Genomic DNA, 72089 nt, shown 5'->3' with positions numbered 1-72089 from the left:
TACTCTCCACCTAAGATTGTAAGCTCTCTGAGATCAGGGACCGTGTTTACTAACTCCACTGTATTTTGCAGAAATATAAATTTTAGTATTTGTTAAGCAGTTAACATAGTACAGAGCACTGGACTAGCTACAAAATAATCCTTTAAAATAATCCCTTTAAGCACTTGATAGTCACCCCACCCTCAGTCCCACAATACTTATATACAGATTTGTAATTTATTTTAATATCTGCCTCCCCCTCTAGATTGTAAACTCCTTGTGGGCAGGAGACAGCATTCTGCAGCCCGGATCATTTTTCTGCAAAACTGTACAGTGGTGGCTTCCCCGCTCCTCAAGAACCTCCAGAGGTTGCCAATCCACCTCTGCATCAAACGGAAACTCCTTACCATCAACTTTAAAGCAGTCAATCACCTTGCCACCTCCTACCTCACCTCGCTACTCTCCTACTCCAACCCAGCCCGCACACTTTGCTCCTCTGATACCAACCTTCTCACTCTACCTCTATCTCGTCTATCTCACCGCCGAGCCCTCGCCCACATCCTGCCTCTGGCCTGGAACGCCTTCCCCTTTTATATCAGACAGACGATCACGCTCTCCTTCTTCAAAGCCTTATCAAAATCATATCTCTTCCAAGAGGCCTTCCCCATCTAAGCCCTCATTTCCTCTTCTCCCACTCACTTCTGCATCACCCTTAAATTGGGATTTGTAACCTTTATTCACCTCATCCCCACAGCTCTTATGTCCATAATTTATTCATTTATATTTCTGTCTGCCTCCCTCTCTAGGCTATGGGTTTGTAATAATGTTGGTATTTGTTAAGCGCTTACTATGTGCAGAGCACTGTTCTGAGCGCTGGGGGAGATACAGAGTAATCAGGTTGTCCCACGTGAGGCTCACAGTCTTCATCCCCATTTTACAGATGAGGTCACTGAGGCACAGAGAGGTTAAGTGACTTGCCCACAGTCACACAGCTGACAAGCGGCGGAGCCGGGATTCAAACCCATGACCTCTGACTTCCAAGCCCGGGCTCGTTCCACTGAGCCACGCTGCCTCTCTAGTTTGTAGTGGCCGGGGAACGTGTGTACCAACCTTGTTATGTTGTATTCTCCCAAGTGCTTAGAACAGTGCTCTGCACACAATAAGTCCTTGACAAATTTATTCATTCAGTCATATATATTGAGCGCTTACTGTGTGCAGAGCACTGTACTAAATGCTCAGGTGAATATAATGCAACAATCAACAGTCACATTCCCTGCCCACATTGACTGAAAGTTGATTGAAAAGTCTCTTCCAACTCTGTTATATTGTATTTCCCCAAGTACTTGGCACAATGCTCTGATACAGTAAAGTGCTCAGAAAATACCACTGAGTGATTGAAAATCAGATCAGTTGCAGTCCTTGTCCCACACGGGGCTCACAGACCAGCAGAGAGGGAGAAGAGCTATTCAATCTCCATTTCACAGAGGAAGAAACTGAAGCATAGAGAAGTGAAGGTCACAGCAGTCTAGAGGCAGTGCCAAAATTAAAACCCAGGTCCTCTGACTCCCAGGCCCATGGTCTCTCCATTAGGTCACGCTGCTTCCTTCAAATCTTAGTATAGTGCTCGGCACAGAATCGTCTTGTCTTACGCGGTCGAGTCGTCTCCGACCCATAGCGACTCCAAGGACGCATCTCTCCCAGAACGCCCCCACCTCTATCTGCAATCGTTCCGGTAGTGGATCCAGAGAGTTTTCTTGGTAAAAATCCAGAAGTGGTTTACCATTGCCTTCTTCCATGCAGGAAACTCGAGTCTCTGCCTTCAATTCTCTCATGTGGGAGAGATGGCCTGCCGCTCGCTAGCCATTGCCCAAGCTAGGAATGGAATGGACGGGCCTCTGCTTGACTCTCCCTCCCAAAGCTGAGACTGGTAGAGGACTGGAAACTCTCCTGGTGCCAACCTGGGAAGCAGCGTGGCTCAGTGGAAAGAGCACGGGCTTTGGAGTCAGGGCTCATGAGTTCGAATCGCAGCTCTGCCACTTGTCAGCTGTGTGACTGTGGGCAAGTCACTTCACTTCTCTGTGCCTCAGTTCCCTCATCTGTAAAATGGGGATTAAGACTGTGAGCCCCACGTGGGACGACCTGATTCCCCTGTGTCTACCCCAGCGCTTAGAACAGTGCTCTGCACATAGTAAGCGCTTAACAAATACCAACATTATTATTATTATTATTATTAACCTGCGAGGGGCCGCACAGAATGAGTGCTCAATAAGTATCACTGATTGATTGATTGCTTGGTCTGGCAGTTCCCTTGATCAGTTATTAAGACGTAGGAGATTCTTTTGGACGTTCCTCCCTTCACCCTTCTGCCCACGGGCTCTCTGGGTCTTAGGGTCTGCCAGAAAGATCCTCGTGGCAGCAGCCAAAAGGAAAAATGGGATGGAGACAGGAAAAACCTGAAAAGGCAGCAGTTTAGCCTGAGAGCAACAAGGTTCCCAGGTGAGAAGAGGTCTGCAGAACAGTGTACCTAAGGCTCAGGGGAGTACAATACAACAATAAACAGTCACACTCCCTGCCCACATTGACTGATGGTTGATTGAAAAGTGTCTTCACTGCCTGCATCAGGAAACACTTCCTCTGCTTGCTCCACGCTCTCCAAAAGTGGCATTTTCTTCCCCTCACCTGAAAAACCATTTTAAATATACTCTTGTCTCAGGCAAACTTTATTGGTCTTTCAGTGGCCTCAGAGAGTCAGCAGAAGCGGGCCAACATTCATCAAGCATTTAGCACAGTGCTCTGTACACAGTAAGTGCTCGATAAATCAGAAGCAGCATGACGTAGTGAGTTCTAATCCCAGCTCTGCCACTTGTCCGCTGTGTGACCTTGGGCAAGTTACTTCTCTTCTCTGGGTCTCAGTTGCCTCATCTGAGGGAAGCATCTCAGAGAAGGAGCGTGGCTCAGTGGAAAGAGCACGGGCTTTGGAGTCAGGGCTCATGAGTTCGAATCCCAGCTCTGCCACTTGTCGGCTGTGTGACTGTGGGCGAGTCACTTCACTTCTCTGTGCCTCAGTTCCCTCATCTGTAAAATGGGGATTAAGACTGTGAGCCCCACGTGGGACAACCTGATTCCCCTATGTCTACCCCAGCGCTTAGAACAGTGCTCGGCACATAGTAAGCGCTTAACAAATACCAACATTATTATTATTATTATTCATCTGTAAAATGGGGATTAAGACTGTGAGCCTCACGTGGGAGAGGGGACTGTCCAACCCGATTTGCTTGTATCCATCCCAGCTCTTAGTACAGCTCTTAGTACAGTACTTGGCATATAATAAGCACTTAAGAAATACCATAATTATTATTATTAATAAATATGATTGAGCGTAGAAACTAGAGCAATGGTGAAAAATCCGATTTCCAGACGAAGAAGAAAAATCATTTTTAAAATACTCTTACCTCACACAGACTTTATTGGTCTTCCAGTGGACTCAGAGACAGCAGTAGGGGGTCAACATTCATTTAGAAACTAGAGCAATGGTGAAAAATCCGCTTTCCAGAGGAAGAGGAAGAGTGGCTTGATCATTCAGTTTTGAGAAAGAAGGTGAAGGAGAAGACGTGAAGTCAACATTAGAAATTAATCATTTATTGAGTGCTTACTATGTGCAAAACATTTAGCACTTGGGAAAGCATAATAGAATAGAATTGGTAGACACAGTCTCTGCTGACAAAGAACTTACAGTCTAGAAGGGAACCCATCCGACCATCCGGAAAATCAGCAGGTTCAATCCATCAGTCGATCGGTGGCATTTGCTGACTGCTCCCTGTGTGCAGAGCACTGTACAAAGTGTTGGGAGAGTACAGTAGAGTAAGAAACTATAGACTGTAACCTCTATTCATTAATTTATTATTAATCATATTTATTGAGCGCTTACCGTGTGCAAAGCCGTAAGACTGTACGGTAGACTGTCAGCTCGTTGTGGGCAGGGAATGCGCCTGTTGTATTGCCACGATGTACTCTCCCAAAAGCTTAGTACGGTGCTCTGCACAGAGTAAGTGCTTAATAAATTCGATTGATTGGTTGATTGTAAAGCAGAGATGATTCCAGTCCTCAAGGAATTTGAAATCTTAACTGAGGTAATAAACATTGAAGTAAATTATAGATATGGGGAAAGCCACTGGGGGTAAGTGTTTGGGCCGGGGACAGGGGGCAGAGGAAAGTGGGTACCTAAGTGCTTGGTACCTGAAATTTCAGATGCATAAGTGGTACTGGAAGAGGAGGAGGGATTCTAAAGCTGGAGATAAAATAATGATGATAACTGTGGCATTTAAGCACTTACTATGTTCCAAGCACTGTACTAAGTGCTGGGGTAGATTCCAGATAATTTGGTTGTTCACAGTCCCCATCCCACTTAGGGCTCACGGTCTACGAGTGAGCAAGTACAGAGAAACATCATTGCCTTGTGGATAGAGAACGGGCCTGGAAGTCAGAAGACCCTGGGTTCTAATCCTGACTCTGCCACTTGTCTGCTGTCATGAGTATGTCACTTCACTTTTCTGTGCCTCAATTACCTCATCTGTAAAACGGAGGTTAAGGCAGTGAGCCCAATGGGTCGCATGGGCTTGTGTCCAAACTGATTAGCTTGTATCTGCCCCAGCACTTAAGACAATGCATTGTACATAATGAGTTCTGAAAAAAATCCCATAAAAACAAAACAAAATAGCTATTGAATCCCCAGTTACAGATGAGGGAATTGAGGCACAGAGGAGTTAAGTGATTTACTCAAGGTCACACAGCAGGTAAGTGGCAGAACCGGATTAGAACCCAGGTCCTCTGACTCCAATCAGTCAGGTTCTAATAATACAGTCTCTCTATGCCAAGTGACCAAGGTGAATAGCAGAAAGAAATAAGCCAGAAGTCCCCCTCATCTGTCATCTAACCCATATGTAAAAGAGAACACATGGAAAAGCATATGTAAATATCTTATATAACTGTAATTTATTAATTTATTCATATTAATGTCTATCTACCCCTCGACTGTGAGCTCATCGTGGGCAGGGAATGTGTCCGCTTATTGTTATATTGTACTCTTCCACCGGCTTAGCACAGTGCTTTGCACGCAGTAATAGCTCAGTTAATATGGCTACTAATAGCATAGTAAGAATAGTAAATAGTATCTACAAATCTTATTCTTCTCTCCCACGTGCTTAATAATAATAATAACTATGATATTTATTAAGCACTTATTATGGGCCAGACCCTTGTACTAAGCACTGGGGTGGATTCAAGCAAATTGAGTTGGACACAGACCCTGTGTCACGAGGGTTTCACATTCTCAATCCCCATTCTACAGATGAGGTAACTGAGGCCCAGAGCAGTGAAGTGACTTGCCCAAGATCACACAGCAGACAAGCAGCAGAGCTAGGACTAGAACCCGTGATCTTCTGACCCTCAGGCCCGTGCTCTATCCACTACTCGATGCTACTCCTTAGATTGGTGCTCAAAAAATACTACTGAGTAAAGTAGAAAGAAGTTAATCCAATCCCACAAAGTCCTGAAGGGCTTACAGAAACTCTCAAGGATTTTGATTAGAGGTGAGGAAGTGAATGTCAGGACTGAACTAGATTGTAAATCCTCACTAGATTGTAAACTCCCTGAGGACAGGGATCGTGTCCACCAACTGCATTGTACCGAGCTTTACCGTACAGTAAGAGCCAATAAATACTGCTCATTGACTGAGTGATTGAACGGCAGTGAAATCCCACCCTCCGACTAAGGCATTCTTTATGTCTCTGCTCCAGATCACATCCTCTTTATTATTCAGGACTTTTCCCCCTCCTCAGCACTTTTGCTCTCAGTGCTCCCTGTTGCACTTCTGCCCGCACTGTTTTACACCCTCTAAGACTTGAGCTCTTCTTTCTCCTCTCTGTAAATTATTTTACGTCTGCCTTCAGTTCGATCGTCGGTTCCTTGTCAGCAGAGATTGAGTCTGGCAATTCTTGTATTGTACTCTCCCAAGCATTTGGTATGGTGGTTGGCGTACAGTCGGAGCTCAATAAATACAGGTGGATTGATTGATTATTTGGGCTTTCTCTGCCTCAAACCAATCGGGGTAGGGGACCTCTAAACTCAGAGGTATTTGAATGTCTTAAAGATACTTGCCTCTATTTTCCAATTATCTTCCCAAATTTGATCTAGACTTAATTTACTGGCTTTCCAGTCATGAAAAAGGAGCAAGACACACTTCTTTAGCATGTTTGTCTGATTGAGTCTTTCCTTTTCTAAGCGAATATGTGTAAAACGGTTTGAAGCTGGGCATTTTCAAATACACGTAGATGGTTTTAAAACACGGAAAAGACAAATTTTATTTCAGCGTCTGTTTTCCCTTAGCAGTTTTTTTGTTTTGCTTTGTTTTAAATGGTATTTATTAAATATTTACTGTTCTAAGTGCCGGGGTAGTACAAGTGAATTAGACTCCTCATTCGATCGTAGTTATTGAGCGATTACAGTGCGCAGAGCACTGTACTAAGCACTTGGAAAGTACAATTCAGCAACAAAGAGAGACAATCCCTGCCCACAGTGGGTTCACAGTCTAGAAGGGGGGAAACAGACATCAAAACAAGTAAACGGGCATCAGTGACATCATTATAACTAAATAAAATTATAGCTATATGCACATCAAAACAAGTAAACGGACACTACTGTCTGGGCTTACAGTCTAGAAGGGGGGAGACAGGCATCAAAACAAGCAAACGGGCATCAATAGCATCATTAGGCCAGACACAGTTCCTGTCACACATGGGGCTCACAGTTTAAGTAGGAGGGAGAACAAGCATTTTACATTATAGGAAACTGAGGCACAGAAAAGTGAAGCGACTTGCCCGAGGTCACACAGCAGACAAGTGGTGAAGGCAGGATTAGAACCCAGGTCCTTCTGACTCCCAGGGCTATACTATATTCACAAGGCTATGCTGCTTCTCATCCCATCTGATACCCAGATACAGAGAACTGTATGAAGGGGATGGGGTGTATAATAAAGTTAGAAGACATGATTCTATCCCTCTAGGAACTTATAATCTAACAAGTAAGATGGAACCAAAAAAATTCACAGATAAGAGGAGGCAAGGAAGCAGGGCTATATTGAGGTCACTTTCGTCTTTCGACACTACAGAGTGTGGGGATTTGCATTCTTTACCATGCAACTTCCTTGAGTCAATTCGATCAATCAGAAAAGTAAAAAAAAAAAATCTTCACCAGCAAGGTGTAATCATCTTCAAGACTGCCTCTAATCAACAGTAGCCAAAAGCTTCATAAAAATTGTGGTATTTGTTAAGGGCTTTTATGAGTTCAGCACTGTGTTAATTCACGGTGCTAATTCAATATGCTAATTGATACATTTAATCTTTCCCCAAATCCCATGGGTTAAGCCCCTCACAACATCACAAAAATCCACCCTTTCCTCTCCATCCAATCTGTTGCCATTTGAATCCAAGCATTTATACTATCCTGCCTTGATTGTTACATGGGCCTCCTCGATGACCTCCCAGCCTCTTGCCTCTCCCCCCCTCCAGTCCATACTTCACTCTGCTGCCCGCATCATCTTTCTACAAAACTGTTCCGTCCATGTCTCCCCACTCCTGAAGAACCTCCAGTGGTGGCCCATCCAAACAGAAGTTCCTCACCATTGACTTTAAAATACTGGATCAGCTTGTCCCCTCCTGCCTTATCTCTCTACTCTCCTACTATAAAACCCAACGGGCAGGCTTCACTCCTCCAGAGCCTGTACCCCGATTTTGTCCATCTCGGCGCGGACCTCTAGCCCAAATACTGCCCTTGCCCTGGAAGGCCCAACCTCTTCATATCCCACAGACAATCACTCTCCCCACTTTCAAAACATTATTAAAAGCACATCTCCTCCAAGAGGCCATTCCCAACAAAGCTCACATTTCCTCTTCTCCCACTCCCTTCTGTATTGCCCTGGCACTTGGATTTGCACTCTTTATTCACCCCTCCCTCAGCCCTACTGTACTTATGTACATATTCGTCATTTATTTCATTATATTAATGGTTGTCTCCCCGTCTAGAGTGTAAGCTCACTGTGGGGAGGAAATGTGTCTACCAACTTTGTTATACTGTACTTTCTGAAGTGCTTAGTACAGTGCTCTTATGACTGTACTTATGACTGTACTATATGATGTATTGATTGATTTGTAAGCGCTAGGATAGAGAACAGAATGAAGAGCGCCGTGGTTAGTGGAAAGAGCACTGACTTGGGAGTCAGAAGCCCTGGGTTCTCTTCCCAGCTCCTCCACTTGTCTGCTGGGTGACTTCATCCAAATCACTTCCTTCTCTGTGCCTCATTTTCTCGATCTGTAAAATGGGAATTCAATACCTCTTCTCCCTCCTACTTAGGCTGTGAGCCCCCCGTGGGATCTGATTATCTTGGCTCTACCTCAGTGTTTATTGCAGTGTTTGGCACAGAGTAGGTGTTTAACAAATACCCCAATAGTAAGGACTGTTATTATAATAATATATTATATTATTATATTATAATAATAATAGAAACGGTTATCATTATTACCCCTGTGGGCAAGAAACACGTCTACCAACTCTGTCGTATTGTACTCTCCCCAGGGCTCTGCCCAGTGCTCAACACAATGTATGAATTCAATGAATACGATTATCTGAATGATTATTAATGCCTACCCCACCCAGGGCTCACAGCCTAAGGGAGAGGGAGAATATCAAGCAATCGATCAATCGATCGATCAGCGGTATCGACTGTGTTTAGAACACCACCCTGTGCCCTCTGGAGAGAAAATGCAATGGAACTGGTAAACTAAATCTCTACCCTCAAGGAGTTTACAGTCCAGGCTAGGACAGAAGTTTTGAAATCAATTAGAGAGAGAGGGAAAACAGCAGAGAACAAACCATATGCACATAAATGCTGTGGGGCTGGCGGTGAATATTTAATCCCCAAGAAGTCAACCCCCGAATACTAGTTTTAATTGTGGAAATTGATACATTCCTAGGGGGTGATCAATTTATTCCCGAGGGATGAAGAATGATAGCTCTGTTTATCCCAGTGAGTTGAGCTTTGATTGTAGGGTGGTTAAGTAGAAACCCGGTAAATGACTTTGGGTTGCAAAAGAACTTCTAGGGCTGGCAAACAATCAGGGAGCTGATGCCGATACCATATTTTATTCTCCCTAATCACGAAGCGAATTAAAATGTGAGGAATGTAACCAAGCTCCAAACGTGGAATATTTTTCCTGAAAGGTTAACCAACAGAGGTGCCTTCAGTGAGGAGAATGGAATCCAAACGCTCCCTCTTGTGTTTTCCTTGAGAAACTCAGGCCGGCGGGGCTCAGGAAATCTACTCATATTGGGTGTATTTTGTCTCTTCTCGCATGCAACCAGGACCCCGAACTCGAGATGACACGACAGAAATGTGTGTCCCTTTTAAAAGGGTTTCAAGAATGCAAAAAACTAATCCCTGGGCAGTAGTGGGTTGACATCACAGTGCCCATCGTGTGTTAACAGTTAAGAGCCTTTCTCTGGCTGCAAGATTTTAAATTGTCCAGTGGAGGAGATGAAAGGAATCCTCCTGTTTAAGAAAAAAGCAGCACCTTCAGCCTGGGAGCTGGAGAAAACCAAAGCCGCATACTCTAGACAGACATTTTCAGTTCCGTCGTCTCAAGGGTGACGGCACGAAGAGACTATGGGAGAGCAAAAAAATCTGTTTTAAAGTCATCTGTAGAGAATTTTCACATTCTGTTTTTTTGAAAGAGAATCCGAGGAAGCCCAAATGGTCCTGGAGATTCCCCAAGTCGGAAAATACATTTTCCCAGAGTTTACTACTTGTGGCTCGAAAGCCGTAATATCAAACCCAAGACATTCTATCTCCAGGAAAAAAAAACAAAACACTCCTTTGGCCTTGGGAAGCACTTTACCGTCTGTATGCTTGAGGTTGATTTAAATGGAGATCCACAAGGAAAACTCAAATGCAGACTAGCACACTTGCACACTGGAAGGTCTTTAGACAGTGCAGTTTTCCATTTTGGGTTTTGTCCTTTGTTGTTTTTGTTTTTCCACCGGAGTGAATGACAGGGCTTTTTTGGCTAGAAAATCCCGAATCCAAAAGGAATTTCCAAGGAACAAGATTTGCAGACACAATGTCCGATAGATAGTCCTTCCATATTTAGGCTGACCAGGAGAGCCGACCCTGTAGATGAATTCACTGGGACAGGGAGCAATTCCCTGAACAAACTTCAAACACCGGCACATACACCGCAAGAGAGACAACATGAGGGTCCGCAACTGGGAAAGTTTCTTCTAGATTTGTCATTGATTAGAGGGGTGACTGACGCCTGTCAAAACTGGCTATACATGAGCAGAAACAGCAACAACTTTCACCCTGCCACAAATGGACAGGGAACACATGGCCCGCGATTTCAGAAACCGAGGGGCCGATATATTTTCCCCCTGAAAGGACTAGCTGTGAAAGTGCTCTAAATAGCCAGCCAAACGCCTTCGAAATCTGTGGAAATACTATTGTGACGCAAAGCCTTCTCCTCATTCATCACTTTCCTATGAAGACCAAAGAGAAGAATTAGGGCTCTGGTAAGGCCAATGCGATTTACTTTTAGTGGTATTTGCTAAGTGCTTACTAGGTGTCAGGCACTGTACTACTCTGTGCCTCAGTTCCCTCATCTGTAAAATGGGGATTAACTGTGAACCTCACGTGGGACAACCTGATGACCCTGTATCTACCCCAGCGCTTAGAGCAGTGCTCTGCACATAGTAAGCGCTTGACAAATACCAACATTATCATTATTATTATTATTATTACTAAGCATTGGGGTAGGTACAAGCTCATCAAGTTGGACAGGTGGGACTCACAGGATTCATCTCCATTTTACAGATAAGGTAACTGAGATTCAGAGAAGTTTAAGTGACTTGCTCGAGGTCACACGGCAGAGAAGTGGCTACTGAACCACAGTCCATTTCCTTTTTTAAAAATTTACCGTGAAAAGAATTAATGAAGGCCATAGAAGTTCATTTTTACAACTACAAGAAAGTTTGAGGACAGTGTTACTAAATGTTGAGAGTTTTCATTTCTGTCCCGAATTCTCAACATGCTTTATGAAAGTTACCCATGGGGCCAAAATCCCGGTGAATTTGGTTTTACCTCGGAACACATTCAGAATATTCCTAACGTTTTCCAGTGGACGTCATGGAGTTGAAAAGCCAGGCTTAATGCACATACATGCATCGTTCTCTAGTTTTACCATTTGCCTACTCACAGAATTTTTGGCTTGGCTTTTTGGAAAATGTAATGAAAGGGTTTCACTCTAGTCTGCTCATTTGACCAATACAGAAACTGTCCCCCAAGTCGCATGGAAAAACCGGAGCCCGAACTCTATCTGAAGAACTCGACGACTGATTCGGCTCTCCCTGGAGCGTATGAAAATTCAATCACCTGTTCTAGAACTAATTCCACTGAAACATTTAAATTATGGTTTATTAAGGTCAGGATAATCCAGGAGCTCTTTTTTAAGCATCTGGTTTTTACCTCGTACATCAAGTCCAGAACATTAAACCCTTGCCTTATATTTTCCAGCTTAAGGAACTAGGTATCTGAGCCAAAATGTCATCTCAAACTTTATTTTGGATTTCTAATACGCACTGCTAAAATGCTTGTTGCAGTCTCCGCTGCATCGGGACTCTTCTGTGCCTTTCAGTCTTTTCGGCTTCTTTGCCTTTATTTATTGAAGAAAAGCGAGTATGAAAGGGGGAATAAACGATCCTGTTCCTATTCAAAAGATAGATTTAATTACCTTCTATCACTATTTACATTTAAAACCCCCAAATCCTCCTGTATTGATTCCATGACTTGAGTAGAAACATAACATGCTATAAAATTAGCTTTAAATCATGTAAATATCCCCTAATTCCCTTAGCCCCAGGCAAAAGATGTTATCTCTCTCTGAGACAGGAGATTGTTAAAGCTTAGACACCCTATTTTGGAACCAACCATGAAAAGCTAGGCATGTATTTCTTTTACCTTTGTGTTCCTCTTTGGGGAGAACAAAGACCTTCCTAAGTGCTGAAGAGCATATTGGTATCATTAAGGGACCAAAATAACAATTGCAAGTATTTTCATAAGTCAGTGCCAATTGAGGGTTTGATCCCCGAGGAAAAGATTTCATCAAGGGTTTCAAAAGGCACTCTAATAGGGGAAAAATTGCTAGCTTCAGAAAGGGTTCGAGGCAAACCCTGCATCCCGTTCGACAATTCTAACGGTGTGATCAAATTTTAGCTCTGGAACTCCCGACTGGGTGAGCCTTAGATATCGTTTCTAACCTATCTTTAAGGATAGTCCCCCCAAATCACTCCTTCCCTGCCTCTTTCATTTCAGTTCCAGTCCCGCACACGGCAGACAGCTTTCGGGTAGCATCTGTCAAAGTGGAGTTACTATTTTCCAAAGAGTGTCGCTAAGAAGGAACCCCGGAAAACTCCTCTTTCGACCCAGAGCCCGCCTCTGCCGATCGCTGGGGCCGTTCTCTGAAAAAGCGAAAACGTGATCCTCATATTTTACCTCGAGAGGAAGACAGCAGGCTGGGGGAGACCTGGAGAGGGAAAGTGGAATTGACAGCCGATGGTTTTCGGGAATACCAAAAAACATTCCCCCTTCTGGGACAGAAGAGGTTCGGGCTCAACTTGACGTGAGGGCAAGAGCGAAGCCGAGAATTAAATTTAGGGATCAAGACAAAGCAGCTTTTTATGAGCCCTATTTATCCAGTCTCCTAACAGGGGATTTGACAGAAAGCGTTCGCTTGTCCTGAGAGGCGAAAGTGAATGAAAGGCCCAGTTTTAGACCCCAAACTTTGGGGAGACCCCAAGCAGCGGGATATATTTAAAAAGACGGGAGAGCAAGTACATCGAGGGGCCTGTCGGCTAAAGTCATCTGGAAATTAAATATATTATTAAAATAAACAACCTGGTTTTTCTTTTACATCAAGCCCCTCTTTGAAGGGTGGTGTAACACAAACGTTCTAATTTCCCACAAAAGGTTATACTTATTTACGTGCCTTATCGCCTGCGAAGACAGACTTTCAACAAATCATAATATCCAAAAAAGGAAATACCATACTGCGGTGGGTAGTAGAGAAAAGCACATCGAGTGGCCCCATGGAGGGAGACTGGATCCTATCAAGACCATTCTGCAGTGAGGGAAAAGGAAAAAAAAAAGATTCCTCAAAACAAAATTGCCCCCTATGTAAAGCATCATTTCACCGATGTAATTACCGTGTGAGTTCCTTAAATAATGTTACATTGTACTCTTAGTACAGTAAGCGAGTTGCAATGCAAACAAGGGTTCTGCGTGTGCAGTTTGGCAGTTTGTATATTTTTATCTTAGAAGTACATGACCTACCCTCTAAATAGGTTTGTTTATGAGTGTTCCATCCAAGACTACAAATTGCTCTGTCAATAAACGTCCCCTGATTGAAATCTAGGGAGGAGCACCATTCTTAGATTACCGAAGCTGGGTCTTAAAACCAGGTCAGGAATGGGAGTTGGGAGTTGATAAGAACAGAGATTAAAGGTTTCTGCTCTGAGATCTGGAATGTAATTGAAAGCTGAGACCTCCCCACCCCCAAGTATTTTGGGTGTCTCTGTTCAAATAATGAGTTCGCAAAGTTACAGGCCTTAAAATGACAGTGACTATTTGACGCATTTGAGCTCTATCTTACTTATTATGGCCTTTAATGAGTAAAGACTCAAAATGCTGTTTTGAGAAGATCGTAAATTAGAACTGGAATTTTTAGGTTAAACATCTTTAAGATTTATGACTTCAACCTCTGTAATTACAATTCTGTTTCAGAGCCATCAAGGGATCCTTACCTGACAGATCGGGATGATACCTATACTTTCTTTTTGAGGATAAGGCTGGAAGAAGCAGAAACCTCAGCAGAACATAGCTAGATCATTGATGAAAAGTAGCTTCTGGTGTGACATATTAAGAAAGAGAAGACCTCAAAAATTTTGCAGAGAATAAAAAATGATGGGAAATAGGAGTTTCTGGAAAACCCTAGTGAACTTGGGCAGTATTTTGTATTTTAGTACAACTTTAATTTTATTAATTGGTTCCGGTAATTATGCCATTATCCTATCTCCGTTGCATTTGTGCCAGTCTGCTAGAGGGATGTTCCTTGCTTCCACTTTTCATTCTGATCCAGATTTTCCTCACTTCCTCAATTGGTAATTAGAAGTTCTGCACTTTTATTACCGTGATGGCTTGACATAAAACTTCAGACTTTCAAGCCATTGAGATCCACTATCCTGGATCACTTAATTTGGCTCCTTTTCCCATTGAGGGTTATAACTAAGCCACCAGAAAGAGATGCTCCATCAGCCGAACCATCAATCAGCGGTAGTTATTCGGTATTTACTGTGGGCAGGGCACTGTATTAAGCACCCGGCTGCTGTGTTTTCATTTTCCACCTTTCGAGAAACCCAATTATAGAATGTGGCTTTATTTTAAATGAGCTTAATCTTCCCTACACTGAAAAGCAACAATTTACTGTGTTCCTTTTTAAAGCGAGCCCTGGTTGATAACATTTCTTAAAGTGACAACAGATTTCACTAACTGCCAGTGACAGTGAAAAAAAGCCCTCCACAGTTTTTCTCCCACCAGAAAATTCAAGAAATCACGTATTTCCCAAGCTCAGACTTAACAGTGCTGCGTCTACATAAATGTATTTAAGCCCAACCTTCCTCCCGGTTTGGGCTGTGATATTTGTTGGATTCCGGAAAAGCTTTATGGGATACTGATTTCCGAATCAGTTCAGTAATTTTTCCTGCTCGGGTCCTTAAATTCCCATGGCTAAAACCGTCTCATCTAGTCAGTGATCATTTCTATATTGAGCGTTTACGTCATGCCAACTTCCCCACTACGAACAGTGATGAACTCTAAAAGCAATAGGAGATGTGATATCTAGCGAAGTGGGAGGTGGGTAAGGAGAAGCAATGTGGCTTAATAGATGGAGCATAAGCCTGAGAGTCAGAGGACCTGGGTTCTAATCCAGGCTCCACCACTTGTCTGCTGTGCAATGTTGGGCAAGTCACTTTGCTTCTCTATGCCTCAGTTCCCTCGTCTGTAAAAAGAGGCTTAACACTGTGAGCTCTATGTGGGACAGGGACTTTGCCCAACCTGATTTGCGTGTATCCACAACAGCACTTAGAACAGTGCCTGGCACATAATCAGCATTTAATAAATACTACCTGTAAGCTTCTTGTGAGCAGGAATCGGGTCTTTCTGACTCTACTCTCCCAAGTGCTCAGTACAGTGCTCTAAATACAGTAGGATAAAGACTGAAGTCTTTTAACAGTCATCTCATCATGGAAGGCTCTACTGGAGAAGGTCCTGGGGAAAAGTGGAGATGGAAAAATCACCCGCCAGAGATTACTCTATTTCCTTCTTCATAATATTAAGTGCTTACTCTGTGCCCAGCACTGTGCTAAATCTGGGGGTAGGTACAAGGTTTTCAGATTCGACACCATCCCTGTTTTATATGGGGTACACAGTCCGAGAGATAGGGAGAGCAGATATTTCAGCCCCATGTTATGGATGAGGAAACTGAGGCCCAGAGTGACTTGTCCAAGATCACGCAACAGGCCAGTGGTCCAGCTGGGACCCAATCCCAGGACTTCTGAATCCTAGACTCATCCTTTTTCCACTAGGCCACACTGTCCCTCATTTCACTTCCATTAATGAGACAACGACTATGCCCCACTTAATTATCTTGTAATAATAATAATAATAGCTGTGGTATTTGTTAAGGGCCTACTATTCATTCATTCAATCGTATTTATTGAGCGCTGGGTGCAGAGCACTGTACTAAGTGCTTGGAAAGTATAATTCATCAACAAAGAGAGACAATCCCTGTCCACAACGGGCTATGTGCCAGACACAGTACTAAGCGCTGGGGTGGATACAAGCAAATCAGGTTGGACAAAGACCCTGTCCCACAGAGAGCTCACGGTCTTAATCCTCATTTTACAGATGAGGTAACTGAGCCACAGAGAAGTGAAGTGACTTGGCCAAGGTCACACAGCAGATCAGTGGCAAAGCCATGATAAGAACCCAGGTCTTCCTGACTCTGAGGCCCGAGCTCTAGCCACTAGGCCATGCTATATCTCTCCTGGTCCTTCATGCATTTCTTGGCATATGGTATGCGCTTAACAAATACCACAGTTAATTTTTACTATTATCCCATTTTCTGTCTCTCAAAATATCAGGATTCATTCTCCTTTACATCACCTCAAGCGCCTTTTCTGTGGTTATTATAAAGAAGTAATGTGTGTTTTTAATGACTTCTTAGCTGGTTAAGCACCACAAGTCACCTCCTCCCCCCCTTGAAGTGCTGGACAAATCTCTCAGGATCCTGGCTCAGGTCCATTCTGGGCAAGGGGCAGGGAGAAAAGGTCCTTGTGGACAGGGAACGTATCTCATAATAATGATAATAATAGTGGTTTTTGTAAGTGCTTATTAGGTGCCAGGCACCGTACTAAATGCTGGGGTGGATACAAACAAATCAGTGTACACTCAATCCCTGACCCATTTGGGGCTCACATCTCACTCCCCATTTTACAGGTGAGGTCACTGAGGCCCAGAGAAGTGAAGTGATTTGCCTAACGTCACACATCAGACAAGTGGCCGAGCGGGGATTAGAACCCATGACCTTCCGACTCCCAGGTCTACCAGCTCTACTCTATCATACCCTCCCGAGTGTTTCGTACAGTCTTCTACACACAATAAGCGCTCAATAGAGACCGAGGAGAGCACGGTTCTACTCTTGGTTCTGCCTGCTGGTGCTAGACCATCAGCGGTGAGTTTCTGACCTAAGAATCACCTCTGGAATTCCACCAGGTAGAAAGATAATAATTAATAATGATTGTGGTATTTGTTAAGCGCTTACTATGTGCCAGACACCACACTAGGCTCTGGGATGGATATAAGCTAATCAGGTTAGACACAGTCCATGTCCTACATGGGGCTCACAGTCTTACTTCTCATTTTACGGATGAGGTAACTGAGGTGCAGAGAAGTCAAGTGACTTGCCCGAGGTCACACAGCGGACAAGTGGCAGAGCCGGGATTAGATTGATTGATTTGGGAATGCACACAGAGTTAGCCAGTTGGAAGGGATTCTGAGCCCTCAGTTTATCGTTTTAGATGCCATGGCATGTCACTAAGAGGTTGACAAGCTTGCAGTGGTAATTTTCTCTGCTGCGTTGGAAGGCACAGTAAGGGAATGGGGAGGTGGGCTTCATTCTCCGGGATCTCATCCATGATGCTTGCTCTGCCTTGGGAGCCCTGCCTTGGGAGTGCAGCTCCAGGACCCAGGAGAACACGGTTCTAGACTTTGTTCTGCTTGCTGGTGCTCAACCATCAGCGGTGAGTTTCTGACCCAAGAACCACCTCCGCTGTACCACCAGGCGTAAAGATAATAATAATGATAACTGTGGCGTTTGTTAAGCGCTTAATCTGTGCCAGGAACTGTCCTAAGCACTGGGGTGGATACAAGGTTGGACACAGTCCCTGTTCCACATGGGGCTCACAGTCTCACTCCCCGATTTACAAATTCATTCAATCGTATTTATTGAGCACTTCTGTGTGCAGAGCACTGTACTAAGCGCTTGGAAGGTACCATTCAGCAACAGATAGAGACAATCCCTACCCAACAGTGGGCTCACAGTCTAGAAAGGGGAGACAGACAACAAGACAAGTAGACGGGCATCAATAGCAATACAATAATTATAATAATGATGTTGGTATTTGTTAAGCGCTTACCATGTGCCGAACACTGTTCCAAGCGCTGGGGTAGATACAGGGTCATCAGGTTGTCCCACGTGAGGCTCACAGTTAATCCCCATTTTACAGACGAGGTCACTGAGGCACAGAGAAGTGAAGCCACTTGCCCAAGGTCACACAGCAGATAAGTGGCAGAGCCCATGACCTTCTGACTCCCAGACCCCTGCTCTATCCACTAGATCATGCAGTGAGGCTTTCGAAGTACTCACACATAAATAATTGTAATCAATCAATGGCAACGTGCGCAGAACACTGTTCTAATTGCTTAGCATTTTTTAAGTGCCTTCTATGGGCCAAGCATCGAACAAAGCACTGGGGTAGAGTCCAGATCATCAGATCAGACACAGATCCTGTCCCGCAGAGAGTTCACAGCCTAAGGAGAAAAGGAAATGATAAGGAATCAATCAATTAATGGCATTTACTGAGCAATGACTCTGTGCAGAGCACTGTACTAAGCAGCTGATTGAGAAACTGCATGGCCTAGTGGAAAGAACATGGGGCAGGGAGTCAGAAGACTGGAATTCTAAAGCCAGCTCCACTATTTGCCTAATGTGTGACCTTGGGAAAGTCACTTAACTTCTCTAGGCCTCAGTTTCCTCATCTGTAAAATAGAGATTCAATGCCTGTTCTCCCTCCTACTTAGACTGTGAGCCCTATGTGGTACAGGGACTGTGTCCGATCCAATAAACTTGCATTTACCCCAGAGATTGGAAGAGTGCTGGATACATGGCAAGCACTTAAATATACTACTACTATCACCACTCCTGATATTACTAATCATAATATTAATAATAAAGTAGAAAACTAAATCTGAAAGCCAGTGTGTCACTGGAGACAGAAAGTAGACTGAAGTGTCATCAAGCTGCTGATCAAACAATGTCTCCCAGCGGGCAATCAATTCTCGCCTGTCCAGCCAACAACCCCTGACTCCTCCCTCTGGCCTGGAACGCCCTCCCTCCTCAAATCCGCCAAACAATCACACTTCCCCCCTTCAAAGCCCTACTGAGAGTTCACCTCCTCCACGAAGCCTTCCCAGACTGAGCCTCCCTCTTCCTCAGCTCTTTCTCCCCTCCCCATCGCCCCGACTCGCTCCCTTGGCGCTGTGCCCCCTCCCCGCCCCACAGCACTTGTGTATATGTACATATCTATAATTTTATTTATTTACATTAAGCCCTGTTTTCTTGTTTTGATGTGGCTAGATCTACAATTCTATTTATTGATATTGATGCTTTTGATGCCTGTTTACTTGTTTTGATGCCTCTCTCCCTCCTTCTCCACTGTGAGCCCATTGTGCGCAGGGATTGTTTCTATTTGTTGCTGAATTGTACTTTCCAAGCACTTCGTACAGTACTCTGCACACACTAAGCGCTCAATCAATACAACTGAATGAATGAATCAATCAATCAATCGTACTTATTGAGCACTTACTATGTGCAGAGCACTGTTTTAAGCACTTTGGAGAGTATAACAGAACAGAAATAGACACTTTTCCTGTCCACAAGGAGCTTACAGTACAGAGTGGGAGACACACAGTAACACGGTGCCCCTATATTGGTGATTCATTCATTCATTCAATAGTATTTATTGAGCGCTTACTATGTGCGGAGCACTGTACTAAGCGCTTGACACTGTACTAAGTGCTTAGATCATGGTGATGAGGAGTGGACAAATAAATACAGTCAATAAATGCGACCGACTGACTATGATTGACAACGGATGTCTCAGCAAGATACCAGATCAGTTTTTAGCATCATCTAGATGCCATATTTAGCAACAAATTCATAAGGAGGCCTCAGAACACAATCAACAGCTCTGAAACAATATGATTGAATGAATGAATGTTTGTATAAATCACCATATGTCTGCCTCCTCCTCTAGACTGTAAACTCATATTGGCAGGGAACGTGTCTGCTAATTTTTCTTGTACTGAACTCTCCTAAGCACTTAGAACAGTGCTCTGCACATATTAAGTGCTCAATAAATACCACCGATTGAGTGACTGACTGATTGCTTTGCTCACAATAGGCAGTTAATACATGCCATTATTATTAACTACTACTTACTGTGAGGAATATTCTTTTTTTAGCCTCTTGGGTCCAGGTTTCATTCCAGCTTCACTGGCCCCCTTCCAGATTATTCTGGGCGCAGGGTCGTGTCCTATCCGTCTCTCCAGGGAAAGTACAATAGAAGCATGACGCATATTAGAAGCAGCATGGCCTAATGGCAAAAGTGTTGGCTTAGGGGTCAGAGGACGTGAGTTCTGATCCTGACTCCGCCACATGTCCGCTCTGTGACTTCGGGCAAATCACTTTACTTCTCTGTGCCTCAGTTACCTCAACTGCAAAATTGGACATTAAGACCGTGAGCCCCATGTCCAATCTGATTACCTTGTATCTACCCCAGTGCTTGGCACATATGAAGTGCTTAACAGATTCCATAATTATTTTTTACTATCATTATATTATTTGCCTACTAATGGCTCGGTAAATATCACTGATTGATTAACTGATGGAGGGATAAAAAGCTTACATTCCTGGTAGCTTTGTAAGATCCTTGAATCCTGGGATCATTTCTCCTTACTTCACTGTATTATAGCACTTATGTACCTATCCATAATTCATTTTATTGTCTGCCTCCCCCTCTAGGCCATTAGGCTCCTCGTGGGCAGGGAACATGTCTACAAATTCTGTTATCATACTTTGCCAAGTGCTCTGCACAGCGTTGTGCAGACAATAAGCTCTCGACAAATACCACTGACTGACTGATTAGTTACAGTGTTCTGCACTCGATCAATACCATAGATTGATGAGACTCGCATTTGGTGTTCACAGGCTATGGATTCCGAGTGTTTCTATATCGACTGTAATAATAATAATAATAATGACGGTATTTGTTAAGCACTTATTATGCGTCGAGGACTGTTCTAAGCCCTGGGGTAGATACAAGGCCTTGGGAGCCAGAGGTCATGGGTTCGAATCCCAGCTCTGCCACTTGTCAGCTGTGTGACTGTGGGCAAGTCACTTAACTTCTCTATGCCTCAGTTACCTCATCTGTAAAATGGGGATTAACTGTGAGCCTCCCGTGGGTCAACCTGATGACCCTGTATTTACCCCAGCGCTTAGAACAGTGCTCTGCACACAGTAAGCGCTTAACAAATGTCAACATTATTATTAGATTGTCCCAAGTGGGGGTCACAGTCTTAATCCCCATTTTACAGACAAGGTAACTGAGGCACAGAGAAGTTAAGTGACTTGTCCAAAGTCACACAGGTGACAAGAGGCGGAGCCAGGATTAGAACCCATGACCTCTGACTCCCGAGCCTGTAATCTTTCCAGTAAGCCATGCTGAGAACACTCTTCTCAGAGGTACTTTGGTACGTCCACTGGTTTTCTGCCTCTTCCCTGACCCTGAGGCATAGTGCAATAATAATAATAATAACAATTATGGTATTGGTTAAGTGTTTACTGTGTGCCAGGCACTGTACTAAGCGCTGGACCAACGATGACAACCATAATTGTGATATTTTTTAAGTGCTTGCTATGTGTCAAGCAGCTTACTGAGAGTGAGCTAGAGACAAGATAATCGGTCTTGATGAGAAGCAGCATGATAGAGTGGATGGACCACGGGCTGTGAATCGGAAGGCTATGGGCTCTAATCCCGGCTCAGCCACTTGTCTGCTGTGTGAACTTGGGCAAGTCATTTCTCTGTTCCTCAGTTACCTCATCTGGAAATGGGGGATTGAGTCTGTGAGCCTCACGTGGGACAGGGACTGCGTCCAACCCGATTGCTCCTCTGCTGCTAACCTTCTCACTGGGCCTCGTTCTTGGCTGTCCCACCGTCGACCCCTGGCCCGCGTTTTACCTCTGGCCTGGAACGCCCTCCCTCCTCACATCTGCCAAACTAGCACACTTCCCCCCTTCAAAGTCCTACTGAAGGCTCACCTCCTCCAGGAGGCCTTCCCAGTCTAAGCCTCCCTTTTCCTCAGCTCCCCCTCCCCTCCCCATCACCCCGACTCGCTCCCTTGGCTCCACCTCCCCTCCCAGCCCCGTAGACCTTGTGTATATATGTATGTATCTCTAGTTCTATTTATTTACATTGATGCCTGTTTACTTGTTTTGATGTGGAGAGATCTATAATTCTATTTATTTATATTGATGCTATTTGCTGGTTTTGATGTCTGTCTCCCTGCTTCTAGACAGTGAGCCTGTTATGGGCAGGAATTGTCTCTGTTGCTGAATTGTACTTCCCAAGCGCTCAGTACAGTGTTCTGCCCACAGTAAGCGCTCAATAATTACGATTGAATGAATGAATACTTGTATCCACCCCAGCACTTGGTACAGTGACTGGCACATAGTAAGCGCTCAACAAATACCATAATTATCATTATTATTTTTATCATCATCAGGTCGAACACAGTCCCTATCCCACATGAGACACACAGTCAGTCGTTATGTGTGTTTTCACTCTGCCTTATGCATAGGACACCGTTAGAGAAGTAGGGAATAATCCTCCATTAGTGAGAGTCGATTTGAAGACAGAATGCTGTGGTTTGGGGAAAAAACAACGGTTGCCCATATGTGAGGCTAAAAACAAGGTGAATCAATCAATCAGTGTCCAATGTCCAATATGATTACTTTGCATCTACCCCAGTGTTTAGAACAGTGCTTGGCACATAGTAAGCGCTTAACAAACGCAATAAATAATAATTACTATTATTACCATAATCATTACCAACCATGTCCATCAAGTACACTTGGAGAAAATCCCAAACTATGGCTTCCTCTTCAGTTACACAACATATTGATTGGTTCCACTTATTGTTGCAGTTCTTTCTTTTCCCTATACTTTGTATTTTCGGTATATTCTGGCACAAGTGAGACCACTCCACTCAAGGAGAAATTCCCCCTCACTTCCACCAGATAAGCAGCTAGTTCCCTAGAATCTTCTTTAGCATAAGAGCCCAAACCTGATTTTTCAGCTGACTGGAATGGCTGTAGATTAGCCTGGAAGTCTATACTGTAGTTAAGATTTCCCAACTCATCAGATAAGAAATAGGGAAATAGGCCTCTACTCTGAAAGAGCTGGAAAACTGCAGATCAGAGGCAGGAATGCGTATTTGACTCACTTGTTTTCTCAGACATGCCCTGGCTCTCCGGCCCAGCAAATCTAGAAGGGAAATGGAGCGAAGGACAGACCCGTTGACTTCAGAAAAGGAGGGCAAAAAGAACGCGTGATTAGTTTCGGCCATGGCGAGGAGAGATTTGCTGTCTGCCCCTCATTCGGTAAATCTCTTCATTCATTTATTCATTCAGCCACATTTATCAAACGCTTACTGTGAGCAGAGGACCGTACTAAGCATTTGGAAAAGTACCGTACAACAATAAACAGTGACGATCCCTACCGACAACAAGCTCACCGGCCTAAAGACTGTGAGGCCGTCGTTGGGCAGGGATTGTCTCTATCTGTGGCCGAATTATACATTCCAAGCGCTTGGTACAGTGCTCTGCACACGGTAAGTGCTCAATAAATGTGATTGAATGAATGAAGATGATGGAGTTTGTGGTTCTTCTTTGTGCACTGTCATTGGAATTATTTATTCATTCATTCAATAGTATTTATTGAGCGCTTACTATGTGCAGAGCACTGTGCTAAGCGCTTGAAATGTACAAATTGGTAACAGATAGAGACAGTCCCTGCCCTTTAGAGATGATACACTTTGTTAAGATAATTACTGCTAATTATGGTACTTGTTAAGTGCTTCCTATGTGCCAAGCACTGTTCTAAGCACCGGAGTAGACACCAGTTAATCAGATTGTACCTGGTCCCTGTCCCACAAGGGACTCCCAGTCTTAATTCCCATTTTACCAATGAGGTCACTGAGGCCCAGAGAAGTGAATTGACTTGCCTAAGGTCACACAGCAGACATGTGGCGGAGCTGGGATTAGAACCCAGGTCCTCCTGACGCCCAGGCCCGTGGTCTATCCACTAAGCCAAGCTGCTTCTCTACTACTAATAATTACTGTTGTAATTATTCAAATAGTCATTATGGAAAAGTATTGTCCCTGGCCCTAATCCCCTTCTGAAAGGAGTGGCAGGGTGTGTGAGTATGTGTCTGTGGATGTTGAGCCCCATTTAGCCTCCAATTCCAACACTGGGCCCTCACCCCTCCCTTTTTGCCCAAACTGACCTGGACTGATCCCACAGATCACTCTGCCTTGCATCTAACTGGGCCCAAAATTAAACTGGGAAGAGTCTCAGGGTTGGAGAATACTTTTTTCCCATTTGAATTCACTCATTCATTCATTCATTCATATTTACTGAGTCCTTACTGTGTGCCGAACACGCTATTAAGTCTTTGGGAAAGTACAATACAGTAATAAAGAGAGACAATCCCTGCTCACAGAGCTCACAGTCTAGAGGGGGGAGACAGATCTAAAGGGGGGGGGAGACAGACATCAATATAAAATGAACAGATCAATATAAATGAATAGGATTACATATATATACATAAGTGCTGGGTGGGGGGAGAGCAAAGGGAGTGAATCAGGGTGACATGAAAGGGAGTGGAAGATGAGGAAAAGTGGGGCTAATTACAACAATAATTATTAGTAATAGCAAAAAAGCACGGTTTAGTGGATAAAGCAGAAGCCTGGGAGTCAGAAGGACCTGGGTTCTAATCCCAGCTCCGCCACATGTCTGCTGAATGACCTTGGGAAAGTCACTTAACTTCTTTGGCCCTCAGCGACTTCAGAAGGAAGAGGAGGAAAACTAGGAGGAGAAAAAAGGGAAGGAGGAAGAAGAGGAGCAGGATGGACAGGAGAAAGAGCAAGAGTAGGATAATAATAATAACTAAAATAATGGTGTTTATTAAGGTGTTACTATGCTCCAAATGCTGTACTTAGTGCTTGGGTAGATAAAACATAATCAGGTCCCTCAATGGGTTCACAGTCTAAGTAACAGGGAGAATGGATACAAGTAGGAGGAAGAGGAAAATGGGGAAAAGGAGGAGGCAGGGAGAAAGGTGAAGAAAAAGAGGAGGAAACAGAGGAGATAGAGGAGAGACAGAGGAGGAATCAATAAATCAGTCAATGCTATTTATTGAATGCTTGCTGAGTCAGAGGTTGTGGGTTCTAATCCAACCCCATCTCTTGTTAGATGTGTGATTTTGGGCAAGTCACTTAACATATCTGTGTCTCAGTTACCTCCTCTGCAAAATGGGGACTGTGAGACTGAGACTGTGAGACTGTGAGCGTGGGACAAGCTGATTACCTTGTACCTACCCCAGCACTTGGCACATAGTAAGTGATTAACAAATACCATTATTATTATTATTATTATTATTATTACAATGAAACAGAGTTGGTAAACATGTTCCCTCCCTACAAGGATCTTTTTAATAATAACATCATTGATTGTGGTATTTCATTTGTTCAATCATATTTACTGAGCACTTACTGTGTGCAGAGCACTGAACGAAGTGCTTGGAAAGTACAATTCAGCAATAAAGAGTGACAATCCCTGCCCACCATGAGTTTACAGTCTAGAAAGGGGGAGAAAGACATCAAAACAAGTAAACAGGCATCAATAGCATCAATATAAATAAATAGAATTATAGATATATACACATCTAAACAAGTAAACAGACATTATTGTTAAGCACTTACTATGTGCCAAGCTCTGTTCTTAGCGTTGGGATAGATATGAAATAATAATAAGAAGAAGAATGTTGGTATTTGTTAAGCGCTTACTATGTGCCGAGCACTGTTCTAAGTGCTGGGGGAGACACAGGGGAATCAGGTTGTCCCACGTGGGGCTCACAATCTTAATCCCCATTTTACAGATGAGGGAACTGAGGCCCAGAGAAGTTAAGTGACTTGCCCACAGTCACACAGCAGGTCAGTGGCAGAGTCGGGATTAGAATCCAGGTCCTCTGACTCCCCAGGCCATGCTCTTTCCACCAGGCCATGCTTCTTGTCTAGACAGGGGGACAGACCTTAAAATAAAGAAAGAAGGAGGAATAGGAGGATGAGGAGGACAAGAAAGAGGAAATTAAAGGAGGAAGAAGAAGAGAAGGAGGAGGACGAGAAAGAGGAAATCAAGGAATCAATCAATCAATGGAATTTTTTCCTTGCCTTCTGCGCTGCCTCCTTCCTGAGTCAGAGAAACCAGGCTGAAAATGGCACAGAATGGGGCAGGGCCAGGGGAAAAATCTGGCATTGATTGGAAGTAACATTGGGTATGGTTTAAAATAAGGATAAGGAGGAGGAGGAGGAGGAAGAGGAGGAGAAGGATGAGGAGGAGGAGGAAAAAGGGAAGGGGCTGTGTTGCTGGGGTGACTATCAAAGTGCTAAAGGGGTACACAGGAAATGCATATGAAACACAGAGTCAAGGTCAAAATAAAGGAAATGAGGGTTTATTGAGAAAGGCCTCTTGGAGGAGATGCAGTTTTAGGAAGGTTTTAGAAATGGGGGGAGTGGTGGCCTGGACATGTTAGCTGTCATGGAGCGTTGCTACCATTACCTCAGACTTAACATGACCAAAAAAGAATTCCTTTTCTTCCGGCCCAAAGCCACCCTTCCCCGGACTTTCACATCACTGTAGACGGCCCGGCCATCTTTCCTAACTCACACACCGGTAACCTTGGTGTAATCCTTGACTCCTCTCTCATTTGATCCACATATTTAATCTATTACTAAATCCCGTCGGTTCAACTTTCACGACATTGCTAAAATCCACTCTCTCCTCTTTCCAAACTATGTAAGCCCATCAAAGGGCAGGGACTGTCTCTATCTGTTACCGATTTGTACATTCCAAGCGCTTAGTACAGTGCTCTGCACATAGTAAATGCTCAGTAAATACTATTGAATGAATGAATGATTATGTTAATCCATCAATTATCCTACTCTATCTTGATTACTATATCAGCCTCCTTGCTGACTTCCCAGCCTCCCGCCCCTCCACGCTCCAGTCCATACTTCACTCTGCTGACCGGATCATTTTTCTACAAAAAGGTTCAGTCGATATTTCCCCACTCCTCAGCCATCTCCCCTGGCTGCCCACCCACCCACCTCCACATCAAACAGAGACTCCTCACCAATGGCTTTAAACAACTCAGTCACCTTGCCCCCTCCTACCTCACCTCACTGCTCTCCTACTTTGCTCCTCTAATACCAACCTTCTCACGGTACCTCGATCTCATCTATCTCGCCACTGACCGCTCATCCACATTCTGCCCTCCCTCCTCAAATCTAATAATGACTCTCCCCACCTTCAAAACCTTAATGAAGGCACATCTCCTTCAAGAGGCCTTCCCTAAATTAATTCCTCCTTTCTTCTTTCCCCACTCCCTTCTGCATCACCCTCACTCGCTCCCTTTACTCACTACCCTTTCCACAAGCCCCACATCACTTGTGTATATATCCATAATTTATTTATTTATATTAACTTCCGTCTCCCCCTCTAGACTATAAGCTCATTGTGGCCTGGAATATGTCGCTTATATTATTGTGTTGTACTACCCCAAGTGCTTAGTACAGTGCTCTGCACACAGTAAGTGCTCAATAAATACAACTGATTTACAACAAATACAACAATACAACAAATACAACTGGAGAAGCAGCGTGGCTCAGTGGAAAGAGCACGGACTTTGGAGTCAGGGCTCATGAGTTCGAATCCCAGCTCTGCCACTTGTCGGCTGTGTGACTGTGGGCAAGTCACTTAACTTCTCTGTGCCTCAGTTACCTCATCTGTAAAATGGGGATTAAGACTGTGAGCCCCACGTGGGACAACCTGATTCCCCTATGTCTACCCCAGCGCTTAGAACAGTGCTCGGCACATAGTAAGCGCTTAACAAATACCAACATTATTATTATTATTAACTGATTGAGTGAATTCCAGAGGCTACGGAATGGCCCACACTGTCTTACAGCCAGTTAAGATACAGTATGGGATCGTCGTACGCTTAGATGATTTAATTTCCCAATGTCTAATTGGGTTCAAAAAAAGTTTGAAGACTTCAGGACCTTAAACCCAATTGTTTTTGCCACTGGCAGCGACTCTTAAAATAAATCTTTTAATTTCTCAACCTCAATTTTTCCAAGTTGGAGAATGGAATAAAGAGAACCTTCATTTCAGGTCTACTTCATTTCCAAGGACAACAGCAATTAGCACTCTGAAAATAATGAATGGAACAGAACTCTGAATTGAGGCTGGCTTGAAAGCCAAGTTGAGTTGCTTGTTTCATAGTTTATCAGTTTTAATTTTACTGTCATTCTCAGCACAAACCAAGTTGTCTTTTTTTTTTTGAGTGTTTCATTCATTCAATTGTATTTATTGAGCACTTATTGTGTCAACCTTCAATCAGTGATATGTATCGAGTACCCACTATGTACAGAGCACTGTACTAAGCACTTTCATTCATTCAATCATATTGAGTGCTTACTGTGTGCAGAGCACTTGGGACAGTACAATTTGACTGTGTTGGTAGACAGGTCCCCTCTCCACCACGACTTTGCATCTCGCAATTATTTTAATTCTCCAAGAAAATCCTTCTGCACATGTATTTTGATTCTATTTTGGCAATTACTCATCTGTCCTCAGGAATGTGATGCTAATCTATAAATACGTGAAGCAGAAATAGTTTCTGTCTGAGTCACCATCTCCAAAGGCCACGGATGGCTTGGCAAAACTTTCACTCGTAATTAGAAGAATTGGATTGTGGAAGAGCAGGAGAAAAAAATCATTCAGTTAATGGCATTTACGGAGCTCTTTCTTGTGTGTGCAGAGCACTGTACTAACCGCATGGGAGAGTACAATACAAAAAAATTGGTAGACATATTTCCTGCCTACAGCTAGCTTACAATCTAGATGGGGAGTCGGACATTAATATAAATAAATAAAATAGCAACAAGCTCTAGAGGAGGGGAAAGGAGAAAACTTCTATAGATAGTAAGCTCTATGTAGGCAGGGATCACATCTATCAACTCTGTTATATTGTACACTCCCAAGCCCTTTTTTCTTTTTTTTAATTGGTATTTGTTAAGCATTTACTGTGTGTCAAGCACTGTTAATAATGTTGGTATTTGTTAAGCACTTACTATGTGCAGAGCACTGTTGTAAGCGCTGGGGTAGATACAGAATAATCAGGTTGTCCCACGTGAGGCTCACAGTCTTCATCTCCATTTTACAGATGAGGTAACTGAGGCACAGAGAAGTTAAGAGACTTGCCCATAGTCACACAGCTGACAAGTGGCAGAGCTGGGATTCGAACCCATGACCTCTGACTCCCAAGCCGTGCTTTTTCCACTGAGCCACGCTGCTCCACTGTTCTAAGCGCTGGGGTTGAAACAAGCTAATTAGGCTGTATACAGTCCCTGTCCTTCCTGGGGTTCAATAACTACAATTCAAAATAATAATAATTGAATGCAGAACAAGGACAGTGTTCTACCTGGTTACCTTATATCTACCCCTGTGCTTAGTACAATGACTGGCACATAGTAAGCGCTTAACAAATACCACAATTATTTTTATTATAAAGATATGCTGGAGGGATGAAGGGGTGAAGGTTTGGGGGGAGGGGGGAGTGCCTGACTGCTTAATGCGTCTGGGGTCTGGAGTCAGGGGATGCAGAGAAGGGAGAGAAATTAGGACAGGAAGATCTTTGGGCTTTATCCCGGGACAACTGGAAAACACTGGGTTGAGTTGGTACAAACAGACACTTTTTACAGGAAGTTTCATTCTTGTGCATGTCTCCTGATTGGCCAGGGCTGTGTCAGATCTAATAATAATAACAGTCATGGGACCTACTAAGTGCTTACAATGTGCCAAACGCTTTTTTAAGCTCTCGTGTCGATATGAGTTAATCAGGTTGGACACAGGCCCCCGCCTTGATTGCTGTAGCAGCCTCCTTGCTGACCTCCCAGCCTCCTGTCTCTCCCCACTCCAGTCCATTCTTCACTCTGCTGCCCGGATCTTCTTTCTATAAAAAGGTTCAGTCCATATTTCCCCACTCCTCGACAACCTCCAGTGGTTGCCCATCCACCTCTGCATCAAACAGAAACTTTAAAGAACCAAATCACATCACTTATGTATATAGCCATAATTTATTGATTTATATTAGTGTCTGTCTCCCGCTCTAGACCTATAAGCTCATTATGGGCACAGAATATGTCTGTTATATTATTGCTTAGTACAGTGTTTTGCATAGGGGAAGTGGTCAATAAATGCAACTGATTGATTGATTGATTGTCAGAGTCTACAGACCTGCTTATCTAGTATCTACCCCAGTGCTTAGCACAGTGCTCGACACATAGTAAGGGCTTAGCAAGTAACATTATTGTTATATCTGTTGTTAACCTCTCTGGGTCTCAGTTCCCTCACCTGTACAAAGGGGTTAAGATCCATGCTCTCCCTCTCATTTCGATTGTGATTCCTTACACGGGATGAGAATTCTGTCTGATTTAATTACCTCATATCCACCTTAGCTCATAATAATAATAATAATGATGATAGTTGTTTGGCCAAACAGTCAGTCGTATTTATCGAGCACTTACTAACTGCTTGGAAGAGTACTCCCCCTCTCTAGACTATAAGCCTGTTGTGGGCAGGGATAGTCTCTCTGTGTTGTACTTTCCAATCGCTTAGTACAGTGCTCTGCAACACAGTAAGCGCTCAATGAATACAATTGAATAAATGAGTGAATGAATGATTGGATGAATGAATGAGAGTCCAACCTAGCAGATATGGTAGACAGGTTTCCTGCCCACAAGGAGCTCATAGTCTAGAGGGGGAGACTGGCATTAATATGGAGAAATTAATTATGGATATATATAAACAAAAGGCTGTGGAGACGGAGCATGGGTTGAATGGAGGGTACAAATCCAAGTGTAAGGGTGACGGAGAAGAGAGATGGAGTAGGAAAAAGGATGCTTTAGTCAGGGAAGGCCTCTAGAAATCATTACTATTTGTCAAGCACTCTGCTAAGCACTGAGGTGGGTCCTGAATGATCAGATCGGACAAAATCCCTGTCCCATATGGGGCTCACAGTTGAACATCTAATAATAAGAATAGTAATAATGGTCTTTGTTAGGCACTAAACTATGTGCTAGGCAATGTTCTAGATAAAAGATAATCAGTTTGGACATGGGGCTCACAGTCTTCGTCCCCATTTCACACATGAGGGAATTGAGGCCCAGAGAAGTGAAGTGATTTGTCCAAATAATAACAACAATGCTGGTATTTTTTAAGTGCTTACTATGTGAAAAGCACTGTTCTAAGCGCTGGGGGGGGGGGGATACAAGGTGATCAGGTTGTCCCACATGGAGCTTACAGTCAATCCCCATTTTACAGATGAGGTAACTGAGGCACAGAGAAGTGAAGTGACTTGCCCAAAGTCATACAGCAGTCACACACAGAGCCAGGATGAGAACCCAGGACCTTCTGACGCCCAGACCCGTGCTCTATCTACTAGGCCATGATCTTAGACTACCTAGTAGGTTCTTGCTAAATGCCAAGATTTATTAAATTTGGACTGGATGGGACTGTGACAGCAGAGTTCAGGTTCCAATCTCTGCTCATAATTTCTTCCTACCCTTTTGGGAAACCCTATATAAAGTGCTCAATTAATCCCATAGAATGATTAATTGATTGATCTGACAAAGAACTAAGAGTTACTAGATTGAGGCTGAGAAGCAAATGGATTGTTTATACTAGTGCCCGCGAGTACTTTTAAAATGGAGAAAATGCAAGTGAAATCCAGAGAAGCAGCCTGGCATAGTGGATGGAGCAGGGGGCCGGAAGTTCAAGTGATTCCAATTTCTACTTCTCCTTTATAATACTCATTCAGTAGTATTTATTGAGCGCTTACTATGTGCAGAGCACTGTACTAAGCGCTTGGAATGAACAAGCTTTCTTGGGTAGATCCAGCCTGCTTCTCTAATAATGATGATGATGATATTTGTTAAGCACTTACTATAATAATAATTATTATTATTATGGTATTCACTTAGTGCTTCTTATGTGCCAAGCACAGTTCGAAGCACTGGGGTAGATACAAAGTAATCAGGTTGTCCCACATGGGGCTCACAGTCTTAATCCCCATTTTACAGATGAGGTAACTGAGGCACAGAGAAGCTAAGCGACTTGCCCAAAGTCACAGTTGACAAGAGGTGAAGTCTTGATTAGAACCCATGACCTTTGACTCCTAAGCCCGTGCTCTTTCCACTGAGCAACGCTGCTTCTCTTAATGATAATCGTGTTATGTGTTAAGCGCTTACTATGTGCCAACCTCTGTACTAAGCGCTGGGGTGGATACAAGCAAATCAGGTTGGACACAGTCCCTGTCTCCATATTGTCAATGAGAGAACTGAGGCTCAGAGAAGTGAAGTGACTTGCCCGGCTCACACAGCAGACAAGTGGTAGAGCCGGGTTTAGAACCCATGATCTTCTGACTCCCGGGCCCCTGCTCCATCCACTAGGTCAGGCTGTTTCTCTGGTTTTCACTTGCATTTTCTCTATTTAAAAACTACTCGCGGGCACTAGTATAAACAATCCATTTACTTCTCAGCCTCAATCAAATCAATCAATCATTCTATGGGATTGAGCACTTTTCTTATTGAAAATAATAATAATATGTGGTATTTGTTAAGCACTTACTATGTGCGAGGCACTGTACTAAAAGCTGGGGTGAACACAAGCAAATCGGGTTGAACTCAGTCCACGTCCCATGTGGGGCTCAAGTCTTAATCCCCATTTTACAGATGAGATAACTGAAGCACAGAGAAGTGAAGTGACTTGGCCAAGATCACACAGCAGATAGACAAGCAGCAGATCTCTAGCTGCACTGACTAGCCCCATTTTACCACTGGCTGAGTCTATGCTGGAAACCTTTTGCTTCAGTTTTAACAAGTTGCAGAATCTCTTTTTCTCTACAGATAAAACAAAATCTGCCTCCTTAGGCCGCTCACAATTGAAGGATTCAGGTTGTGGCTTTTCTGTTTTTTCATTTCAGCCAATCAATCAATTTATAGAGTGCTTACTATGTGCTGAGCAATCTGCGCTGTGTACAGCACAGCACAGTGGAGTTTAAGTATACATGATCCCTGCCCCCAGGGGCTTACAATCTAACCAGGAAGACAGATATTCAAATAGTCAATCAATTGGTGGTATTTATTGATCATTTTGTGCAAAGCCCTTGGGTATGATTACTATAGCAGAGCCAGCAAACATGTCCCCTGCTCAGTGGAAAGAGCACGGGCTTTGGAGTCAGAGGTCATGGGTTCGGATCCCGACTCGGCCACTGGTCAGCTGTGTGACTTTGGGCAAGTCACATAACTTCTCTGGGCCTCAGTTACCTCATCTGTAAAATGGGGATTAAGACTGTGAGCCCCACGTGGGATAACCTGATTCCCTTGTGTCTACGCCAGCGCTTAGAACAGTGCTTGGCACAGAGTAAGTGCTTAACAAATACCAACATTGTTATTATTATTATTTAATCTAATTGCAAGTGGTGGAAGCAACCTAGTATAAAGATAATTTTATATATATATATATATATATATGTATATGTGTGTGTGTTATATTTGTATATATATCGTATGTCTATTTATAATCTATTTATAGTTGTACAGAAGGAGCATGGCCTAATGGATAGAACACGGGCCTGGGAGTCTGAAGGGCCTGGGTTCTAATTCTGATTCTACCACTTGTCTGCTGCATGACCTTAGGCAAGTCACTTAGAGAAGCAGCGTGGCTCAGTGGAAAGAGCACGGGCTTTGGAGTCAGAGGTCAGGGGTTCGAATCCCAGCTCAGCCACTTGTCAGCTGTGTGACTGTGGGCAAGTCACTTAACTTCTCTGTGCCTCAGTTACCTCATCTGTAAAATGGGGATTAAGACTGTGAGCCCCACGTGGGACAACCTGATTCCCCTGTGTCTACTCCAGCGCTTAGAACAGTGCTCGGCACATAGTAAGCGCTTAACAAATACCAACTTCCTTTCTCTGTACCTCAGTTCCCTCACCTGTAAAATGGGATAAGACTGTGAGCTTTATTGAATGTGGGACAGGGAATGTATTCTACCTTATTAGTTTGTATCTACTCCAGCGCTAGTACAGTGCCTGGCACATAGTGAGTGTTAAACAAATACCAGAATTATTTGTATCATAAAGATATCTACATAAATGCTGGAGGAGTGCTTAATGGGTCTGGGGTCTGGAGTCAGGGGATGCAGAGAAGAGAGGGAAATTGGGACAGGAAGATGTTTAGGCTTTATCCTGGAAGAATTGGAAAACACTGGGTTGTGCTGGTGCAAACCGCTGTTTTTTACAGAAAGTTTCATTCTCACGCATGCCTACCGCTTGGCCAGGGTTGTGTCAGACCTAATAATAATAATAATGGTACTTATTAAGCACTTACTATGTGTCAAGCACTGTTCTAAGTGCTAGCGAAAATATGAGTTAATTCGGTTCAACTCAGTCTCTGTTGCACTTGCCCAGGGTCATGTAGCAGACATGTGGCAGAGCCGGGAGTAGGTGAGCTTGTGTCTTCTCCAGTGTTTAGTTCAGTGTTTGGCACAGAGTGAGCACTTAGCAAATACCACGATTACTGTTATCAAATGTTCCCGATTGACAGTTGTGGCCCTGTGGACCCCACCATTCAGTGCCTCTCTGACTGGGGCGGGCTGGGTTGTGCGTGGCCCCGTGCAGCTAATAATAATAATAATAACAATGTGTGGTATTTGTAAGCACTTTCCGTGTTTCAGGCACTGTACTAAGCACTAGGGAGGATACAAACAAATCAGATTGGCCAAGGTCCCTGTCCCACGTGGAGCTCTGGGGAAGCAGTATGGCTTAGTGGAAAGAGCCTGGACTTGGGAGTGAGAGGTCGTAGATTCTAATCCTGCTCCACCTCTTATCAGCTGGGTGATTTTGAGCAAGTCACTTCACTTCTCGGTGCCTCTGTTACCTCATCTGTAAAATGGGGGTGAAGACTGTGAGCCCCACGTGGGACAACCTGATTACCTTGTTTCTACCCCAGAGTTTAGAACAGTGCTTGGCACATGGTGAACGCTTAACAAATACCATCGTCATCATCATCAGATGAGGAAACTGAGGCCCAGAGAAGTGAGGTGACGGTCTACTCGCTGACCAGACCTGTACTCACACCAACCTTGCCCATCTACCCACTGACCGCACCCATCCACACACTGGGCACACCGTCTGTACAGCGCCCATCCCTGTCCACACACTGACCAGGCCCTTCCACGCACTGACTGTGCCCATCCACACGCTGGCGGCCAACCAGGCCTGGACCCCCACTCGCTGGAGCCACTGCTTTCGGGGAGGGGGTGAGCAGCCCCCCGTGGGGAACACCTCGAGACCCCCATGCTCCCAGCCTCAAATGCCGGACACATGGGTTGGGAGACTCAAGGGGGGAAGCTCCCCCATATCTCCCTCTAGACTGGAAGCTTGTCGTGGCCAGGGAGCACGTCGGCTAATCTCCTCTGTCCCACACTCTGCCCACTCCAGGGCTTGACCCTCCCAGCCCCATGATGCTTAGATCTGTGGCTGTCATTTATTTATTTCTATTCATGTCGGTCTCCCCGCTAGACTCTAAGCTCCTTGAGGACAGGGAACGCATCTGCTTATTGTTCTATTGAACTCTCCCAAGCGCTTAGTACAGTGCTCTGCACACAGTAAGGGCTCAATAAATATGAATGAATGAATGAATGAATGAGTGACTCCAAAGCCTGGTGGCTGAAAGTAGGATCAATCATTCCATGTTATTTTGGGGGGCTTACTAAGTGCTGAGCACTGTACTAAGCTCTTGGGAGAATACAGTGGTCATGGGTTCTAATCCCAGCTCCACCACATGCTGGGTGACCTTGGGCAAGTCACTTCACTTCTCTGGGCCTCAGCGCATCTGTAAAATGGGGATTGAGACTGTGAGTTCCAAGTGGGACAGGGACTGTGTCCAGCCCTATTTGCTTGTATCCACCCCAGCATTTAATACGGTGTATGGAATGTAGTAAGGGCTTAACTAATACCAGAATTATTACAATATAATAGAGTTGGTAGACATGTTTCCCTTGCCTTCAAGAAGCTGAGAGTCTAGACTGGGAGAGGGACAAATAAATGAAAGTTAGGTGGAAGCAATAGGATCGAAATATATAGACATACATGCTAGGGGAGGGTGGAGGGAATGAGTCCCCAGATATTCTAGGTAGCAGGAAATTGTTGAAGCGACCACTGAGAAACAGCGAGGCTAAGTGGAGAAGAGCACAGGCTTGGGAGTCAGAAGGACCTGAGTTCTAAACCTAGCTCTGCCATGGGTCTGCTGTGTGAACTTGGGCAAGTTACTTACTTCACTTCTCTGGGCCTCAGTTACCTCACCCGTAAAATGGGGATTAAGATTTTGAATGAAGGCCCAAAGGGCGTAAGATTCCTTATGCTCAGTACAGTGCTCTGCACATAATAAGCAGTTAATAAATACCAATGATTAATTGAATGATTGATTGATTCAGTACACAATCTCTCAGTGACCAAAGAGGAGAACGAGAGGAGGTCATCGATAGGCTCACTAACAATCCGGCAAGGCTCCCTCCCCTTCCCTCCTGGAGGGCCCACCCAGATAATTTATTATATAGACTGTGAGCCCGTTGTTGGGCAGGGATTGTCTCCATCTGTTGCCGAATTGTTCATTCTAAGCGGTTAGTACCGTACTCTGCACATAGTAAGCACTCAATAAATACGACTGAATGAATGAATGAATTTATTTTATTTTAGGGTATTCGTTAAGCTATGTGCCAGACACTGTACTGTGTGCTGGAATTGCTAATCAGGTTGGGGCACGGTCTCTGTTCCACATAGGGCTCACCCCACTTCACAGATGAGGGAATTGAGGCCCACAGAAGTGAAGAGACTTGCCCAAAGTCACACAGCAGATGAGCGGTGAAGGCGGGATTAGAACCCAGGTCCTTCCGACCTCCAGGCCCAGGCTCTAGCCTGGCAGCTTCTTAGTCCCAGAGTCATCTGGGTGACTGTCTTCAGGGTGCCATTCTTGCTCAATTCTCGATCTGGACGGTTTCTCTGGGGGCTCATGTCACCGGGGAAGCTCCTCAGGGTCTGGTGGTGACCAATTCGTAGCCCAGGGAGGATGGAGTGGGCTCCGGGGAAGTAGAGGAGAGTCTGGGTTCTATTTCGAGACCTATCATTGACTGGGGCATGTCATCTGGGCTAAGTCACTCCAGCTTTTGTCGTTCTATCTGTAAAATGTGAATGAGACAACTTTCCTACCTTTCAGCCTTGGACCCCGGTAGTAAGACTTAATTAATGCCTGTGAATCACTTTGATCCTCTAAGCCTGCAGATAAGAGCTCCTTCTAAGTGCAAAAGCATCCTCGGCCTCCCGTATCTTGATAAGGGAGAAAGTGGTTTCCTTCTGGAGCTTGAAAACAAATGCCTAGTCAAGCTCTTTTGCAAGAATGTCCCATAATGTAGCCTTTGGAATTGGGAAGAAATTCCACGGAAATTCCAGGGTAATTCTATGTGAAGCAAAGGAAATGCAAAAAACAACTGGGAAGGCAAGCTTTACTAGCGCTGGGGTTCAAAACAATTACCCGTCGACACGTGTTTTCCATGAACATGTAAGTGTTAAAACTGATTTAATTTTCTTTTGTAAATCAGGAAGACCACTGGAGCGTGCGTGTTTATCTCCCCGAAAAGATAAAAGTGTTCCATCTGCCAGTAGCCTCTCTGCCTCCAAGATTGGGTCGGATGGGCATTATACACATATTCCCTATCTCGCAATCAGCAGTGATCTGTGGCAGGCTTTGGCCCTCCAAGCGGGCTGTTCTCCGAGCCTTCTTCTGAGTTATCTAAAATGGTCCTTTTTGAACATATTACTGATTCATAAACAGGAAAATTAGTCTGCCAGAGGCTGGTGGAGGTAATCAGCACCGTGGCGCCTGCTGTCCCGGGTTAGCGGTTGAAATAAATCATTGCTGCCACAGTGGAATTTACTGCTAATAATCACCTGTCCGACCACCCCCTCCCCTTCTCTACCCTGGGTTTCAAACCCACCGCGTCCAGGATCAAAGCTATCTTCTTCGCCCCAAACTGGGGAGAGGAGTGCTGGGTTTGGGGGCCGGCGGTCGGGGGTGGGGGAGACAACCCTGGAAGTTATAACAGACCAGGAAATTAATGTCTCTGCTATATTGTTTAAGCTGGAAGCACTGAAGTATGAGAGCAATTTATGATATTAGTATTTCTGAAGAGAAATATGATTAACCACTTCATTATGCAAGTTGTGTTTTCACTTAACCTCTTTATCCTGTTGTACGTATTGGGTATTTTTTTTTTTTTGAACTGCAAATTTAATAAATTCAAACATCCCAGGACTTCCTGACCACCACTGTCTTCCCTTGGTATGCAGATCTTTGGGAACTTCAATAGTCAGAGATAACTCACACAGTCTGTTCTTACTACCTTTGCTACTTAAGCTTTAATCCGGTATAAAGCAAATAAGCTTTCATCTTCCAGGCACTTAAGTTAATTACATTTAGTCCGAATTTAAAGCACTGGAATCAGTTCTATATACAGGCATCATAGAATCCAGATGAAAATCCATGGCAACTTAAACCCAACAAATTTTCTTTGTCATGAAGTACACACAACAAAACATATTGAACATTACGCTACTTCAGTCGTACCTCCTCATTTTGTCTATCGAACTTTCGATCAGCCTCTTTCAGGCCCAAACAAATCAACTGAAAGGTCCCTTCGGTGGAAGCCTATCTGCTTCCCAAATCATCTAAACTGCTTTTAAATTTTTTTGTTGTTGTTGCATTAACTGCGTTGCCAGCAAGAAAGTAGACTATTGTATCACTTTATCTGATCAAAAACATTTTAGATGCAAAAAAAAAAAAAAGCCCTACTAGAAGGCAAACAGTTTAGTCATCGAAAACCGTGAGGTCTAAGGAAAGTCAGCCCTCTCCATGATCCAAGACAACCCAGACTAAAATCGTGGCCCACCATTGGAGCGGGACAGGAGAACTGACCAAGAAAATCTTGTTTCCCTTTAGCATTTAAATGGGCTTAACTTTTCCAGAGTGAACAAGGGCAGATGAAGAAAATGGAACCTTAATTATGAATTTCCTTAGCTTTTGTTGGTATAAGCCAGAACCTTAGCATGTGAAATGACCGTTTTTTGTATATCATAAACTTATATTTTCTCTAGCTTAGTGCATTTCCTCCCTTATAGATTTTTAAATCCAGTTTATCGGCATGAATATTAGACTGTTTGTTTTCAGGGGAGCGAATATTATTGCTGGCAGGAACTGAGATACAATTAATATTCCCTCAAGGCAATTAGCTTACAGGGGCAAAAAAGGGAAATCAGAAAGTAATAAGATCGGTCACTGTAGATCCGGCCTCAGTGGGTTAGAATTAAGTGGTTTCCAAGACCCGGTTCCGTAGGAAGAATCACTGCTGAATTTACAAAATCGATAACCAAATGGTGCCGTTCTCCTCTTCCAATCCCCGACTGTGGGTGGCAAAAGAAGGTATTTCCTTTCTTAACGGAACACTGGTTTTTTAACGGCATTTTTTAAGCGCTTCACTGTGCTTGCCAGGCTCTAAGCACTGGGGTGGATACAAGCAAATCAGGTTAGACTCAATCCTTGACCCACATGGGCCTCCAGTCTTAATCCCCATATTACAGATGAGGGAACTGAGGCACAGAGAGGTGAAGTGATTTGCTCAAGGTCACACAGCAGAGCAGAGGCTGAGCTGGAATTAGAACCCAAGTCCTTCTGGCTCCCAGGCCCATGCTCTATCCATGAGGCCACGCTGCTTCTCTAAAAGCACGTAAACAGCAGGTCTTACTCCTTTCCCCTAGGGTGGACAAGAAAGTACCCACCCCTAGATGTAAATATCTGTCATTTATTTATTTATGTTAGTGTCTGTCTCTCCCCCTTGACTGTAAGCTCATGGTGGGCAGGGAATATATCTGTTATATTGTTGTTCTTACTCTCCCAAGAGCTTAGTAGAGTGATCTGCCCACAGTAATAAATATGATTGACTGGCTGATTAGGCGTCTGCCCTGTGGGGGTTGGGGGGCTATTGAACCCCCACAGCTGTCTGAACTAGACTCCCGCCTCGCTCACCGCTGATCTCTGACAAGACCGAGACTTTCCATTCAGGGCTGAGAAGACAAAAAAATGTGAGACCAAAGGTTTGTTGTGGGCAGGGAATGTGTCTACTAACTCTGGGTTGGGAATGTGTCTGTTATATTGTTCTATTGTACTCTCCCAAGTGCTCAGCACCAGTAAGTGCTCAATAAATACCACTGATTGATTGAGTCAATCAGGCTGAAAAGATAAAAAAAGGGAGACTAAGTTCACTGGGGGCTGGGAATGTGTCTGCCAACTCTGGACCGGGAATGTATCTGTTATATTGTTCTATTGTACTCTCCCAAGTGCTTAGTACAGTGCTCTGCACCCAGTAAGTGCTCAATAAATATCATTGATTGACTGATGGAGTAAGGTTGGGAAGACAAAAAAATGTGAGACTGTAAATTCATTGCGGGCAGAGAACGTGTCTACCAACTCTGGGCTGGGAATGATCTTGGTAGATTGTTCAACTGTACTCTACAAAGCACTCAGTACAGCGCTCTGCACAATAAGCACTCAATAAATACCATTGATTGATTGATTAATTTTCTGGCCTATTAGCTCTTCAAAGCCTGTCGGCCCCTCCCCTCAACCTCCTATCCCAGTCTTCATCTCCCCTAAATCTCTATTCCCTTTTCACTCCCATGTCCATGAGTCTACCTGTGAGAATCTCTAGACTGGAAGCTCATTGTGGGCAGGGAACGTATCTGTTATTTTATTGTACTCGCCCAAGTGTTTAGTACAGTGGTCTGCACACCACAAGTTGAATATGATTGACTTCAATTCTCAGGCATCAACTACTTCATCCGTCACATGGGGATTGAAACTGTAGTCCCACGTGGGACAGGGACTGTGTTCTATCCAGTTGGCTTGTACCTGCCACAGAACTTAAACAGTGCCTAGCACATAGTAAGCGCTCAACAAGTAGCACAATTATTATTGTTGTTATTATTATTATTATTATCATTAAATGGGGATTAAGACTGTGAGTTCCTGTATGACAGGGACAGCGTCCAACCCGATTTGCTTCTAAGGATCTCATCGCTTAGTACATTGCCTGGCACAAAGTAAAGGCTTAACAAATGCCACAGTTATTATTATTAAAGTCACTCACCCAAGGTCCCACAGCAGGGAAGTGGCAGAGCCAGGATTAGAATCCCGGTCCTTCTGACTCCCAGACCTATTCTCTCTCCATTAGGCGACGTTGCTTTTCTAAGCGCTTTGCATACCGTAGGAGTTCAGTAAATACCATTATTGATTAACATCCCAAAATACGGATCAACCCACATAGACCATGTTAGAATCCCAAAAGGGAGTTCTGCAGTCCTCACCTAATAATAGCGTGGCTCAGTGGAAAGAGCACGGGCTTGGGAGTCAGAGGTCATGAGTTCGAATGTCGGCTCTGCCACTTGTCAGCTGTGTGACCGTAGGCAAGTCACTTCACTTCTCTGGGCCTCAGTTACCTCATCTGTAAAATGGGGATTAAGACTGTGAGCCCCACGTGGGACAACCCGATTCCCTTGTGTCTACTCCAGCGCTTAGAACAGTGCTCTGCAAATAGTAAGCGCTTAACAAATACCAACATTCTTATTAATAAAAATGGTGATATCTGTTAAGCGCTTACTATGTGTCAAGCACTGTACTAAAGGCCGGGGTAGATACAAGCAAATTGAGTAGCCGGGCCGTAACAGGACTGGGATTGAATAATCCCGATTTCTGGGTATATTTTACGTATCCTAGTCTACCGAGAAGAATTGGCCTTGAAGATCCGTCCCCGGATCAGGTGACGGTCAAATATCTGGATGTGATTGGTGTGGTGAGCCTACAGAAAGCTGTCTTATTTAGTGACTGTTTGTGATCCCTCGAACAACAACAAAGAAGAGACTGGCGAAGGTACAGATGGGCTCTACCTGAGACAGGTGACTACGGGTCTGTGGGGGCGGAGCACGGAGGGAAGCCTGGCTTCCTCTCCCTGCTCTACCCGGGAACGGACCCAGACGCATCAATGACTTCCACGGAGAGCCACGGCTGTGACGCCTAAAGCAGATAAAAGGCGCTCAGTTTGAATGGCGAGGAGGCAGGCTGGGGCCCACGCAGACAGGGGCACACGGAAGACAGCACTGAAGCAGAAGCACGCGGAGAGAAGCAAGCACTGAAGCGGGAGAAGCAACAGGAGAAGGCAGGCAGCACTTGGAAGCGGAAAGAAGCAGCATCGGACTCCCTTGACCAGCAGGCTGATATCGGACCCTTGGAGCGGAGTGAGAGTGTGAATGCGTCACTCCCTAGCACGTTGGAAGAACTCAGTAAAAAATGTTCCCCAGTAATCTTGGCGATCAGAGGTGTGGTTTGACTGTACTATATAATAATAATAATGTTGGTATTTGTTAAGCGCTTACTATGTGCCGAGCACTGTTCTAAGCGCTGGGGTAGGCACAGGGGAATCAGGTCGTCCCACGTGGGGCTCACAGTCTTCATCTCCATTTTACAGATGAGGGAACTGAGGCACAGAGAAGCGAAGTGACTTGCCCACAGTCACCCAGCTGACAAGTGGCCGAGCCGGGATTCGAACCCATGACCTCTGACTCCAAAGCCCGGGCTCTTTCCACTGAGCCACGCTGCTTCTACATGTCACCGAGGCACCCCCAGTCCAGGGAAATCCTGGTTGCTATGAGCTGGGGGTTTGTGACAGTTGGCATTCTTAATCATTCAATTCATTCAATCATATTTACCGAGCACTTACCGTGTGCAGAGCACTGTACTGAGCTCTTGGGAGAGCACGATATTACAGTAGATATATCCCCTGCCCACAGTGAGCCTTACGGTCTAGAGATCCCTGCATGAGAAACTCCTTGCAACGAGGGATCAATGTACTGTACTCTCCCAAGCTGTTAGAACAGTGCTCTGCACACAGTAAGTGCTCAACCAGCAGCGTGGCCTCCTGGAAAGAGCACGGGCCGGGGAATCATAGGGCCTGGGTTCTAATCCTGGCTCCGCCAGTGTCTTGCTGGGTGACTTAGAGCAAGTCGCTTCGCTTCTCCGCTTCTCAGTTTCAACTGTAAAATAGGGATTAAATCCTACTTCCCTCCTATTTAATAATAATAATAATGTTGGTATTAAATGCTTACTATGTGCAGAGCACTGTTCTAAGCGCTGGGGGAGATACAGGGTCATCAGGTTGTCCCACGTAAGGCTCACAGTCTTCATCCCCATTTTTCAGATGAGGGCACTGAGGTACAGAGAAGTTGAGTGACTTGACCAAAGTCACACAGCTGACAAGTGGCAGAGCAGGGATTCGAACCCATGACCTCTGACTCCCAAGCCCGGGCTCTTTCCACTGAGCCACGCTGCTTCTCCATAGACTGAAAGTCCCACATGGGACAGAGAGTCTGTGTCCACCCAGCTAAACCTGTATCCACCCCGGCACTTAGTGCTTGATACGTAGCTCTTAACAAATACCATAAAAAATAAATGCCACTGAATGATTGAGGTAGGGAAAAAAAATGAAGGAAATTAGAATCTTCTTTCCATTTTAGCAGGGTAAAGGAATCACTGCCAGAACAATTGCCGATGGAGGTGGGGTGTTCTGGGAGAGACGTGTCCGGGGTGTCGCTATGGGCCGGAGACGACTAGAAAGCGGAAGACAAGACAAAGGATCGTGTGCCTTTCTCAGATGGGTGAGTGGTGATCTTCAAGAAGCAGCGTGGCTCAGTGGAAAGAGCACGGGCTTTGGAGTCAGAGCTCAGGGGTTCGAATCTCGGCTCGGCCGCTTGCCAGCTGTGTGACTGTGGGCAAGTCACTTCACTTCTCGGTGCCTCAGTTACCTCATCTGTAAAATGGGGATGAAGACTGTGAGCCCCACGTGGGACAACCTGATTCCCCTGTGTCCACCCCAGCGCTTAGAACAGTGCTCGGCACATAGTAAGCGCTAAACAAATACCAACATTATTATTATTATTCAAGACTGGCCCTTAGATTTCCCTCTCTGAGAAGCATAGACCTCCATTTTCAATAGAATAAAAGCTAGAAGGTGAACCTAAAACTTGGGGGCTGAGGGAGCCAGTGGAAAGACTGAGTGAACAAAATTGGACCAATCTGTAGTAAGATCTGATCTTGGAGAAGAGCTGACCCAAGATATGCCGAGGTGAGTGCTGAGGTTCACTTTAAAATCAGCGGATCTGCTCTCGGATCTGCTTACCCATTCATTCGTTCAATCGTATGTATTGAGCGCTCACTGTGTGCAGAGCATTGTAGTAAGTGCTTGCACCAAATGCTACTGGCATCCTCTAGACAGTAGGCTCATTGGCGGGGGGGGGGGGCATGTGTTGGTTTATTGTTATATTAATAATGTTGGTATTTGTTAAGCGCTTACTATGTGCAGAGCACTGTTCTAAGCGCTGGGGTAGACACGGGGGAATCAGGTCGTCCCACGTGGGGCTCACAGTCTTCATCCCCATTTTACAGATGAGGTCACTGAGGCACCGAGAAGTTAAGTGACTTGCCCACAGTCACACAACCGACAAGGTGGCTGAGCCGGGATTCGAACCCCTGACCTCTGCCTCCAAAGCCCGTGTCTTTTCCACTGAGCCACGCTGCTTCTCTTGTACCCCCTTGAGCGCTTAGTAGAGTGCTTTGCACCCAGTAAGTGCTCAGTGAATACAATTGAATGAATGACTCCCACCACTTTGGTAAGGAGAGCTGGGGCGCATCTGTCAGCTCAAAACGAGGAACAGAAACCGAGCTCGGAATCACTTGGACAAGACGTAAGGGAATCTGATGGGGTATGGAGTGGCTGTGAGGGGAAATATTAGATGAAATAATATGAGCGCTTTGGGAATGAAAACACTACACAGAAACCAAAATATTACTATGAGAGATCTCTGTTTTATCTACTGGAATACAAAGATGGTTCACTTTAAAATACATTGTTCAAATGCTTCATACCCACCTTTCTCACCCCTTCTTCCCCTAAAAATAATTTGACACCACAGAGATGGCAGGGAGGGGATTTTCAAAAGCCTTCAAAGCCAGTCTTTGGTTCTCTGTAATAATTCGCAAAGAGTCGAGGCTCAACTACATACAAGGATGCGTATCTCTTATTGCCAAGTAATGGGTTTTCTACTACAAAAGTAATAAAGAAATGGTAGTAATTTCCTGTAACATAATGTAATTAAATCCTCTGGTTTGGAAAATATCTGAGGGAAAGAACACAGACAAAATCAATGAGTGCCCTTTCGAGGCATCTTTCTGGGAGGAGGCCCCGGGGTTTGCATAACCATCTCTCCTGTGCGATTTGGTTAAATATCCTGAATTTGGCCAGGAAGGAAGGTCAAGCTGTGAACTAGAGAAGCAGTGTGACCTAGTGGATAGAGCACGGGCCTGGGAGTCACAGGACCTGGGTTCTAATCGCGCCCCCCCACCACGTGTCTGCTGTGTGACCTTGGGCTCCGCTTCTCTGTGCCGCAGTTTCCTGTTGTGTAAAATGGGGATTCGATACCTATTCTCCTTTCCCTCTAAACTATAAGCTCACTGTGGGCAGGGAGTGGGTCTACAACTCTGTTATATTGTTATATTGTACTCTGGCAAGCGCTTAGTACAGTGCTCTGCACATAGTGCTCAATAAATATGATTGAGTAATTCTCCCTTAGACTGTGAGCCGAATGTGGGTCAGGGACTGTGTCCGAACCGATGATCTTGTATCTTTTTTAATGCTTAATAGAGTGCTGTGACATTGGGAAGCACTTAAAAATACCAAAGTTATTATTGTAAATATGAAGCCAGAGGAAAGATTGAGGAGTCACTTACCAAGAACTGTCAATAAGAACACCAACAGAGAAGCAGCGTGGCTTAATGGATACAGCCCGCGCCTGGAAGTCAAGGGGACCTGGGTTCTAATTCCATGCCGCCATTTGTCCCCTGTGTGACTTTCAGCAAGTCACTTCACTTGTCCCACAAAATGGGAATTTATAATAATGATGTTATTTGTTAAGCGCTTACTATGTGCCAGGCACTGTGCAGGCAGCATGGCTCAGTGGAAAGAACCTGAGCTTCGGAGTCAGAGATCAAGGGTTCGACTCCCGGCTCTGCCACTTGTCAGCTGTGTGACTGTGGGCAAGTCACTTCACTTCTCGGTGCCTCAGTTACCTCATCAGTAAAATGGGAATTAACTGTGAGCCTCACGTGAGAACAGTGCTCTGCACATAGTAAGCGCTAAACAAATACCAACATTATTATTATTATTACTAAGCACTGGGGTGGATACAAGCGAATTGAGTTGGACACAGTCCCTGTCCCAGGTGGGCCTCACTGTCTCGATCCCCATTTTACAGATGAGATAATTGAGGCACAGAGAAGTTAAGAGGGAGAATCCCATGTGGGACAGTGACTGTGTCCGACCAGATTACCTTGTATCTACCCCAGCATTTAGAATAGTGCTTGGCACGTAGTATGCGCTTAATAAGTACCAGAATTATTATTTTTAACTAGTATGGCAGCATGACCTAATGGAGAGAGCGTATATGTCTGAGCGTCAGGAGAACCAAATTCAGTCAGTCAGTCAATTGTATTTATTGATCACTTACAATGTGGAGAGCACTGTATTAAGCACTTGGGAGAGTACAATCTAACAATAAACTGACACATTCACTGCCCACGGCAAGCTTACAGTCTAGATGGGGAGACAAACATTAATAAAATAAAAAAACAGGTAAATAAGTTCTAATCTTGGACCTGCCACTTGGCTGTTGTGTGAATTTGAACAAATCACTTAACCTTCCTGTGCCTCAGTTTACATCAACATGGGATAGCTCGGCTTTCCCTCCCTCCCTCGGACTGTGGACCTTGGGAAGGACAGGGACTGTGTCCCATCAGGTTATCTAGTACCTACCCCAGTACTTAGTGTCACGCTTAATAAACATCATAATAATAACTGTAGTATTTTTTAGCATTTTTCAGAACTCGTTTGTTTTCCAGTAGTTCTGTTAACGACAGTAATCTTTGTCTCCTTTTATTTCCCAAGGAAGCGGTGTTGAGCAGAAATCCTAGGTGACGGGGAATTGGGAAAATGGCTTCAGATTTGCTTTTTGAGAATGGACAGATTAATGATTCTTGCCTCCATTTTTTCCAGCTTTAACATGAGTTTGAGCTTGCAAAACACCGTACCAACTATAGAACGCAACAGAATCAAAACACAGTTCCCTGCCCACAAGGAGCTCCCAATCTAATGATGCATGCATTTGTTATAGTATATATCTGTTAAGCACTTCCTATGTGTCAGACACTGTACTAAGCGCTGGGGTGGATACAAGCTAATCAGGTTGGACACAGTTCGTGTCCTACATGGGGCTCACGGGCTTAAATCCCCATTTCAGAGATGAGGTAACTGAGACCCAGGGAGGTTAAGTGACTTGAATGAATCGAACGACTTGCGTAAGGTCTCACAGCAGACAAGTGGCGGAGCCGGGAAGGGAAGTAATGACGTATGGGTCTCCTTGACATGATATTCGTTCTTTCTGCATAGGTGCAGACTTCCTTCTCTTTTCAAACCCCAAACTCTCCTCTCATTCGATCAGTCCTTGGGGAAGCAGTGTGGCCTGATGGAAGGAGCAACGGGCTACGGTCAGGAGAATTGCGTTCTAAGTCCCAGCTCCCCTACTTGCCGTATGTGCGACCTTGGACAAGTCATTCAACTTCTTCATCCGTAAAATGGGAACAAAAGAACTACAGGGACGAGGACTGGGTCAAATTATATTATCCGATCTCTGCCTCAGAGCTTATTAGGGTACTCGGTACATAATAAGCAGCGTGGCTTAGTGAAAAGAGCCCGGGCTTGGGAGTCATAAGTCATGGGTTCGAATCCCCGCTCTGCCACTTGTCAGCTGTGTGACTGTGGGCAAGTCACTTCACTTCTCTGGGCCTCAGTTACCTCATCTGTAAAATGGGGATTAACCGTGAGCCCTCACGTGGGATAATCTGATTCCCCTGTATCTACCCCAGCGCTTAGAACAGTGCTCTGCACAGAGTAAACGCTTAACAAATACCAACATTATTATCGTTATAATAAGCACTCAATAAATACCCTTAAAAGTAACTTGCTCAGATTTGCACTGTTTGGACTGAAATTTCAGGGAACTTCAGAGAAGCAGCATGGCCTAAAGGAAAAAAACACAGGCCTGGCAATCAGAGGACCTGCGTTCCAATCTCGGCTCTGCCGTATGTCTGCTGTGTGACCTTGGGCAAGTCAGTTCACTTCTCGGTGCCTGTGTTTCCTCATCTGTAAAATGGGGATTCAGTACTTGTTTTTCCTTCCTTTTAGACTGAGAGCCCCATGTAGGACAAGGGACTGTGTCTGGCCTGATTAACTTGTATCTGCTCCAACATTCATTATATTGCTTCACCTATATAGTAAGTGCTTAACAAGTTTTATAATAATGATGATAATCATGATAATACTACGTTATCATTATTATCATTATTGTTATTTGAGGGGGAAATCTGGGCTGAGGATTCAGACTGGCTGGTAGAATTGTGTACAGAGAGCACAGGCCTGGGAATCAGAAGGAGATGGGTTCAAAATCAGCTCCACCACTTGTCTGCTGTGTGACCTTGGGCAAGTAACTTCACTTCTTGTGCCTCATTTACCTCATCTGTACAATGGGGATTAAGATCGTGAGCCCCATGTCGTCAGGGACTGTGCCCAACCCAGTTTTCTTGTATCCCCCAGTGTTTAGTACAGTGCCTTTAGTACAGTGGGAGGGTGCAATAGAGCTCACAGACATGACCCCTGCCTCCAAGGAACTTACCATTGGGTAGGGGAAACAAAAGGGAGAATACAAATAGAAGGAGGTAATAGATAGGTTTGTAAGTGTTGGGGTGGAAGCAAAAACTTCTCAATCTTGGCTTCCAAGCTGTCCATCCCCTTGCCCCCTCCTACCTCACCTTCCTTCTTTCCTCCTCCAGTCCACCCTGTGCACTCTGCTCCTCTGCCGCTGCTAACCTCCTCATGGTGCCTCGTTCTTCCCTTTCCCACCGTTCCCACGGCCCACGTCCTACCATTGACCTGGAATGCCTTTCCTCCTCACGTCCGCCAAACTAACTCTCTTCCCCTCTTCAAAACCTTACTGACAGTTCACCTCCTCCGGGAGGCCTTCCCAGACTGAGCCCCCCGTTTCCCTCTGCTCCTCCTCCCCTCCCCATCGCCCCGACTCTCTCCCTCTGCTCTTCTCCCTTCCCCTCCCCACAGCACTTGCGTATATTTGTATATATTATTTATGACTCTACTTATTTTGTTAATGATGTGTATATGTCTATGATTTTATTTATCTTTCATTCAATAGTATTTACTGAGCGCTTACTATGTGCAGAGCACTGTACTAAGCGCTTGGAATGTACAATTCGGCAACAGAGACAGTCCCTGCTCATTGACGGACTTACAGTCTAATCAGGGGAGACAGACAGACAAAACAATAGCAATAAATAGAATCAAGGGGATGTACACCTCATTAACAAAATAAAAAGGGTAGTAAAAATATACACAAATGAGCAAATGAGCACAGCTATCTTGTTGATATTTATGCCAGACTACTTGTTTTGTTCTGTTTTGTTTTGCTGTCTCCCCCGTTTAGACTGTGAGTAGGGATTGTCTCTACCTGTTGCCGAATTGTACATTCCAAGCACTTACTACAGTGCTCTGCACGTAGTAAGCGCTCAATAAATATGAATGAATGAATATATATCTATGATTCTATTTATCTATTTTGATGGTATTGATGCCTGTCTACTTGTTTCGTTTTGCTGTCTTGTCTACCCCTTTTAGACTGCCAGCCCGTTGTTGCACAGAGATGGTCTCTATCTGTTGCCGAATTGTATGTTCTAAGTGCTTAGAACAGTAAGCGCTCAGTAAATACGACCGAATGAATGAATGAACTAGATGAGCTGATTAGAGAGATTATGTCCCAAATATCTAAAAGACTTTGTAAGAAAAATTCTACATAAATACAGGTTTCTGTTATTACTACGGACATAAAAGCAATGCACATTTGTAGTCAATCAATCAATCGATTGTATTTATTGAGAGCTTAAAGTGAGCTGAGCACTGTACTAAGCATTTGGAAGAGTATAATACCAGAGTTGGTCACATTTTCCCCGCCCACAACGAGTTTATGGTCTAGAGAAATCTTGAGTGAATCTCTAAATCCTAATTTCTGCAGTTGTAAATTTACCCACCCTTCTCAGGGTCGCACCCTGGAGAGATTCCAGTCCTCTACCAGTCTCGGCTACGGGAGGGAGAGTCAAGGAGAGGCCTGTTTGTTCTATTCCTAGCTTGGCCAGTGCCTAGTGCGTGGCAGGCCATCGGCTATTAGTCAAAACTCCACTGTGCTGGGCAGGAGTGGCACGGGAGAGAGTCGAGGGTGGAGACTCCGGTTGACTGTGTGGAAGGAGGCAGTGATAAACCCCTTCCGCATTTTTATCAAGAAAACTCTGTGGATCCACTACCAGAATGATTGCAGATGGAGGTGGGGCGTTCTGGGAGGGATGTGTCGCTATGAGTCCGAGACAGCATAAGACAAGTGGCAGAGCTGGATTCATTCATTCATTCAATAGTATTTATTGAGCGCTTACTATGTGCAGAGCACTGTACTAAGTGCTTGGAATGTACAAGTCGGCAACAGATAGAGACGGTCCCTGCCCTTTGACGGGCTTATAATCTAATCGGGGGAGACAGGCAGACAAGAACAATGGCAATAATACCGGAATACCGGAAGGTACTTTGAGATCATCAAGGCACAATAACTTCAAATATTAAGCATCCAATACCACCAATTGAGTGCTCTAAAATATGACTATCATCTCCTTGAGGGTAGGTTTTAATTCTTTTTACCTTTTTACCTTACCTTTTTAATTCTACTGCATCTTCCCAAGGGCCTAGCCCAATGCTTTGCACACAGTAGTCACTCAATAAATAGTGATAATGATACTCATGGTATTTGAGTACTTAGAGAAAAAAGTTTGGTCCTGAGAGTCGGACGACCTGAGATCTAATTCTGACTCAAACACTTGCCTGCTGTGTAAACTAGGCTGTGTCCTTTAACTCTCCTGTGCCTCAGTTTCCTCATTTGAAAATAGAGATTAAGATTGTGAGCCCCATAGGGACAGGGACTGTGTCCAACCTGATTATGTTGTATCTACTCTAGTACTTAGAACAGTGCTTGGCACCTAGTAAGCACTTAACAAATACCATTAAAAATAAAAATAGTTAGCAATATCTGTTCTCTCTCCTACTTACACTGTGAGGCTTATGTGGGACAGGGGCTGTGTCCAACCTGATTACCTTGTAGCTACCCCAGTGCATAGACTATAGCTTGGCACATAGTAAGTGTTTAAAGAATACATATCTACTAATATTATTATTATTGTTATTTATGCTTACTCTGTGTAGAATTCTAGTTTAGTAGGTGATTATCTTTACTGAGAAAATATCCAGCCCTGATCAGCCTCACTTAACACATGGGCTGAACAGTCAATCAATCAATCATTCGATCGATGGTATTATCGAGCGCTTACTGTGTGCAGAGCACTGTACTAAGTACTTGGGAGAAATTATGTAACAGAGTTGGTAGACACATTTGGTAGAAACATTCCCTGCCCAATATTCTACTCTGTGAATATTAAATTGCTTAACGAATTAAATTGGTGATAGACAAAGAGTTCAACACCTGCCAAGAAAATACTGAGGCATCAAGTATATATGTCTATAAGTACAAACTAGTATTAACCCGAAATTCTTTGCTTGGTGCCCTGACAACCTCTTTTTTGTGTGATATTTGTTATGCAATTACCTTTTGCCAGGCACTTTTACTCAGGGATACAACATAGGCCTGGAAGTCATAGGCCTGTTGCATGACCCTGGGCAAGTCACTTCACTTCTGTGGGCCTCAGTTACCTTATCTGCAAAATAGGGATTAAGATTGTGAGCTCCTTTTGGGACACAGACTGTGTCCAACATGATTAGCTTGTATCTACCCCTGCGTTTAGCAGAGTTCCTGGCATATAGTAACCCCTTAACAAATACCATTTAAAAAAAACCAAACCGTGCTGATGTTGTAGTAGGAAATCAGGTAATAGAAAGGTTGCGGATCATGGCAGGGGACAGGACATTCTGGAGAAAGTATATCCATGGAGTCGCTATGAATCGGAATCGACTCGATGGTACTTAATAGTAATAATAAGGTAGGAGGGGGCAAAGTGATTGAGTGCTTTAAAGCCGATGGAAGGAGTTTCTGTTTCGATGCCGAGATGGACGGGCAACCACTGAAGGTTCTTGAGAGTGGGGAAACAGGGATTGAATGGTTTTCTAGAAAAATGATCCCGGAAGCAGAGTGAAGTATCCGTTATATTTACTGAGCATTTACTGTGTGCAGAGCACTGTACTAAGTGCTCGGGCAAGTACAGTATATCAGGGTATGTAGACACGTTCCCTGCCTGCAATGAGCTCACAGTCTAGAGGGGGAGACAGCCATTAATATAAATAAATAAATTACAGATATGAATATAAGTGCTGTATGCACATAAGTGTTGTAGGTATGTATGAAGAATGGACTGAATTAGGAAGAGACAGGAGGCAGGGAGGTCGGCAAGGAGGCTGTGGGTTCGAATCCCGGCTCTGCCACTTGTCAGCTGTGTGACTGTGGGCAAGTCACTTAACTTCTCCGTGCCTCAGTTACCTCAACTGTAAAATGGGGATGAAGACTGTGAGCCTCACGTGGGAACAACCTGATGACCTTGTATCTCCCCCAGCACTTAGAACAGTGCTCTGCACATAGTAAGCGCTTAACAAATACCAACATTGCTATTATTATTATTAGTGATTCAGGTCCAAGCGCCACCACTGGCCTACCGTGTGGCCTTAGGATAATCACTTCACCTCTCTGGGCCTGTTTCCTCATCTGTAAAATGGAGCAAAACAGATCGTGAGTCAAGGACTGTGTTTGATACAGATCCTCGTATCTTTTCCAGAACTTGATGATGATGATGGCATTTACTAAGCGCTTACTATGTGCCAAGCACTGTTCTAAGCACTGAGGAGATACAAGGTAATCAGACTGTCCCACATGGGGTTCGCAGTCTTAATCCCCATTTTACTGAGGGAGGTAACCGAGGCACAGTGAAGTTAAGTGACTTGCCCAGAGTCACACAGCTGACAAGTGGCGGAGCCGGGATTAGAACCCATGACCACTGACTCCCAAGCCCGGGCTCTTTCCACTGAGCTACGCTGCTTCTCCAGAGTGAGTGCTTAATAAGTGCCATAATTAAACCGTTTGAAGTAGTCCATCAACAGTAAGTACTGATCAGTCTAATAATAATAATAACTGTGGTACTTGTTAAGCACTTACCCTCTGCCAGCACTCTGAGCTCTAGGGCAGATGCAAGATATTCAGGTCACACACTGACCTTGTCCCACATGGGACTCGCAATCCAAGTAGGAGGGAGAACGGGTATTTAATCCTCATTTTCCAGATGAGGAAACTGAGCCGAAGAAGCAAAGTGACTTGCCCAAGGTCACACAGCAGACCAGTGGCAGAGCAGGGATTAGAACCTCAGTGTAACCAATTCCATGTGAAATACCATTCTTCAGTTGTGTCATCTAATGACTTCCCGTTTGTCAGATATGCAGCACTCCCTTAAAAAGCATTTCTTCCCCAATTTACTTACTCTTTGAAGTCAGCGATGAGGGTGAGGCTCCCGTTCATATTGGATTTCAGCTTTTTCCTTTTGAGAGTCCTGCTGTGATATTCATTTGGTGATAGGGTTTGGAGAGACCCATTTGAGAAAGGGTAAAATATCTCTGGATCCAAACTTCTGCCCCTCGAGGAAGAGGGAACATTTAAAATAAAAACATAATGGCTTTATCAACGATCACTAATCCAAACAAGAAAGCCTTCTTCCTTCAAGTTTTTTTAAAGAGCATTTTTCTCTCCTCTATAATTTCCCTTCATTTTGCATTCGCAAAATGGAAATGTTCTACCGCCGTATCCGTGAAGCAGAATGACGCTTTTTGTGGTTTCATGTTATACATATAAGGATGGATATAAAAGGATGTCTCTTCTTTTTTATCAGCTGACCAGAAGCCGTCTGCATCCCTAAGTATCTTTCGTTTACATTTCTCTTAATAGAATGTTTTAATGTGGATGGAAAAACTTTCTGAGAACAAAATTTTGGATGGTGCACTTTAAGCTGCTGCTAAATTAATAGTGATGGTATTTGTTAAGCGCTTCCTATGTGCCAAGCATTATTCTAAGCACTAGGGCTCTGTTCTAAGCACTGGAGCACTGTTCTAAACCCTGGGGCTAGTAAATTGTCAATTTACCATAGCAGTAGATTAAGCGTTTACTTTTTTATCGTATTTGTTAAGCACCTATTATGTCCCAGGCACTTTACTAAGCACTAAAACAGATTCAGCGTGGTTCAGTGGAAAGAGCCCAGGCTTGGGAGTCAGAGGTTATGGGTTTGAAACCCGCCTCTGCCACTTGTCAGCTGTGTGACTGTGGGCAAGTCACTTAACTTCTCTGTGCCTCAGTTACCTCAACTGGAAAATGGGGATGAAGACTGTGAGCCTCACATGGGACAACCTGATGACCCTGTATCTACCCCAGCGCTTAGAACAGTGTTCTGCACATAAGAAGCGCTTAACAAATACCAATATTATTATTATTTATTATTATTATACAAGCTAGTCAGGTTGGATACAGCCCATATCCCACATGGGGCTCACGTTCTTAATCCCCTTTTTACAGATAAGAAGTGAAGTGACTTGCTCAAGGTCACGCAGCAGACGAGAAGTGACCTGCCCAAGGTCCTTCTGACTCCCAGGCCCAGGCTCTATCCACCGGGCCAGGCGGTTTCTCCTGTGTGCAGAACACTGTATTAAGCCCTGAGAAAGTATACAGAGGAAAAATAGCAGGCTTCAAGAGGCTCACAATCTAAAATTATAAGTGGGGATGGGGGGTGGGAAGGGATTGGAGACAGACACGTCAGGATTGAGGAAACAATGAAATAGTACAGCTGTGTTTATGTCCTTTTCCTATGGATCAAAGGGGACATCCCTGGGGTCTTAAGAAAGCGCTCGAGATAAAAGTTGTAGTACAGAAGATTAGTCGACATGAATATAACCCTTCCAAAACGAGCGTGATTTTTTTAGTAGTTTATACGTCGGTGAATGAACGTGAAATAGCAATAGCTCTTTTAAACGAAGCAGTTCCTTGCAAACCTATCTGATGATTCTGACCTAATTAATTTGGTTTCCTTACGCTTTGCCATCTAGGTCCGTAGAATGCGTCCTGGCTTCCGAATATGGCCGGCCTTTGTTGTAGCCTGAGAGGAGGCTCTCAGTTTTTCACTCTAAACCCTATCTCTACTTTCTTTTTTTTCCCTAACGGAGTGGTTTTGCAAAGATCAAAAGAAAATGTATCAGTATCTGTCTCCTTTCAAACTCTTATAGCCAGACTTTCTGACAACTATCTATCAGCCTTATAACTGAGAAGGCACCAATACCAAAAATATGAAACTGGGGGGGAAAAAAAAGAAAGAAGGGGAGAAAGAGAGAAGAGAAGCCCAAGCCTACATGGTAATTGCCAGATTATGAAAGAGGAAATTGCAGTATGACAACCCACTGATCCTTTGAAGAGACGATGGCAGGACTTGGGTACTGAAAGCTCTGTTTGATTGTTGGTTTGCCCGGTTCCAAAGACCTGAAGGTCACACACTCCTAAAGATCTTCTTGCTTAGTGCTCTGAAGTTGAAATATCATCCACTTGTCTTAAACTGGTTAAAGGTGAACCGAGATGCTTAAGAAAAAAAAAATAAGAAAAAAAAACAAATAGGAAAAACTATTGAAGATCCAAAACCTTTAACAGAACACATGTGTGGAAGTCGAATGTTGGTTTTAAAACAAAATGATTCCCTCCTCCAGTTGTTTTCCGAGATTGGTTCAGCAAAATTACTGACCCAAATCACCTACCTAAAGGGAGGCAGTGTGGTTTAGTGGCTGGAGCCCAGGCCTGGGAGTCAGAAGGACCTGGGTTCTAGTTCTGACTCCACTACATGTCTGCTGTGTGACCTTGGACAAGTCACTTTGCTTCTCTGGGCCTCGGTTCCCTCATCTATAAAATGGGGATTAAGAGGGCGAGCTCCATGTGGGACACGGACTGTGTCCAGTCTGCTTAATTTGTATCTGCCCCAGCACTTTGAACCGCAAGCGCTTACCAAGTATTATAATTATTATTATTATTACTCAGGAGCCTGCGAACTGCCGCTAGAGAAATAGAAGCGTCAGAAACCTTGAACTCCGATGAAGTCAAATAGACAATAAGATCATGGCTAGCCTAGAAAGTTAGAATTAATTACAATGACCTGGATGGTTAAGATGCTTATCCATACACATCTGAGGGAGCAAAATTAGGCCTCCAATCTTTAAAGGGCTTAATCTCTTGTGACATTTCTGGTGTCTTTCTGCTTCTGAGTGATTAGAAAATTTGAGTCCCGGTTCAACGCAGCCTCGGCCCCTCTTAAACCAGCGGGAGAAAACGATTCCTGAAAAATCATTTTTCACTAAGCCAAATTTTCTTCTAAGTTTCTAAAAGCTTCTGTTTGGATTTGAATTTGGAACTCCTGGTTAACAGTTTTCCTTTCATCCAAAATAACTCGCCATTTGCCATAAAGAGGTTTCCAGGGTACCCTTAAGTTGTAATTATTTGTTCATTGTTGGTCCAAACATGTAGTCTGCTAATGATTTGTGATCTTAGAACCTTATTTTAAATTAATTCTTTTTTTTCTCTCTTAAAGGGCATTTTGGTTTCCCATTAAGGAAAATAACCGCCTTAACCTAGCAAATCCTGTTTCAGTGGTAAATGAATATTTTAGAGGTTCCATATGGCTACTGGCACCAGACAAAAGGAAGTTAGCCAAAGAGGTTAATTAGTTGGGACACGTCCCCACAACATTTCACACCATGTTATTACTGTCCAGATATTAGGCAGGATGTGGTTTCACTTCTTGTTCCTGGCATCTCAGAAATTTGCTGGAGACAACATGACTGAGCCTGTCTCCATTTTGAAGTCTGTCCCCGTCGATACCATTTTTGGATAATAAATCTGGGAAAGTAATACCTGTTTCGAAGAACGATAGAAACTAGGGATCAAAACAATTGGGATAATTGCTAAGGACTTACTATGTACTAAGCGCTGGGGTAGAAACAAGACAATCAGGTCAGACCCAGTCTCACGGTCTAAGTAGGAGGGAGAATAGATAATAATGATAATTGTTGCCGAATTGTACTTTCCAAGCACTTAGTAAAGTGTTCTGCACAGAGTAAGCGCTCAATCGATACAACTGAATGAATGAATGATAACTGTGGTACTTGTTAAGCACCTACTATGTGCCAGGCACTGTATTAAGCACTGGAGTAGATACGAGGTAATTGGGTTGGACCAAGTACCTGTCCCACAGAGGGCTTGCCGTCTTAAACCCCATTTTCTTGATGAGGGAACTGAGGCCCGGAGAAGTGAAGTGATTTGCCCAAGGTCACGCAACAGACAAGTGGCAGAGTCGGAATTAGAACCCGGGTCCTTCTGACTCCTAGGCCCGGGCTCTTATCCATTAAGCGGCGTGGCTTCCCGTGGCTTAGCGGATGAGTAAATTCCCATAGTAATAAATTCCCATTTGCAGTTGAGAAGTGAAGTGATTTGCCCAAGGACACATGGCAAGCAAGGGGTGGAGCCAGGTTTAGAACCCAGGACCTCCTACGCCCAGGCCCTTGCTCTTTCTCCTGGGTCACACCACTTCTCCTCGGAGAGCACGAGACTCCGTTTCAGTTGTCACCACCGTCCTATTTGAACGCCTCACGCGATGCGGGCTGAACTGGGTTTAAGGGTGAAGTGGTTGCAATGAAGCACAAAACTGTTCACTTTCCCAGTGTCGTAATCTTTATTGGACTTGAGGAAGATTCACATCTTGCTGTTCTTTGTAGCGAAGAAAATTACAGTCCTCTGTGTGGCCTGATTATATCTAATTTATGTATGTGGCCTTTGTTCATCTGATAGCAAGTCCCGTATCTGACATCATCCAGAGCTTCTCCTTCTTTCTTTGAAGCAGGGAAATTAACCATGAACATTCTTTCGGAAAGTTACGCAAAAGGTAATTTTCTAAATAAGTATGCTTATTGGGGCCGAATGTATTCACAACAGGACAGATCGTTGGAGTTCGACTATTCGTGGAAGTTAAAATCCCATCCCCTATTCCGTCAGAGGAAGCGCTCTCACTTAGACTGAGAGGTCCACGGAGGACGGGGACTGTGTCTGGCCCGATTTTACGATATCTACCCCAGCACTTAGCAAGGGGCACGGCCCATAGAAAGCACTTAAAAAATGCTTCAATTATTATCTTGATTATTCCTTCAGGATTGTTTGGAATGCTATATGAAATGCCAGAAGCCCATTTAGCATGGGATATTGTTCAGGATGGAAGGATGGATGGAAAGCAGCTTGGACCAGATGCGAAAGTCAGAGGACCTGGGTTCTAATCCGGGCTCCACCACTTACCCGCTGGGTGACTTGGGGCAAGTCACTTAACTTTTCTGTGGCTCAGTTTCCTCGCCTGCAAAATGGGGATTCTATACCTGTTCTCCCAGACTGTGAGTTCTATTTATTGCTGTTGTTTTTGTCTGTCCGTCTCCCCCGATTAGACCGTAAGCCCGTCAAAGGGCAGGGACTGTCTCTATCTGTTACCGATTTGTACATTCCAAGCGCTAGTACAGTGCTCTGCACATTTTTTAAGCGCTCAGTAAATACTACTGAATGAATGAATTATCTTGAATCTGCCCCAGCACTTAGTACATTGCTTGGCATATAGGAAGAGTTTAACAAATGCCACAATTATTATTATAATCTATCAATCACATTTATTGAGTACTTTCTACATGCAGAGCACTATACTAAGTGCTTGGGAGAGTACGATTGAGAAGCAGCATGGTACAGTGGATAGAGCACAGGCCTGGGGGGGTCAGAGGGTCATGGGTTCTAATCCCTACTCCACCAATTGTCTGCTATGTGACACTGGGCAAGTCACTTCACTTCTCTGTGCCTCCATTACCTCATCTGTAAAATGGGGATTGAGACTGTGAACCCCACATGGGACAGGAACTGCATCCAACCTGATTTGCTTCGGGCCACCCCAGCACTTAGTACAGTGCCTGGCACATAGTAAGCACTTACCAAATACCATCATTACTATTATTACACTATAACTGAGTTGGTAGACATGTTCCCTGCCCACGATGAGCTCCCCATCTAGAGGGGAGACAGACATTAATATAAATAAATTATGCGTATGTACATAATAATAATAATAATGTTGGTATTTGTTAAGCGCTTACTAGGTGCAGAGCACTGTTCTAAGCACTGGGGTAGATACAGGATGATCAGCTTGTCCCATGTGAGGCTCACAGTTTTCATCCCCATTTTACAGATGAGGTAACTGAGGCACCGAGAAGTTAAGTGACTTGCCCAAGGTCACCCAGCTGACAAGGGGCAGGGCCGGGATTAGAACCCATGACCTCTGACTTCTAAGCCCGCGCTCTTTCCACTGAGCCACGCTGCTTCTCTGTGCACTTCTACATAAGTGTCATGGGGCTGAGGGAGGGGTGAATAAAGACTCCAAATCCAAGTCCAAGGGTGACACAGAAGTGAGTGAAAGAAGAAGAAATGAGGATTTAGTCAGGGAAGGCCTCTTGGAGAAGATGTATTTTTAATAAGGTTTTGAAGATGGGGAGAGTGTTTGCCTGTTGGATACGAAGGGGGGGGTGTGGGGAGATTTCCGGCCAAGGGCAGGATGTGGGCGAAGGGTAGGCAGCGAGATAGATGAGAATGAGGTACAGTGTGTTGGTTGGCATTAGAAGAGTGAAGTGTGCGCTCTAGTAGGAAAGCAACAAGGTAAGGTACGATGGGACAAGGAGATTGAGAGCTTTAAGGCATCAGCTTAAGCAGATAAGCAGTTTCTGTTTGAGGCAGAGGTGGGTGGGCAACCACTGGAGGTTCTTGAGGATCGAGGAAACAGGGACCGAAGGTTTTTATAGAAAAAATCATCCGGGCAGCAGAGCGACGTACGGATTGGAGTGGGGAGAGACAGGAGGCAAAGAGGTCAGCGAGGAGGCTGATGAAATAATCAAGACGGGAGAGGATAAATGCTTGGATTAACGTGATAACAGTTTGGATGGAAAGGGAAGGGCGGAGTTTAGTGATGTTGTGAAGGTTGAACCGACATTAGTAGTGCTGTGGCACTAATATCTACTTGTTTTCCAAATTGCCCTGGTCTAGTGTATAGACCATTGACTAAGATCTAAACTCTCCCTCTAGGCTGTAAACTCCTTTGGGATGAGTCTATCAATTCTATTGTGTTGTACTCTCCCTTAGTACAGTGATCTGCAGGCAGTAAGTGCTTAATAAACACTATTAATTGACTGATTCCAATTCCAATTTCCACTTTTACCTGCTCTGTGACCTTGGACAAGTCACTTTATTTCTCTGAACCAGTTTCCTCGTGTAAAATGAGGATTAAATATCTGTTCTCCTTCCTATTTAGACTAGGGTAAAGGGACTGTGTTTAATCTACTCCAGCATTTAGAACAGTGCTGGGCACATAGGAAGTGCTTAATGAATGCCACAGCAATTATTACATTCATTATTATTATCATAAAATCTAGACATAATCTTCACATTCTGAGAAGCACCCTGTCCTAATGGAAAAGCATATGGAAGACCAGGGGGGGTAAGTAGCAATAATAATAATAATGATGGTATTTGTTAAGTGCTTACTATGTGCCGAGCCCTGTTCTAAGCCCTGGGGTAGATACGAGGTCATTAGGTTGCCCCATGTGGTTCTCACAGTCTTCATCCCTGTTTTACAGATGAGGTAACTGAGGCACAAAGAAGTTAAGTGACTGGCCCAGGATCATTCTCCAGATAAGTGACGGAGCCGGGATTAGAACCCACATCCTCTGACACCCAAGCCCGTGCTCTTTCCACCAAGCCACGCCGCTTCTCTCTAATCATATTTATTAAGCACTTAGTGGATGCAGAACACTGTACTAAGTACAGGGAAAGAATACCTAGTTTATTCTGGCTCTGCCGCTGTCTGATAATAATTACAATAATAATGGTATGTGTTAAGCGCTTACTATGTGCCAAGCACTGTTTAATAATGGTGGTATTTCCTAGCAAAGCACTGCACTAAGAGCTGAGGTAGTAATAATAATAACTGCGGTCTCTGTTAAGCACTTACTACGTGCCAGGCACTGAACTAAGAGCCGGGATGAATACAAACAAATCAGGGTGGACACAGTCCCTGTCTCATGGGGGGCTCAACGTCTTATGCCCCATTTTACAGATGAAAGAATTGAAGCAAATTGAAGCAGAGAGAAATGAAGTGACTTACCCAAGGTCACATAGCAGACAGGTGGCAGAGCAGGGATTAGAACCTATGACCTTCTGACTCCCAGGCCCTTGCTATCCACTAGATCATGCTGCTTGTGTCTAGTGGAATAGAAGGGGACTCAGAACTGAACCCTGTGGGACCCCCACAGTTAAAGGGTGGGAGGCAGAGGAGGATCAGAGAAGCAGCATGGCTCAGTGGAAAAAGCACAGGCTTGGAAGTCAGAGGTCATGGGTTCAAATCCTGCAGCCACTTGTCAGCTGTGTGACTTTGGGCAAGTCAGTTAACTTCTCTGTGCCTCTGTTACCCCATCTGTAAAATGGGGATTAAAACTGTGAGCCCCAGGTGGGACAACCTGATCATTGTTGCATCCTCCCCAGCGCTTAGATTGGTGCTTTGCACATAGTAAACACTTAACAAATGTCATTAGTTATCCCGCAGAGGAGAGCGAGAATGAACGGCCAGAGAGATAAGACGAGAACCAGGAGAGGACAGTCAGTGAAGCCAAGGTCGGATGAGGTATCGAGGAGAAGGGGATGGACCGCAGTGTCAGAGGCAGCTGAGCGGTCGAGAAGGATTAGGATGGAAGAGGAACCGTTGGATTTGGCAAGAAGGAGATCATCGGTGACCTTTGAGAGGGCGGTTTCCGTGGAGTGAAGGGGACGGAAGCTGGAGGGGGTCCAGGAGAGAACTGGAGGAGAGGACTTGGAGTCAGTGAGTGTAGATGACTCGCTCAAGGATTTTGGAGAGGAATGGTAGGAGGGAGATGGGGTGATAACGGGCGGGAGCTATGGGGTCAAGGGAGGGTTTTTTTAGGATGGGGGAGACATTCAAACCATTGTCTGTCTCCCTTTTTAGACTGTGAGCTCCTTGTGGGCAGGAATGTGTCTGTTTGTTCTTCGACTGTACTCTCCCAAGAGCTTAGTACAGTGCTTTGCTTACAGTAAGCACTCGGTAAAGACAATTGAATTGAATGAATGAACCGACCGATTGATTGATTGATGGTGGAAATTGAGCAGAGATACAGAAGGAGATGGGAGAGGCTGGATTTGAAGCTTTATCAGACCCAACTACTAAAGTGTAAATGCTTCCCTAATCGGCTTCATGACTGCCAAGACATTAAAAATAATAATGTTAATAATAATCATTATTTTTGTTCATTCAGTCATTCATTCAATAGTATTTATTGAGCGCTTACTATGTGCAGAGCACTGTACTAAGCGCTTGGAATGTACAAATCGGTAACAGATAGAGACGGTCCCTGCCCAACGACAGGCTTACAGTCTAATCGGGGGAGACAGACGGACAAGAACAATGGCAGTAAATAGAATCGAGGGGAAGAACATCTCATTAAAACAATAACAAATAGAATCAGGGTGATGTACATCTCATTAAACAAAATAAATAGGGTGATGAAGATATATACAGTCGAGCGGACGAGTACGGTGCTGAGGGGATGGCAACGGAGAGGGGGAGGAGGAGAGGGAAAGGAGAGAGAAGAGGGTTTAGCTGCGGAGAGGTGAAGGGGGGTATAGAGGGAGCAGAGGGAAAAAGGGGGGATATTATAAAGGCGAGACCGGCAGGTCTCGGTGACGGTTCGGATGTGTGGGGTGAACGAGAGAGCCGAGTCAAAGATGACACCGAGGTCGCGGGCCCGAGAGACGGGAAGGATGGTCGTACCGTCCACGGTGATAGGGAAGTCAGGGAGAGGACGGGGCTCGGGAGGGAAGATGAGGAGCTCAGTCTTGGTCATGTTGAGTTTTAGGTGGCGGGCAGACATCCAGGTAGAGACGTCCCGGAGGCGGGAGGAGATACGAGCCTGAAGGGAGGGGGAGAGGACAGGGGCAGAGATGTAGATAATAATAATAATAATAATGTTGGCATTTGTTAAGTGCTTACTATGTGCAGAGCACTGTTCTAAGCACTGAGGTAGATACAGGGTAATCAGGTTGTCCCACGTTAATCCCCATTTTACAGATGAGGTAACTGAGGCACAGAAAAGTGAAGTGACTTGCCCACAGTCACATAGCTGACAAGCGTGTGTCATCTGCATAGAGATGATAGTTGAAGCCGTGAGAGCGGATGAGTTCACCGAGGGAGTGAGTGTAGATGGAGGACAGAAGAGGGCCGAGAACTGACCCTTGAGGAACTCCAACAGTTAGAGTTTTGTTACGTGCTTACTATGTGCCATGCACTCTTCTAGGTGCTGGGGTACATTCAAGCTAATTGGGTTGTCCCACATAAGGCTCACAGTTAATTCCCATTTTACAAATGAGGGAACTGAGGCCCAGAGAAGTGAAGTGACTTGCCCAAGGTCAAGCAGCAGATTCCTTCTGACTCCCAGGCCCGTCCTCCTACCCATTAGGCCACACTGCTTCTCTGAAACTGGAATGGACATTAGCAAGTCTGGAATGCATTCCGGAATTTCCTTCTGAAGCAAAGGGTAGACAGCTATCTTTTTGGAGCGTTTAAGGGGCAGTCAAGCCTGGAGAGAGGAGGATGGAGTACATGACCTCTTGGGGTCTTCTCGACCGCTTTGGTCTTCTGAAACCCAAGTGAGGCATTCCAGTGTACGCAGGCAGATAATTGCTTCTAATCATTTGCCAAGCGACTCAGGTCGAAGCAGGGTCCTTCAGTCGGAATTACCCAGTAATTGTCCTCATGCGGACCTGACCTCCTAGCAGCGAAAAGATAAGATATTGGTTTTAAGTTGCCCACATATTTTAAAATCAGTGATACGTGCAGAGAGGGAGAGACAGGGGCATCGGTTTGTTCCCCAGACACGACGAAGATCAAATTCCGGGAGACTCCAGCACTCGACCACTGGGAAGATGTTCTCTGAACGAAACGCTGGAGGCGATTTCGTCGTCTTATCTTCGTCCCATAAACGAGGACCTGAACGGCTTCCTGAAAAACATCCTAGGACTCAGAAACAGTGAGAGCCACAGTGAAATGTGAAGCAATAATGACCAGTGCTTCCAGGCAGACCCGTTGAATAGCAAAAATCATCTTAAGGAAATGGATGAGCCTCCTTAGGTTCATTTCCTACCTTCAGCCCATATATAAGTGAACACCTACACTATCATTCAGTTGTTTCCGACCCAAACAACACAACTGAGCCTGGAGTGCGGTGAGACTATGGAGCCATGTTCCATCTTCCTCAGACCAAATCCTCATCTGCCCCTTTCTCCTTAATGTCTTTATAATAAGTATCATTATAATGAATATACTAAGACCAGGGTGGATAGAAGATCATGAGGTTGAACACAGTCCCTATCCCAAGTAGAACTCAAAGTCTAAGGAGAAGGAATACAGGTATTTCACACCCGTTTCACAGATGAAGAAACCGAGGCATGGAGGAGTCAAGTGACTTGCCCGAGGTCACTCAGCAGGTAAGTGGCAGAGCCAGAATTAGAACACAAGGCCCCTGACTCCCAAGCTCGTCCTCTTTCCATACTGTTTGTTTTTTTGAAATGGTACTTGGTATTAATAGTAATAATAATAATGATAATGGTATTTGTTAAGTGCTTACTACGTGTCAAGCACTGTTCTAAGCGCTGGGGTAGTTACAAGGTAATCAGGTCGTCCTTCGTGGGGCTCACAGTCTTAATCCCCATTTTCCAGATGAGGCACAGAGTAGTTAAAAGCAGCTTGCCCTAGATCACACAGCAGACAAGTGGCAGAGCCGGGATTAGCACTTACTATATACCAAGCACTGTGCTAAGCACTGGGGTGGATACAAGGTACTGCTTCCTAAATCGCTTCCCTTAAGGGAAGCAGCGTGGCTCAGTGGAAGGAGCCTGGGCTTGGGAGTCAGAGGTCATGGGTTTGACTCCCGGCTCTGCCACTTGTCAGCTGTGTGACTGTGGGCAAGTCACTTCACTTCTCTGTGCCTCAGTTACCTCATCTGGAAAATGGGGATTAAGACTGTGAGCCTCACGTGGGCCGACCTGATTCCCCTGTATCTCCCCCAGCGCTTAGAACAGTGCTCTGCACATAGTAAGTGCTCAACAAATACCAATATTATTATTAAATTGTTGAAGGTCAATTAATCAATCTGTGGTATTTACAAGTACTTACTGCATGGAGAGCACTGTATTAAATAATAATAATTATGGTATTTGTTAAGCGCTTACTATGTGTCAGGCACCATACTAAGCTCTGGGTTGGCTACAATCAAATCAGGTTGGGCTCAGTTCCTGTCCCACAGAGGGCTCACAGTCTTAATCCCAGTCTACAGATGAGGTAACTGAGGCACAGAGAAGTCAAGTGACTTGCCCAAACCACACAGCAGACAAATGGCAGAGCCGGGATTGGAACTCATAATAATAATAATGTTGGTATTTGTTAAGCGCTTACTATGTGCAGAGCACTGTTCTAAGCGCTGGGGTAGATACAGGGCAATCAGGTTGTGCCACGTGAGGCTCACAGTTAATCCCCATTTTACAGATGAGGCCACTGAGACACCGAGAAGTTAAGTGACTTGCCCACGGTCACACAGCTGACAAGGGGCAGAGCCGGGAATCGAACCCATAATAATAATGTCAGTATTTGTTAAGCGCTTACTATGTGCCGAGCACTGTTCTAAGCGCTGGGGTAGATACAGGGTAATCAGGTCGTCCCACGTGAGGCTCACAGTTAATCCCCATTTTACAGATGAGGGCACTGAGGCCCAGAGAAGTGAAGTGACTTGCCCACAGTCACCCAGCTGACAAGTGACAGAGCCGGGAGTCGAACCCATGACCTCTGACTCCCAAGCCCGGGCTCTTTCCACTGAGCCACACTGCTTCTGCTTATAATCTAGCAGGGGAGACAGACACTGATATAAATAAGTAAATAATTTATAATATATAATTTAAAGATATATACATAAGCGCTTGGGGCCTTGGGGGTGGAGCGAGTAGCAAAGGCTCAAGAGACACAGATCCAAATGCCCAGACAACGCAGAAGAGAGAGCGAGGTGGGGAAAAGGAGGTGTGTATCTTAAGCACTCTCAGTCCTTTCTTTAAGCAGGAATATTGACTTCCTATCCCAGCCAATCTCTGTAGGTCATTCTAGCCTCTCCAAGCTGACTTCACTTCTAGGTTCTATTAAATGTGACATTCTTTTTCACTTTGTTTATTTTTATTTTTGTTACACAGCAGCGAACACAGTCTTTTCCTATGGCAGTCTCTAGACACATGTAAAAGGATTAAAAACATATTGCCAATTTCCTTTCCTACCGAACAGGGATAAAGGATGTTCTAAGGGGCTGGATGGGATTGGCTTTGCTAAGAACAGCTGCTACGTTCCAATCCAGAGGCGGATAACGTTCCGGGAATGGGTGAAGGGACGACGTTTGGGAGTCGTTTATCTGTTTATTCAGTCTGCTTTGAAATCCTCTGAGTTAGAACATCCAATAGAATGGGTACCAATAATGTAATGAATGGTCCCCTATAACATAAATAGCAATATGGGCCTTGTCCCACTCTGTACGGACCATCATTCATTCATTCAGTAGTATCTGTTGAGCGCTTACTGGGTGCAGAGCACTGTACTAAGCCCTTGGGAGAATAAAATATAACAGATACATTCCCTACCCACAGTGAGCTTAGAGTCTAGAGGAGTGACCGGCAGCTTGGTCACTTGAGCACGGCTATCTTTTGAGCACCTGTTGAGGACAAAGCATTATACTAAGATTTGGGGGAAGTTCCACAAAAGCAAAAGGCACACTCCTTGTCTACACAAAATTATAAGGTCCTTGAGGGTGGAGATCATGTCTACCAACTCGACTGTGCTCTCCCAAGCACTTAGTTCAGCACTCCGCCCACAGTAAGTGCTCGATAAATCGCGCCGGTTGATTGATACGAGGACTTTACCATCTAATGGTGTTATTTGAAAATCTTGAACAGTTTGGCCCGGAAGTCTAAAACTCCTTTCGAAAAATGTATTGAAATTGCTCTAAATACGTCATTCACTCCTTGTTTTCCCCACTTAAGTTCCTCTCTCCAATCAGTCAGCCGTAATTATTGAGCGCTTACTGTATATAGAGCACTGTACTAAGCACTTGGGAGAGTACAGTTAAAAAATATAACAGACACATTCTCTCTCCACAGCGGGCTTACAGTCTAGATGGGGAGACAGACATTAATATAAATAAGGCGTGGCTCAGTGGAAAGAGCCCGGGCTTGGGAGTCAGAGGTCATGATTTTGAATCCTGGCTCTGCCGCTTGTCAGCTGTGTGACTGTGGGCAAGTCACTTCACTTCTCTGTGCCTCAGTGACCTCATCTGGAAAATGGGGATTAACTGTGAGCCTCACGTGGGACAACCTGATGACCCTGTGAGCGCTTACTAGTTTCCAAGCACTTAAAACTGCGGTAGAGACGCCCAAATGGGGCGCATAGTCACCGGAGTACAGCTGCCTGCCTTTAAAGCTCCAGACAGGACTTCACCAGTCACCACTGCGGCACACTCAATCAATCCATCGTATTTACTGAGCACTAACTGTGTGCAGAGCACTGTACTAAACGCTTGGGAGCATGGCCTAGTGGAGAGAGCACGGACCTGGGAGTCAGACAGTCTGCCTTCTAAGCCCAACTCTGCCACCTGCCTTCTGTGTGACCATGGAGAAATCACTCCACTTCTCATTGCCTCAGTTACCTCATCTGGAAAATGGAGATTTAGACTGTGAGCTCCATGTGGGACAGGGTCTGGGTTCAAGCCAATTATTTTGGATCTACACCAGTGCTTAGAACAGTGCTTGGCCCACAGTGCTTGATTTAACGGTGCCATAGTATCATTATTATTATTGGTATTATTATTAGGAAAGTACAACACAAGAGAGTTGGTAGACGCATTCTCTCCCACTAGAAGGGGAGACAAACATTAACGGAAACATCTCTCCAAGGACCTAAGCCAGGCAGGATCCAATAAAGTTAGGTCAGTCAGTCAGTTGGATGTATTGAGTCCTACTGTGTGCAGAGCACTGTACTAAGTGATAGGGAGAGTACAAAACAACAATAATAGACACACAATAATAATAATAATGTTGGTATTTGTTAAGCGCTTACTATGTGCAGAGCGCTGTTCTAAGCACTAGGGTAGATACAGGGTAATCAGATCGATCCCCCCTTGAGGCTCACAGTCTTAATCCCCATTTGACAGATGAGGTCACTGAGGCTCAGAGAAGTTAAGTGACTTGCCCACAGTCACACAGCTGACAAGTGGTAGAGCCGGGATTCGAACCCATGACCTCTGACTCCCAAGCCCGGGCTCTTTCCACAGAGCCACGATACTTGTTAAGCACTTACTATGTGGCGAACACTGTTCTAAGCATGGGGGTGGATACAAGTTAATCGGGTTAGACACAGTCCCTGTCCCACATTGGGATCACACTCTCAATCCCCAATTTTTACAGAGGATTCATTCATTCAATAGTATTTATTGAGCGCTTACTATGTGCAGAGCACTGTACTAAGCGCTTGGGATGAACAAGTCGGCAACAGATAGAGACGGTCCCTGCCATTTGACGGGCTTACGGTCTGATCGGGGGAGACGGACGGACGAGAACAATGGCAATAAATAGAGTCAGGGGGAAGAACATCTCATAAAAACAATGGCAACTAAATAGAATCGAGGCGATGTACAATTCATTAACAAAATAAATAGGGTAACGAAAATATATACAGTTGAGCGGACGAGTACAGTGCCGTGGGGATGGGAAGGGAGAGGTGGAGGAGCAGAGGGAAAAGGGGAAAAAGAGGGTTTAGCTGCGGAGAGGTAAAGGGGGGATGGCAGAGGGAGTAGAGGGAGAAGAGGAGCTCAGTCTGGGAAGGCCTCTCGGAGGAGGTGAGTTTTAAGTAGGGTTTTGAAGAGGGAAAGAGAATTAGTTTGTCAGAGGTGAGGAGGGAGGGCGTTCCGGGACCGCGGGAGGACGTGACCCGGGGGTCGACGGCGGGATGGGCGAGACCGAGGGACGGCGAGGAGGTGGGCGGCGGAGGAGCGGAGCGTGCGGGGTGGGCGGTAGAAAGAGAGAAGGGAGGAGAGGCAGGAAGGGGCAAGGTGACGGAGAGCCTCGAAGCCTAGAGTGAGGAGTTTTTGTTTGGAGCGGAGGTCGATAGGCAACCACTGGAGTTGTTTAAGAAGGGGAGTGACAGGCCCAGATCGTTTCTGCGGGAAGATGAGCCGGGCAGCGGAGTGAAGAATAGACCGGAGCGGGGCGAGAGAGGAGGAAGGGAGGTCAGAGAGAAGGCCGACACGGTAGTCTAGCCGGGATATAACGAGAGCCCGTAACAGTAAGGTAGCCGTCTGGGTGGAGAGGAAAGGGCGGATCTTGGCGATATCGTAGAGGTGAAACCGGCAGGTCTCGGTAACGGATAGGATGTGTGGGGTGAACGAGAGAGACGAGTCAAGGATGACACCAAGATTGGAGAAGTGAAGTGACTTGTCCAAGGTCACACAGCAGACACGTGGCAGTGTCGGGATTAGAACCCATGAGACTCTGACTCCCAAACTCGGATTCTATCCACTACACCATGCTACTTCTCCTGAGTTTACAGTCTAGAGGTGGGGAAGTCTGGCAAAAAGTCCCACCGATTTGGGAAGCAAAACAAGCTCATTGCGGGCAGGGAAGCAGTGTGGAAAAGGCCCGGATTTAGGAGACAGAGGTTGTGAGTTCTAATCCCTCCCCTGCCACTTGTCTGCTGTGTGACCTTGGGCAAGTCACTTAACTTCTCTGTGCCTCAGTTACCTCATCTGGAAAATGGAGATTAAGGCTGTGAGCCCTGCGTGGGACAACATGATGATCTTGTATCTCCCCCAGCACTTAGAACAGTGCTTGGCACATAGTAAGCACTGAATAAATGCCATCATTATTATTATTAGGGAACGTGTCTGATTACCGTTAGATCGTACTCTCCCAAGCGCCTCGTACAGTGAGCCGAACGCAGAAAGTGCTCAATAAAGCCGATAGAATGAATGAATGAAGCCACTCCGGAGATACCAGATGGCTCCCATCAGGGGCTCTGCTCCTTCTCCCTGCTCGAAACCTAATGCAGTTGTCACCTTAAATCAGACGGTTCATCATTAAAATCGTTCACTCAATCCAAGTGGATCCTAATAGCCCATGAGTCATGAGGTACCCGAGCCTAAACTCTGACTCTTAAGGAGTTTAATTCAGGAAACCCCCTCAGGATATGTGCATCTCTTCCAAATGTTTAGGCAGGAAGTAAAATTCAAATTAGATACAATCATAATGCAAATGTAGAATTATTTAATTCAAGTCGACTGGTACTCTGAGGCCATAAATCCTGCCCTAACTGGATCCTACAATTGCCTTCTGTTAAATGAATCAGAGAAGAAAAAAATACCCCCAACTTGTTCATGCAGAACAAATTTGTCTCCTAAACAAATACCAATCAGCAGAAAAGCACTAAGTTAAATATACTGACCTCTATATAAACTTAAATAAGATGTTTTGAGGGTTTTTTTTTTCTTGCAGACTGCGACAAAGGATGGAGGAAAAGGATTAAGAAATGGGCTATGATTCTCATATATATCATATTCAGGACTGGGATTTTAGGGTGGCTCAGGCATCTCTCGTGTGCCCAAAGCCTTTATCTGTGGATTGTCAAGATGCACTTGCTTCATATGCGGGTTCTGACAGAAGAAGAAGAAGAATGGTATTTGTTAATAATGGTACTATGTGCCAAGCACTGTTCTAAGCCTTGGGATAGTTACAAGGTAATGAGGTTGTCCCACGTGGGTCTCACAGTCTTCATCCCCATTTTACAGATGAGGTAACTGAGGCACAGAGAAGCGAAGTGACTTGCCCAAAGTCACAAAGCTGATAAGTGGCAAAGCTGGGTTTAGAACACACACGGCCCCTGGCTCCCAAGCCCGGGGTCTTTCCACTGAGCCACGCTGCTTCTGCTAAGTCACGCTATCATCACCATCATCATCATCGGTATTTGTTGAGTGTTTGCTGTGTGCAGAGCACTGTACTAAGCTCTGGGGCGAATAGAGTAGAAAAGAGGTGGTAGACATATTCCCTGCCCACAGAGCGCTGAAAACCTCCTATGCCACATAACTAGCCCCATCTTTGCTAATGGAAAGCAGTTATAAAACAGAGGAAACAAACCAGCCCCCCCCCCGCAACACACACACCCTAATCTCTGATAATCAAGAATTTATTCTAGGTGCCAAACATTGTCCAAAGCGCTGGGGTAGATAGCTAATCAGGCCAAACCCAGGCGGACCCACATGGGGCTCCTGGTCTAAGTAGGAAGAAAGAAGTGTGTTTCATCTCCATTTCACAGATGAGGAAGCTGAAGCACAAAGAAGTTAAGAAGTTAAGGGTCTTGCCCAAGGTCACACAGCAGGAGAGAGGCATTGGCAGAAAACAGAATCCATGCAGCCTCCAAGGTATTTTTTTATGGCACCTGTTAAGCGTTTACTAAATTCTGGGCACTGTACTAAGCACTGGGTAAACCCAAGATAATCAGGTTGGACACGGTTCCTGTCCCACGTGGGGCTCACAGTCTCAATCCCCATTTTACAGATGAGATAACTGAGGCCCAGAAAAGTGAATTGATTTGCCAAAAGTCCCACAGCAGACA

This window comes from Ornithorhynchus anatinus, chromosome 4 (assembly GCF_004115215.2).
Source record: "Ornithorhynchus anatinus isolate Pmale09 chromosome 4, mOrnAna1.pri.v4, whole genome shotgun sequence".
NCBI classification, from domain to species: Eukaryota; Metazoa; Chordata; class Mammalia; order Monotremata; family Ornithorhynchidae; genus Ornithorhynchus; species Ornithorhynchus anatinus.
This window is presented reverse-complemented; position numbering follows the sequence as displayed.